The sequence below is a fragment of the Oreochromis niloticus genome, unplaced genomic scaffold (genome assembly GCF_001858045.2).
Source record: "Oreochromis niloticus isolate F11D_XX unplaced genomic scaffold, O_niloticus_UMD_NMBU tig00000457_pilon, whole genome shotgun sequence".
In the NCBI taxonomy this organism is placed as follows: Eukaryota; Metazoa; Chordata; class Actinopteri; order Cichliformes; family Cichlidae; genus Oreochromis; species Oreochromis niloticus.
This window is the reverse complement of record NW_020327171.1, coordinates 109,495-175,225: the sequence shown is the minus strand read 5'-3', so window position 1 is coordinate 175,225 and position 65,731 is coordinate 109,495. Positions and strand designations below refer to the sequence as shown.

At 41.7% G+C, this 65,731-nt stretch overlaps 1 protein-coding gene and 5 long non-coding RNA genes across 7 annotated transcripts; 3 read left to right on the top strand and 3 right to left on the bottom strand.

The window, feature by feature from the left end:
• Window positions 1-9,651: 9,651 nt before the first annotated feature.
• LOC112844617 (uncharacterized) lies at window positions 9,652-10,612 on the bottom strand. Its single transcript, XR_003217355.1, has 2 exons — window positions 10,321-10,612; window positions 9,652-9,957 (listed from the first exon to the last, which is right to left on the bottom strand). It is a non-coding gene; the product is annotated as an uncharacterized LOC112844617 (long non-coding RNA).
• Window positions 10,613-27,454: 16,842 nt separating this feature from the next.
• Window positions 27,455-29,801, top strand: LOC109199818 (uncharacterized). Of its 2 annotated transcripts, XR_002060114.2 has the most exons (4): window positions 27,455-27,799; window positions 28,082-28,229; window positions 29,076-29,340; window positions 29,702-29,801. It is a non-coding gene; the product is annotated as an uncharacterized LOC109199818 (long non-coding RNA). The 2 variants fall into 2 exon arrangements; XR_003217351.1 differs by lacking the exons at window positions 29,076-29,340; window positions 29,702-29,801 and adding an exon at window positions 28,516-28,754 and having other exon boundaries at window positions 27,459-27,799.
• Window positions 29,802-41,645: 11,844 nt separating this feature from the next.
• On the top strand, window positions 41,646-42,137 carry LOC112844618 (uncharacterized). Its single transcript, XR_003217356.1, has 2 exons — window positions 41,646-41,693; window positions 41,834-42,137. It is a non-coding gene; the product is annotated as an uncharacterized LOC112844618 (long non-coding RNA).
• Window positions 42,138-42,863: 726 nt separating this feature from the next.
• On the top strand, window positions 42,864-46,953 carry LOC109199812 (E3 ubiquitin-protein ligase TRIM17-like). Its single transcript, XM_019355144.2, has 3 exons — window positions 42,864-43,005; window positions 43,107-43,741; window positions 46,504-46,953. The coding sequence occupies exons 2-3, from the start codon at window positions 43,124-43,126 to the stop codon at window positions 46,600-46,602; spliced, it is 717 nt and encodes a 238-aa protein (XP_019210689.1). The 5' UTR covers window positions 42,864-43,005; window positions 43,107-43,123; the 3' UTR covers window positions 46,603-46,953.
• Window positions 46,954-53,292: 6,339 nt separating this feature from the next.
• LOC109199822 (uncharacterized) lies at window positions 53,293-54,447 on the bottom strand. The gene is made up of 2 exons (XR_002060118.2): window positions 53,962-54,447; window positions 53,293-53,598 (listed from the first exon to the last, which is right to left on the bottom strand). It is a non-coding gene; the product is annotated as an uncharacterized LOC109199822 (long non-coding RNA).
• Window positions 54,448-55,939: 1,492 nt separating this feature from the next.
• Window positions 55,940-58,527, bottom strand: LOC112844614 (uncharacterized). Its single transcript, XR_003217350.1, has 2 exons — window positions 58,474-58,527; window positions 55,940-56,070 (listed from the first exon to the last, which is right to left on the bottom strand). It is a non-coding gene; the product is annotated as an uncharacterized LOC112844614 (long non-coding RNA).
• Window positions 58,528-65,731: the final 7,204 nt, after the last annotated feature.

The window sequence follows — 65,731 nt, the reverse complement described above, 5'->3', positions numbered from 1 at the left end:
AGTGAGCTTCATCTATGGACCATCAAAACCTCATCTGAACATGGATGCACCACTTGCATAGGTTTAATACCCATAAATGAACTTAATCACACAAAAATCATAAAAACATAGTTTAGAAAACATAGAAAAGATAATTTCATGTAACTCTGTAATTCTGGACCCCTCCTCTTGACGCATGGACACTCCCATGAGTCACCTCATCAAACCTAGATTCCTGTCTGAAAGAAAAAGGTTAGCTAGATCATGTCCCAGGCAACATCAGAGTATCTCCACCGGAGTAGCTCCGTAACCCTGCAATAAAAGATGTTAGTGTGTTTTGCATATTAAGTTTGCTTAAAACCTGGCTCTGCCAGGAGCCTGCATACACACCATCATGGCCTGGAAAACAAGATCTGGAAGTGAAATCAAACTTCACACTTATAAACAATTGTATTATAAGAGTAATAAAGCATTCAGCATCAGCAGGACAAGTATCATGTGCAGGTTTTCTCAAATTAGTAAACTACAATTATTGGCATAATTTGCCTCAGACACGGATCATCCCATGTACTCAGTTAACATTAATGTAATCCACTTAGCTATCACTAGGAGCTCAATAGTGGCCAGCTAATGAGCCCCATATTAAACTATTCCACAAACACTGCATCTCTTATTTGCTTTCTCATGTTAGTTGTCCGTCTCTGCTGAATCCTCTGCATGCACTCTGAGAAAAAACAAACATTAGCAACACACATGGACAATCCTGGAGGTCAGGCACAAGTTGACAGGGTCCAGAGGTGCTATAAAAAGACCATAAAGTTAGCCATCCATAGCTGTGGACAGAAGTGACACTAGTTTCAACACAGGAAATGTCTCGCATGTTATTCACATCGTCAAAGTAACCTTTAACATTTTCCCAACAACACAGTTTAACAGCATCACCACTCATAACCTGTAAACACAGTTTTCTTCAGACATAAACCCAGAAATCCTGTAGTAGAAAACATCAACCAGCCATCCTGGTATAAACCACATGATCAAATCACATGAAGACTGTGATGCTGTAGAAAAGTTAGCGCTGCGCTGGTGTATACACACTTTCTCACAGTTACCTCTGTGAGCAACACAAGGTAGTGAATAACACCGCTGATAGATGCACAGACACAGAAAGTGGCATTTAAAAGGTTAAATCGGTATGGCCAAAGCTCACACAACCTCAAATGTTGTTGTCCTCTTTCTGCTCCCGTAAAAAGAAACACACATAGATTCATCTGCACCTTTGTCAGGTGGGGGTTAACTTCGCACAGTCGTGTTACATCAGCAAAGTCTTGTCAGCTTTTTTTTTCCTTTTACTCATTCATTCATTCATTCATTCATGCTTTCATTCATTCTTTCTTTGCTGATAGTGGAACCTATCGTCGCATTTAGTTTCCACTCACAGCAAAATGACGTCATTTTAAAAAAGAAAATTTCAAAAAAAAGAATTTAGACTGGATTCCCTCGCTGAATCCTTTTTGGGCAGGGACCTATTTTCTAATTGTCCCAGATAAGTGACTTTCTCCTGAGCCCATTTTAATGGAGAAGCTCACTTGCAACAATTTTCTCGACGACGTGTCGTATAGCGCTTCTGTTACAATCCTGCAGATCTGCTCCAAACGAGATTATCAAACAAAACTTTCAGTGCACTGTGAAAGTATCAAAATAAAAAGGCCTCGTTAAGTCATGACACATGCTCCTCATCTCAGGAGGGTAAATCATACCATTAGCATGATTTATCAAACCATCATACTAATTGGCAGGCTCAACTTCACAACAAAAGAAAAATCATCAGCTAGATAAACTCCAACCCAACCATCAGCCGCACAACACACAACATAAGCCTCATGTCTTATTAGCAATGAATTTAATCCCCATGTCTGTGCTCTTCACTCATGTAGGCCACTTACCCATCGTATTCAGTTTTTCTCTTTCCCCGTCATCATAAAACATGTGACATGTCATCAGGTATTTCACAAAAAACGTTTGTTCTTATGTATTCAGAGTTGTGTATCTGGGTGCAGGATTCACTCGCACATCACAACAGGAAACTCAGTGTTTTAGAGTCTCCACTCTAACAAACTCCAACACATCCCATTCACTCGTACTAGAATTCAGTCACCTTTCATTAATCTAAGAACGATCAACTAATTTGCATATCAGCTATTAACCCACTAAGATGACAGGACAACAGAAATGCATGTTCAAAATATTATCACAAAAATAGAATTTTCCCTCATACAGTAAATTACTTGTGCTGCATCAGTCAGGCAGAAAGCATCTCCCAATTTACTATATTAACTACTAAATTTATTGTCTGATCCCTGGTTGGTCAAACCAGAATTTTTTTTATGTTTTTCACAAAAAATAAACTGTTGTCCTGCAACCTAGAGAGTTAACTGTCAGCATTGGATAAATTCAGCATTTGATAACAAGTGTCTGTTAAATTTACACTATTTTAGCACTGATGAGAGATAACAAGCTGATTTTCATTGCATGTGTGTTTGTTATTAGGCAGGTTTAATCTATGTCTCTGGAGCTGCATCTCCAGCAGGGCATGTTCTTAAAGCTGCCTTTCCTACACACTTCTCTGCTATTATTTAATAATTTTTTAACTAATGTGCTATGAGTCCACTGGTCTTTGCATCACTTCTCATCACACGAAGTGACTTGGACGAGATGATAAACAGACTCACATGCTCAAGATGCTGCCTAATCTTCATGAGCTCTCTTGTGTTTGTGTTAGTAGGGTTAATGCATGTTCTGCTTGTGTGTGTGATTTTGTATATGTTTCTTTTTGCAGTGTTTCAGGCTCTTTCACAATTTTCAACTTAAGCAGTCAGTTTTCTTTTCCCCAGGTTTGCCAACCCAAATTTTGATTTCCCACATTAAACAACAGCATTCCTCTGTGTTCTTACCTCCTCTCACTCTGTTGTCCTCTCCCACTTCAACAGTCCAACAGTCGGCAGTTCTTCTTCAGCTTTGTCCTGTGTTCCACTGTCTCTTCTTGCCATTTTCTCCAAAGGTGACAAATGTCAAACTCCAACAGTCTCCTCAGTTCTCCTCAAACGTTCTTTTCACAAGCACAGTGACTTTGCAGCTTGTTGGAAACACAGTGTCATTCATCCAATCAGTCAGGATGATGGTTTGCTCTTCTTCTCCACTGCTGTTTGTCCACACTGCTGCTGCTTGCTGGGTCTCTTTGCTCAGGACTTTGCTGCTGTCTCTTTATCTGCCATGTTATTGCTCTTGGAACTGCATTCCTTGTCTTCAGGGAGGAGTGAGCGCTCGCTTGTGAGGATGAGGGACACATGGTGCTGTAAATAAGTTAGCCAGAAACCTGGCCTGAACATTTCCAATGGTGTTAAACTATAACTTTCTTCCGACTGCTGCATGTGGAAAATCGATCCAAATCAAATCAAATCAAATCAAAATCAAATCAAATCACCTTTATTGTCACGTCACATGTGCAGGTACACTGGTACAGTACATGCGAGTGAAATTCTTGTGTGCAAGCTTCACAAGCAACAGAGTTGTGCAAAATACAATAACGTGCAACAAGCAAAGTATAAAAATGGTTAATCTAAAAAGTAATAAATATATGTACCATATATAAAGGTATATACATTACTGAATGTGTGTACTAAATATGTTTTTCTACGTGTGTGTGTGTGTGTGTGTGTGTGAGAGTGTGTATATACATGTTTTACAAATGAAATAGAGTAAACAATAAAATAAGATATATAAAATATAAAATATACAGAGGTTGGTATGTGCAAAACAGTGGCATTAATGTACAGTTTGGAGTGCATAATGTTGAAGTTCCAGTAGTGAGGGTGAGGTGTCTATGACGTGTTCAGCAGTCTGATGGCCTGGTGGAAAAAGCTGTCTCTCAGTCTGCTGGTTCGGGACCGGATGCTGCAGAACCTCCTTCCTGATGGAAGTAGTCTAAACAGTTTATGGCTGGGGTGACTGGAGTCCTTGATGATCCTCCCCGCTTTCCTCAGGCACCGCTTCCTGTAGATGTCTTGGAGGGAGGGAAGCTCACCTCCAATTATCCGTTCAGCACACCGCACTACTCTCTGGAGAGCTTTGCGGTTGTAAGCGGTGCTGTTGCCATACCAGGTGGTGATGCATCCGGTGAGGATGCTCTCAATGGCACAGCGATAGAAGGTCCTGAGGATGCGGGGGCTCATGCCGAATCTTTTCCAGGTCTGCTTTTCATCTGAAAGTGACAAAACTAAGACATTTCCATTATTATTATCACTGCTTAACCAACACACATCTCTCTCTCTGTTTTTTGAACTCTCCTTTCTTAAAAGCAGAAAATGAGATTGTAGTTATTCTTGGCTGATAAACACAAAACCTTTTTCCTATTATTTTTCATCTACAATGTAGATTTTGTCTCTGTTTTACTCTTTTCTTTCTTTACACTAGCTGGTGACCTGCAGAATCACCGCTCTCACAATTTGTGACAATTACGTTTACACAGCGCACACACACACTGTGACGTCAGGCACATTCACACTCACTTTTTTTCATCTGCATAAATAAATCATATGGCTGATGATATGTGCCATGGTGATCCATAAGTATGATCACAAGTTTATCTAGTTAGTTTTCAACCCAACAAAGCAAATAAACAAAAACATGATGCTGATGCTATGAACACTCTACACATATGAATCAAGATCCAGGAAAACTGCTGCGCATCTGAAAGACGAAGCTGAACTCACGGATACGCTACATACTCGAGTTATCATAGTTCTGTTTCTCTCTCTTTGATGAGTTCTCAGCCAGCTCCTGATCTGATAATGTGTAGCTTGCTCATCAGCTCAGAAGAGACAGCAACACAACCTCACACAGTGGTTGTGTGCTTTGCCCACAGTGGCAAAGACTTGCACTTTCATATTCAATTCAGCTTCTCCATCATGTAGTTTTCAGCTGTTTCACACAGGGTTCAGCATATTAGTTGTTTTCATAGGTGTGCTCTACATCTCAACAATGGCTCATAATAAGACGACAGTCTTTCAAACAGGTCAAGTGCCGCTATCCACGTAATTAGTTAAAATATTTGCCTATTTTACTTCATCTCATATGTCATTGTACTGAATTTGAGCAACCCTAAGCTTAATGCAGATTAATTTTAACACTTATCCACCTCAATTAAATCTGTGGTCTGGAGCACGGCTGTTGTTGATCAGGGCAAGCTAAAAAAATAATCTAAACATGTGTATGTATTGGCAGTTTTGACGGGTACTAATCATTTATTACAGTTGGGGTTACTCAGGCTTGCGCTTAGGGCACTCTCTAGCATAGTGCCCCCTTTCTCTACATGCATAGCATTTCTCCTTTCTTCTGTCGCGTTCCCACCTAAATCCCCGCGGGCCTTCACCTCTCTTATTCCTGCCCCCATTCAGCCCTCTTCCAGTCTGTCCCTGGAAAATGATTTTATCTGCTAGGGAAGCGGCGACTGCAGAGCTTTGTGACTTCTTCTGTGTTTCTTTAATTCCTTCCTGTGCACAGCGGGTGCAGTTAATGCATTTGAAGGACCCATCAGAGTTATGATTAACATTTTGCTTCCTAATGAAATCAGCAATGGGTGGGTGAAAGCCATTCACCAGAGCATAGCTTAAATGCTGCTGATGTGGGCTGGCCTTCTCTGCACGCTCTTCAAGGCTGCTGTGTTTTCTGAAAACTTCCAACATTTGAGATTCTCCCGTGACCAGTTTACGCTCATGACAATTATGAGAATATAAATGGCTCGCGCTGCCGGGAGTGAATTCTTGCATGAATGTGTCCTCTCCCTGTGAGGCAGTCTTACTTGCTCGGGAACCCATGATAACAACAACAACCGTGTCACAGACCGCGCCTGCTCCGCAGTCATTCACACAAACACAGCAACACTCTTTTGGGACCCTAACCCAGTCGCGCGACTCAAAACCCAGTGAAGGGACGCTCGGGACACAAACCCAGGGCAATTTCAAAACCGGACACTCACCGGACGCTTGGGCCCTTGGGCGATTTTACCAAAACCTCTCTTTCGGGACCCTAACCCAGTTTTGTAGCTATAGAGTCGCTCTCTCAACTTACTCGGCGTTGCTTAGCGTGTAATATCAGCCTCGGATCCCACTGATCGTCATTCGTCGAGGAGAGAAAACAGACAGCTAATCCGCCGACCCGATGGCAAATTCTCATGTCTCGCTGACGTCAGGGTTCTCTCCTCGGTGAATGCCGACTCCAGGGATCCGGCGTCGAAGGACCAATTAATGATAGGTTTGTAGCTTGAACCTATTCGCTGGAACGTTGAAGACAATGTAATTACACAGCAAGCAAGACCCGAAGTAGGCAAAGTTCTTTATGTTTCCGTTCACAGGGAGGCCTGTCTGGAGCCAAGTGTCATTCCACCCACTTGACCTCCGTCAGACTCTCAGCCAGGTTCCCCATAGCACTCCTTTTATTGTGGTTACATGAATATGCATAGGGTCATTAACATATAACATCTTACATAGGTATACATGTGAACAAAGAATACCCTGTGTGTGTGTGTGTGTGTGTGGGGGGGGGGGTCAAAGCATGACCCCATATATGACTTCCCTAAACCTGCTGGCCTGGAAGTCCAGCAGTTCATCTAAACAAAAGGCACTTAAACTACAACACGTTTATCCTACCATAAAACAATAAGACAAGGTACGACCTCTCCCATGCTCCTAAAATGTGGGTGTGAAAGTCAGAGAGCTCTGGAATGCACACAAAGCCTTTTACAGCCTACTGACATCCTATCACTACACAATCGATTATACACCTCTAAGCATATATGGTTAAATATTCCTAAGCATAAATGACAATCAACATTACAAAAACTGTTCACTGTTTTTGTCAGTCATCATTCTTTTAGTTTAAGTCAATTCAGTTTTATTTATACAGCATCAAATCACAACAACAGTCACCTCAAGGTGATTTACATTTTAAGGTAAAGACTAACGATTAAAAACCGATTGGTAGATAGACACATAGTGAGTGAAAAAAGGTCAGTGAAGAAGAAATACTCAATGCATCATGGGAATCCCCGGCAGCCTACGTCTATTGCAGCATAACTAAGGGAGGATTCAGGGTCACCTGGTCCAGCCCTAACTATATGCTTTAGCAAAAAGGAAGGTTTTAAGCCTAATCTTGAAAGTAGAGATAGTGTCTGTCTCCCAAATCCAAACTGGAAGCTGGTTCCACAGAAGAGGGGCCTGAAAACTGAAGGCTCTCCCTCCCATTCTACTTTTAAATACTCTAGAACATCAAGTAAGCCTGCAGAGTGAGCGCGAAGTGCTCTAATAGGGTGATATGGTACTACAAGGTCATTAAGATAAGATGGGGCCTGATTATTTAAGACCTTGTATGTGAGGACTACCTCTCAGGCTTTTCAGAGAGTTTTTAGGACAACCTCTGTCTGCATAACAATGAAAATGTGCCATGTAGTGACACTGCCTAAGGGAAGCATCTACATGGTATTGGTCCTAGAACGGAACCCTGTGGAACTCCATAATTAACCTAAGTGTGTGAAGAGGACTCTTGTACCTAACAATCAGCTGCAGTTGAAGCAGCAGCATTGTGAGAAAGAACGTTTCTGAGGAACTCTTCAGAAATGAAAGCACAATATGAACCCACTTCAACACCCTTTAGAAATACTAAAGAACCAATTCAATTCAATTCAATTGTATTTATATAGCGCCAAATCACAAGAAAAGTAGCCTCAAGGCGCTTTATATTGTACAGTAGATACAGAGAAAAGCCCAACAATCATATGACCCCCTATGAGCAAACACTTTGGCGACAGTGGGAAGGAAAAACTCCCTTTTAACAGGGAGAAACCTCCGGCAGAACCAGGCTCAGGTAGGGGCGGGGCCATCTGCTGCGACCGGTTTGGGTGGGAGAAGGAAGACAGAATAAAGACATGCAGTGGAAGAGAGACAGAGATTAATAACAGATATGATTCAATGCAGAGAGGTCTGTTAACACATAGTGAGTGAGAAAGGTGACTGGAAAGGAAAAACTCCTCGTGTGTCATAGTGGTCTGATCAGACAATATATTTATCCTTCTGTGCCATTTCATGTTTAGGTCAGTTATGTTTGTTTAGGTCAGTTATATTTCTTTGTGCACTCATTTGGTTTGTTAAGTTTGCAGTTCTTTGCCTGAGTTCAGTTTTGTTTCTTTGACATTTTTTATGAGCTTAACATTAATTAGTTTTGTAAATATAATATTTGGGCTAAATGAATGAAAACTCTGTTTTTCTAATAATTCTTGTGACTCCTTCTGCTTTTTCAACTTGGTTCATCACACAGCCCTAAATATTTGTTTAATGTCCTGGTCAAATATTATTCCAAGGTGTTACTGGAGGCCAAGGTAATGCCATCCAGAGCAAGTATCTGGTTAGATACCATGTTTCTAGGTATTTTAGGGCCAAGTATAATCAGCAGCATACAGTTAGTTGTCACCCAGGTCTTTATATCAAGCTCTGCTGTGTTCAAGCTATTAATTACTGCGCGCAGGAGAGCCAAAACACACATCAAACATTAAAGTTCAGTTATGCCAGCTTTAACCTTGGGATGCCTCAGCTTCTCTTTTATATCCCCCACACTCAACTCTCTGCATCAGGAAGCTCCTGCCACTGGTCACCCTGGGAGTTTCGTCCTTCTACACCCTAACAGTTAGCAGATAACGTAGTGAAGCATCGCTGACACAAAATTTGACTCTGACTTTAAACACTGGTCACTTCAGATGTTGCTCTGATATACAGGAAATGACATCACGGCTCAAACTCTTTGTCAGTAAACCATTTCTTTATTTAACATATAAAATTTTGGTTTAATTGTTGCAGGATTTCATTACACAAACAAGCTGAAAAAAACCCTGCAAAACACATGGATCAATGCATTCAATAAAAATATAACAGGAAACAGATTTCTTAATCAAACTGCTGGAACAAAGCGAACCACTCAACACAAACACTACAGTAGAACAGTTTAGAAAGCTTAAAATGTAACAAGAGGCACATTTTCATTCATAGCTGCCTCATCAGATCTTTACAGAAGACTCCACCTGAACTCTGTGGAGCCTGATCTCAAGGGTTTAAGTCTGACGCTGAAACCAGAAGAGGATCTTTCTGTATCTGCAGATTCACTGTGATCCAGAGATGGCAATGATTTCAGTCCTGCATCACGCTGATGTTTGCACAGAGAAGATAATTTAGTAAATGTTTTTGAACATTGGTAACAGTAAACTTCATAATCATTATGCAAATTTTTACTCTGTGAATGGTACTCATGGCCATTGACCAGTGGTTGTTGATCAATGCTCATAAGAATTTGCATATTAATGATGAAGAAATTGACCTCACAGCCCATTGTTCATTCATTGGGCCGGTTTCAGTCGTTATGCAAATGTACTGTTTACAAAATTAACGTAAAAGCGGGAATCAAGACGTAACAATTTATTTGTAACATGGAATCGTTTCTGAGTGGAGTATGAACTGAGATTACTCAAACTCTTTCACAGATGAAGTTCTCTTTCATGTGTCTGCGTTCATGCTTAGTATGATCACATGATTGTGAAAAGGTTTTGTCACAGTGTCTGCACTTGTATGGTTTCTCTCATGTGTGGACTCGTTTATGCTTTTCAAGCTGACGTGCACTGATGAAGGATGACCCACACTGATCGCAGACATGCTTTTTAACGCCACTGTGAAGGAGTTCATATTGTTTGAAGTCCTTTGAAGTGGTGAAGCCTCTCCCGCATTCTTTACAGTAGTTCATTTTGTCTCCAGTGTGTCTACGTTGATGTATTTTCAGAGTCCTTCAATGACTTAAAGTTTTTCCACAAAGGTCACAACAAAAGTCTTTCCCACAGCGATGACAGGGTTGAGAACTTGATCCATTTGTGTCGCTCTGCTTCTAAACAAAAACACAAAGACAGTGTAAGTCAGTCCTTCAACATTTTTATCCTGAACGTCACCTGAAATAAAGAGCATCTCTGCCAAAGTCCAATTACATTTAACTGTTTACATTATCACACTCAGCTCAATTTAATGTGCTATAAAAACGATAAGAGTAAAAACATTAAAGTGATACTAGTTTAATGCTACAATAACAATAACACAATTCTCAAACACTATCCCTAAAAACCTGTGATTAGAGTCTGAATAATCATTCAGAGCTGCCTTTCCATGCAGTAGAATTGCTAACATGCTAACACACTTTGATGAGCAGAGTTGGTTCAAACAGTTGGGCTGACAAGATAAAAATATAAATACATACCTCACAGTAACTGCACGTGTAGAGTCTTTCTGGTGTGGATCTGTTGGTGTGCTTTCAGGCAACGTGGAGATTTAAAAGTCTTCTCACACAGGTCACATTTATAAGGTCGTTCCTCAGTGTGGGTAAACATGTGACGTTGTAACTCTGTGTTTGTGGTAAACTGTTTACCACACTGATCACAGCTGTACACATCATGTCTGGTGTGAATGCGTAGGTGTGTATTTCGGCTCCCTATCCGGCTGAAAGTTTTTCCACAAATGTCACAGCTGTACGCCTTAATTCCAGAGTGGGTAACTAGATGACTCTGTAAGCTGTAACTGTGAGTAAAAGCTCTGCCACACTGATCACAGGTGTACGCTTTAACTCCACTGTGGAGGAGTTGGTGTGATTTTAAGTGTCCAGACTGCGTAAAAGACTTTCCACAGTCTCCACAGCAGAATGGTCTCTCTCTGGTGTGGATGAGTTGGTGTGTTTTTAATGTTCGACACTGGGTAAAAGTCTTTCCACAGTCTCCACAGCTGAACGGTCTCTCTCCAGTGTGGATGAGTTGGTGTATTTTTAAGTGTCCAGACTTGGTAAAAGACTTTCCACAGTCTCCACAGCTGAACGGTCTCTCTCCAGTGTGGATGAGTTTGTGTATTTTTAAGTGTCCAGACTGCGTAAAACACTTTCCACACTCGTCACAGCTGAACGGTCTCACTCCACTGTGGATCAGTTGGTGTGTTTTTAAGTTTCCAGACTGCGTAAAAGACTTTCCACAGTCTCCACAGCTGAACGGTCTCTCTCTGGTGTGGATGAGTTGGTGTGTTTTTAAGTTTCCAGACCTGGTAAAAGACTTTCCACACTCATCACAGCTGAACGTTCTCTTTCCACTGTGGATCAGTTGGTGTCTTTTTAAGCTTCCAGACTGCGTAAAAGACTTTCCACACTCATCACAGCTGAACGGTCTCTCTCCGGTGTGGATGAGTTGGTGCGTTTTTAAGCTTCCAGACCTGGTAAAAGACTTCCCGCAGTCTCCACAGCTGAACGGTCTCTCTCCGGTGTGGATGGCCTGATGCATTTTTAACGAAGCTTTCACAGTAAAATCTTTCCCAAACTCGTCACGGTTGTATTTTTTTCTTCCACTTCTGTCTTCAACTAAATTGTCGGCCTCCTGAGAGCGCTGACTTCTCGATCCACGTTGGTCCTGCAGTGACAGAGATACAAACAGAGGCAGTGATTTGTGGGAAATACATTATTCTACCCAGCCTTTTATTAGGGGTATTTTGTGAGCTTTTATTAAATAAGTATTTATACTTATTTTCATACACACATTGCAAATGTGCTCATGAGAGTTGGCATTCAGTCTTTTGAGTGTCAATGCAAACATGCTTACAGACACAGATAAATATTAGACTTGTTTCTAGGGCAAAGATTAGAGACATTTGGCTGTGCCTGTACGCCTGCTCAGTGAGATTAGCACAGAATGTACTCTGGATGTTTCAGAGACGTGTACGAGGAGAAAAAACAGCAAATAAAAGGATCGGGACAGTGTGAAATGCAGTCATGAAACAAACTGAACCTTCAAACTCCCTCCATTAACACTAGTTTTAAACCCGAGGCTGGTAGTGATGTGAAGTTCACAAGTTTGCTCTAAGAGTCGATTCTTTGTAGTAAACGAGAAAAACTGGCTTCTGTCACAAGAAGTTAAATAACCTCCCCTATCCCACCCGCCTCTCACTCTCTCTCTCCCTCCACATATGTATATATACGTACACACACACAAACACACATATATATCTCCTCTACCAGAGGCCTGGGAGCTTGAGGGTCCTGCGCAGTATCTTAGCTGTTCCCAGGATTGCACTCTTCTGGACAGAGATCTCCGATGTTGTTCCCGGGATCTGCTGGAGCCACTCGCCTAGCTTAGGAGTCACCACACCTAGTGCTCCGATTACCACGGGGACCACCGTTACCTTCACCCTCCACATCCTCTCGAGCTCTTCTCTGAGCCCTTGGTATTTCTCCAGCTTCTCGTGTTCCTTCTTCCTGATATTGCTGTCATTCGGAACCGCTACATCGATCACTACGGCCGTCTTCTTCTGTTTGTCTACCACCACTATGTCCGGTTGGTTAGCCACTACCATTTTGTCCGTCTGCATCTGGAAGTCCCACAGGATCTTAGCTCGGTCATTCTCCATCAACCTTGGGGGCATCTCCCATTTTGACCTCGGGACTTCCAGGTTATACTCGGCACAGATGTTTCTGTACACCGGCCACTTGGTTATGGCGTTCCATGTATGCCTTGCCTGCTAGCATCTTGCACCCTGCTGTTATGTGCTGGATTGTCTCTGGGGCATCTTTACACAGCCTGCACCTGGGGTCTTGCCTGGTGTGATAGACCCCAGCCTCTATGGATCTTGTACTCAGAGCTTGTTCTTGTGCTGCCATGATTAGTGCCTCTGTGCTGTCTTTCAGTCCAGCTTTGTCCAGCCACTGGTAGGATTTCTGGATATCAGCCACCTCCTCCATCTGCCGGTGGTACATACCATGCAGGGGCCTGTCCTTCCATGATGGTTCCTCGCCTTCCTCCTCTTTCTTGGGTTTCTGCTGCCTGAGGTATTCACTGAGCACGCTGTCAGTTGGGGCCATCTTCGTGATGTATTCGTGGATGTTTCTTGTCTCATCCTGGACTGTGGTGCTGACACTCACCAGTCCCCGGCCCCCTTCCTTCCACTTAGCGTACAACCTCAGGGTGCTGGACTTGGGGTGAAACCCTCCATGCATGGTAAGGAGCTTTCTTGTCTTTATGTCAGTGACTTCTATCTCCTCCTTTGGCCAGCCTATTACCCCAGCTGGGTACCTGATCACGGGCAGGGCGTAGGTGTTGATGGCCCGGATCTTGTTCTTACCGTTCAGCTGACTCCTCAGGACTTGCCTGACCCTCTGCAGGTACTTGGTGGTTGCAGCTTTCCTAGCGGCCTCTTCATGGTTCCCATTCGCCTGCGGGATCCCCAGGTACTTGTAACTGTCCTCTATGTCTGCAATGTTGCCTTCTGGTAGTTCAATCCCCTCAGTTCTGACTACCTTCCCTCTCTTTGTTACCATCCGACTACACTTCTCCAATCCGAATGACATTCCAATGTCATTGCTGTATAGCCTGGTAGTGTGTATCAGTGAATCGATGTCTCGTTCACTCTTGGCATACAGCTTGATGTCATCCATGTACAGGAGGTGTCTGACAACCGCTCCGTTCCGTAGTCGGTATCCGTAGCCAGTCTTGTTAATGATCTCACTGAGGGGGTTCAGGCCTATGCAGAACAGCAGTGGGGACAGAGCATCTGTGAGAGCAGATGTTGTACGCCACATCCCCATTGAGTTCCTGATGAACTCAATGGGGGGTCCTGTTGATCTTGTACAATTCTAGGCATTCCAGTATTGAGTCATAGGCCTTCTTGTAATCAATCCAGGCTGTGCACAGGTTGGTCAGTCTGGTCTTGTAGTCTCGGCTGACTGTTCTGTCTACCAGTAGCTGGTGTTTTTGCGCCTCTGGTATTCTTGCCAATCCCTTTCTGTGCCCCGCTCGTGTGTGTGTGTGTGTGTGTGTGTGTGTGTGTGTGTGTGTGTGTGTGTGTGTGTGTATATGTATATGTATATATATATATACACACACACACACACACACACACACACACACACATATATATATACACATATATACATACACATATATATATACATATACACATACACACATATATATATACATATACACATACACACATATATATATACATATACACATACACACATATATATATACATATACACATACACACATATATATATACATATACACATACACACATATATATATACATATACACATATATATATATACATATACACATATATATATATACATATACACATATATATATATACATATACACATACACACATATATATATACATATACACATACACACATATATATACATATACACATACACACATATATATATACATATACACATACACACATATATATACATATACATATACACACATACATATGTATACATATACACACATATACATATATATACATACACACATATACATATACACACATACATATATATACATATACACACATACATATATATACATATACACACATATATATACATATACACACATATATATATACATATACACATACACACATATATATACATATACACATACACACATATATATATACATATACACATACACACATATATATACATATACATATACACACATACATATTTATACATATACACACATATACATATATATACATACACACATATACATATACACACATACATATATATACATATACACACATACATATATATACATATACACACATATATATACATATACACACATATATATACATATATATATATATATATATATATATATATATATATATATATATATATATATATATATATATATATATATATACACTAGTGCTGTCAATAGATTAAAAAAAATTAACTAATTAATCTCACAATTTTATGTTATTAATTGCGATTAATCGCAATTACTTGATCAATAGCCTGGATCCAATTATATTTTTTCAACTTTATATTTTAAGATTGTAACAGACATTTATGCAATACAATGAAGTAAATGCAGAATAAACACAAAGAATGTATGCTGAAATTCCTGAGCGTTTGCTGGACTATGCTTAAAATGTCCAACAATCTTGCGACATTTGGCCAAAGCCCTTTCAAATGCCCTGTCATTAAGAGAAACTGTGACCGTTCTTTGCAGAATGTGGGCCATGCAGGGCATGTGTTCAAACGGAAGTAGTCTGGCGGCTGCAACCATGTTACGAGCACTGTCGGTGCCAAGCGTGGTTACCTTGTCCTTGATTTTCCATTCGTTTGCAACATTCAGAAAATGGTCAGCACACGCCTCAGCATAGTGTCTCTCTTCAGTTTTACTCACTGTTAGTGCAAACGATTGCACAGTCCAGTCGTTATCAATAAAATGCGCCGTGACCCCCAAGTAATTATCGTTGTTCACCGAAGTCCAGTGGTCTCCGGTGAGAGCGACGTTCCTTACTTGCACAAGCTTGCTGGACTGCTGAGCCCTCTGGTCCTCATACAAAGTGTGCAGTCTCGACACAATGGTTCCTCTCGAGGGCAGATTGTAACACACATCTCCTGATGCAGCGCGAATGACTTCTCTCAGTCCATCATCTTCTACTATGCTAACTGGTCGGCAGTTTTTAGCTATCCAAACAACCAAGGAATCGGTTAATTTTTCTCTCACATTTTTTGTTATTCGTCCACGAGCACCATACTCCTGAAGCGTAGACTGGCGAGGTCCCGTAGAGGCGGATTCAGTTGGGTGTTTTGCTCTCAGGTGATACGCCAGTGATGAACTACTTCTGTGGTACCTGAATTCAGCTTTGCAAATTGTGCACCTTACTCTTGTTTTGTCCAACAAACCATCAGGCAACTTCTTAAAGAGAAACTTTCCACCCAAAAGTCCACCCTCATCCATGCTTGCGTGTGTTAGCTTGTGTTAGCTAGTGTTAGCGAGATAGTAGCATGGAGTCACTTCTTCTTCTTCTAATCATTTCTGTCAGGCCAAACGCCAGCATAGCACACTGTTGCCCCCTCCTCCAGAGGTGCTCATGAGTTTAAAGGTCTTAGATTACAGGAAATTAATTTAAAAAAATCAGCGTTATATTTTTTTTAACGCGTTAAACATTTCGCGTTGATCTTAACAATTAACGCGATAATTTTGACAGCACTAATATACACATATACATATATATACATATATATACACATATACATACACATATACATATATATATATATATACACCTAATATATAATATATATATATATATATATATATATATATATATATATATATATATATATATATATATATGGGTCGGCAACCCTAGGCACGCATGCCACCGTTGGCACGCGAAGGGTTAACTGATGGCAAGCACGACCATAGCTGGACTGGACATCGGGCATACCGGACATTTGCTCGGTGGCCCGATGATTTTTTTAAATTTATTTATTTATTTATTTTTTTGGTGGTGGATTGGCCAGACGCTGGTCGGTGTGTAAAAATAACTCAGTTGTTTGGTGGTGGCTATGGCGGAGCTTCCACAGATTCAGTAAAATTAACAAGTGGTGGAGGCCAGCAGGTGGATGAGGGAAGGGGAGGCAGGAGGAGAGACCCGAGGCGGCCGCCGGTCGGAGCGTCAGGTGAACTAAACTTCAGGTAAGAAGTTATGACCTGCAGTCTATCTGGGTCAGATATAAACCAAGTTTAGGTGGAGTTTATTTTTGTTGTGCTGACTTTTTACAGTCAGTTACAATAACTCGTACTGCGTGCTAGCTAGCATGACGGAATTTATATACTGCTGGGCGGGTGCTATGATTTTATTGATAGTGAACTTTATTTTATTCATAAGGTTAGTTAGTAGAGTTGCCAACCGTCCCGTACAAACGGAATCGTCCCGCATTCAGAGAAATTATTACGCGTTTCGTGTTGAGCTGAAAAGGAACACAGTTTGTCCCGTACTTAGCCAGGATGGAAAAAGACACAAAGCTGGAGTTATTGTGTCTTTGCTGCACAGCTGCATCTTCTTCTTCTCTCATTCTCTCCCCTCTCTCTCCTGTTGCTACTTCAATCATGAAACTGATCAATGATCAGCTGATCAGCTTTTCTCTCTTGTTTGTTTATCGCCCACTTTGCGCCAGAAAGAGGAAACCGCCGGATGTCGCACTAAACAACAGCAGCACGTTTAAGCTTGGTGAGCTGTTGTTAGAATTTATTTAATATTAATTTCTAGTATCAGCTGAGGTTTTCTGGAGCCACAGCTGTAAAAGCTGCCGGTCATGATATCAGTTTGTATATCTGGTGAGAGGGAAACATGAAGATGAAACCAGGAGATGTCCTTACTGAATCATCAGAGCTGAACAGGTGATGGAGAAACAGGTTTACCTTTTAGGTGACATGAATGAGTTGAAGGGAAGTTATGAACTTTCTCAGAGACAAATAACACCAGGATCATTTTCTAAGTAGCTGACAGCTGGTAACTGTGCAGGGGCGGATCTAGCAAAGTTTTGCCAGGGGGCCAGGTAGGGCATTAACAGGGAAAGGGGGGCACAAAGAAATACTTTCTTATTCTCATTTAAAATGTCTGGCTGTTATTAAATAATTATCTGAAGCTTACAACCAAAGTTTTTATCTGACGTAAAATGAATAGAAATCATACATTTACCAACAAGACAGTGTACATCACTGTCACAACAGCGTTTGCTTTCATTCAAAGGCTTTATGGCTTTAATATCTGGGGGGCCGGTCTTTAGTCAAAATGCATCCATAGACTTGAGACACAATGCATTTTTGGGACTTTCAGGTGTATGGACCAATGTTTTATTTTCTGATCAAACCAGAAATCTTTAATGAGCAGCTAGATTTGTCTCTGTAACTGGCTGAGTTAATGCCAGTTAATGCGACATCGAAGCAGCTAGAATCCACAGCTGTGCGTGTTCATGGAGCTTGCATTTTCACCTGCTGGACATCACTACCTGACAAGTTTAACTGTCTTCAGAACATTGCAGAGGCCTTATTGACAGTATTTGGCTCTACATATCTGTGTGAGCAGATTTTCTCTCACATGAGTGTCCTCAGGTAGCCGTCTGAATGCTGGACACTGGGAGACCTGTGTCTCTGAGTGGGAGACCAGAGATCACATTAACATGTGTGTCTCTGTATTAACAAACATGCCATATTGGCCCAGTTTATTTTTCTTATCATTGTTGTGAGGAGACCACAAATAGCATTTGTATTTTCTGTTGTACAGTTCATTTGCTGTTATGGAGTTCTTGTTATGAATAAAAAGTGTCTTTTTTTTGTTTCAAAATAGCTGATAACTATTGGCTGATAGCTGCCAACATCTGCAAACAAATATAATTCTATAAAGTGGTTCTATATAATGTGTAACTGTTCATATAGAGCGTTATTAAATTTATTGCTAATGCAATCATATGGCACACTGACTTCTGAGGAAATTTTAAATGGCACTCGCCATCAGAAAGGTTGCCTACCCCTGTGTGTGTGTGTGTGTGTGTGTGTGTGTGTGTGTGTGTATATATATATATATATATATATATATATATATACGCAGGGCAGGTATTTTTTGAGTATTTGAGTTGATGATTGTAATTTCTATACAATATTGTAATTTGTGTTTCAACAATTTTTTGATTAATGTTTTGTTTCTGTTACAATATTATACATTAAAGTATAATAGTGTAACGGAAACAAAACAGGAAACAAAACATAAAAAAATTGCTCCCTTTTTTATTCGGGCTACTTAAATTTATTTTGGGCTACCAAAAACTGAAGAGTCCCTGCCCGAAGGGCTACCAGGGATTTAGAAATTTTGCGAGCCTTGTTTTCTTTTTCCTTTTTGTCTTTGCTTCTTGATAAAAGGGGACAAATATACTTGCCTACATATGCTATTCTACATGCTTTTAAACCATTTAAAATTACAGTTCAATATCCAGCGATTCAATAATCGATGATCTCGATTATTTGATGACATTTATTTAACAATAACAATGTATTGAATAATGGCTTTAAACATTGTCAAAAATAGTATAAAATAGTGTGCAAATACTGAGAACAGTGCAAATGTTTGCAATATAAAGAATAAAATGTAAACATCTATGTTTAGTGAACTTTGCCATGTCGCTCTGTGGTGCAGCTACGACACCAAAGTTTACACACTATGTCTACTTGATCCACGTCTGACTCCGCGAACCCATAATGTTTCCACACCACTGAAGGGTTTTTTTACCTTTCTTTTCAACCAACGGCAGTCACTCTCCTCTCCAAATAACTTCTGCTTAGCTTTCCGAGCTTCCCTCTGTTAGCTCCTCTTAATTGTTGTGCCGCGTGTTCGAAACGCAGAGAGGTGCGCTCGATTTGCCACACGGAGCAGCGCGAGAGTAAAGCACGAGGGAGGTGCTAATAATCGTCTCAGTCATTTTTAATGATCGTTGAAAGCCCAGATCGTAATTTAGATTAAAATTCGATTAATTGAGCAGCCCTAGTCACATATTGACAGTGGTTCACCGGTGCCAATGACATATTTACCCAGCTACATTTCCGAAAGAATGCAAACGCATTGACATATATTTTTCCTTCCTATGATAGCCCGACGGGCAGGGCAGGGATAGATTCTGGTAGCCCGACTGGAAAAATCGCTAGCCCCGGGACGTCGGGCTAGCGATTTTGCGAGCCCTGTGTTGGGTTCAAGGGATTTCTGCAAATTTGCGCAGGGTTAGTAAATCTAGTGTTAAAGTTAGCTCGGTGCTTACCTTTAGATGAGCCCACAAACCGAGAGAAACTCCGTGATGAAGCTGGAACTCTTTCCAAACACAGGAAACGGGTCAGGGAGCAGAGACCCACGTGGTTCACGCTGATCTCAGCTACGATCCAGGAGACAAGGGTGTGCAGATCGATGCAGATATCGGTCCAAACGTTGGTAGTGGTATATGATCGATACTTTGGTTTGTTTCTCTCCTGGAGGTTCCCTATTTACTCGCTGTGGATGAAAAAGCAGCTCTGTCTGTGTGAACACCTCTTCTTATGCACTTTGCTCCGCCCCCTTCTTCCTGCCCTGCTGGGATTTGTTACTGTGCCGTCACGTGACTCAGATGCGCTCAGAAGACACATTTGGACTGCAGAGAGAGAGAAAGAGGAGCAACATGTGGAGATATTTTATGACTGTAAATGAAAATGCTGGAGAACAGCTGGAAGGCTGTCAAGCCACAGGGGACCACAACAAGCTGTAGAGTTCAGCTTATTTTTCACACCTCAGTTAAATGCTTTGACTGAAGTCTCACTGCACACACTCAAACTTAGTGTTTGTGTACACCTTGGTCATTATAACCTGACACTGATCAGTGCTGCTCTGACGACCACACTCACATCCATGTAATCATTTCACTGGGATGATCTGGATTTACTGCACAATGCTGAATGTGTCCTTACAGTACAGGGAATAACTCTCTCTGTGTTCCTGTAGAGAAACTCTGGGTTTGTGTGCTGACGAGCATCACTCACAGTATGATACAAAGGCTCACTCATACCTTTCCACACATGTGACAAATTCAAAAAGATGCTGAAACCTTTAGAACATCATAAACTACACATTGTTGTACTCTTTTAGGATGGAACAGCTTTCAGATTTATTTACTCTTGAAAGGATAAAAGATGTTTTTAAGAATTTTGCATTCAAGAGGAGAATGTTTAAATAAGTCATGTAAATGAGAATTTCAAAGTTGGTGGCTGTAGTATATACAAATTGGTGTATCTCAAAAATAAAACTATGAAGACACTCAAAATTAATTTGGAAACTGTTTTATGCAACTTTTTTACATTTACAATTTTCAGGGATGAACCTCTGAAATTATTTTAACTAGAAATTTGTGTAAAAATACCACTATTGGAATTTATGTAGTTACTGATGACTTAATGCATACATATGATTAAAATTTGGGATATAATGGTTGTATTGATGTATAGCAATTTAAAATACTCCCAGAAATGGCACTACAACATGTAAAAATATAAAGATAAGCTCAGGCGGACTGGGTTCTTTAGTAGGTCTAAAGGGTTAAACTGCGTCCTCACATCTGCTTCATGAATATGAAGGGTTGTAGTGGGAGAAGGTGGTGTGAAATCCTCATAGCTGTGGAGTGAGGAGGGGGCTCCTGTGGGTGAAGTCTTTGATGGTGGTGATGGCTCTGTGCTGGTGGGAGTGGGGAGGTGGGGGGATGATGGACCAAAGTGTCTCTATTGTTGGGGAAGGTGGAGGTGTCAAGGCTGCTTGATGGCTCATCAAACCAGCAGTAAGAGTCGTTGAGGGTGTTGGCCAACAGCAGGTCGTCAGTGGAGTGGGGCTGTGTGCTTATATCCTTCCTCTCATTTCCCTTAGCGTATCTGTAACATGCAACTTCTCTCGGTGCTGTGCTACTGGAAACTGAATTTCCATCACACTATATGTTGTGATGATCTCAGTTCAGTCATGGTGTGTTCTGCAATCCTGCTGAATTGTGTTCCAGTCCCATCGACTGTGTATGAGCGTACAAACAGGCGTATGGCGGGGATGAATCGGAATGTCTTGAGCCTCAGCATCACAAAACCAGGATGACCATAAATGTTTCTTGTCCTGTTGGATGATGATAAGACTGTGACATGGGATGCCACCTTTGGTCTTGTGATGAAGCAAAGCTCAGGAAGAAGTGTGATTAAATTGTAGCCACATGTGTGCTGCTGAGAAAGATGTACAGGTGTACAGTGCTTTAAGTGGCCCAAAAGAGGTGCCGGTACTCTATTTTTTTTCCGCCTCCCCTGAGGTAACAACAACTATATTGAATGGGTTTTATATACAACAGTCAACAGACAACCTTATACAAAATAATAAATCATTTTATTAGTTTGTGGATTTGCTTGAGCTAGAAAGAGCTACTGAACATAAATAAAATGTGCACAAGGTTATTGAAAAAATACCCTTAGAAAGAGCTACTAGAAAGAGCTACTGAACATAAATACAAAAGGTATTGAAATTTTTTTTAACAAAATGTACATAAAATAAATTATAAACTAATTTGTATTTTGCTCTCTCTTGAGTCACTGCTGCTATCAGCAGCAGCACTTGTAAAGTGTTTTTTTTACACAAAATGTATATAAAATAAATTATAAAATAATTTGTATTTTGCTCTCTCTCTTCAGTCCCTGCTGGTATCAGCAGCAGCACTTGTAAAGTGTACCTGCAGAGCTTGGTAGTTCTCCCATACTACTTTCACTGTTCTCTCACTTGAAGCAACCCAAACATAATAACCATAGAACAGTAGAACATAATCTTGAGTCTTGAAGATGGTTCATTTCTTTACCCCTGAAAAATATACAAAAGCAGATTCAGCAAAATACAATCACAGTACACCAAATGAAAAATGAGAAATACTTTACAAATCATTTTACCTAGAAAAGGTTCCAGCACGTTTTGGGCTCCACTTTCCTTTCACTTTGGGCTTCGCAGTTTGTGGATGCTGCACTTCTCCTCCCTAGTGCCAGCCATGTCTGCACATATGTTTGTGCGTTAAACTGATCCAAGGGTGGTCCGTTGCATTTCAGGAAAATCAGATTTGAAAGCCTTTTGATGTCGAGAGAGTTTCTTTTATCTGTCAAAGTATCATTCATTGAGCTGAAAGCTCGCTCGCATTCACTTGTTGATACTGCAATGGTGTGGACAGCTGTAAGAAGCGGCTTCAGGGCTGCTGGTGTCTTGGAAGCTTTAAGGTCTTTATACTCCCTAAATCCTAGGACACTTTCCCTCTCCCCAACTCTGAATCTCTGACATAAACGTCTGACCGCTGCATCCCCATATTGAATATCTAGAGATGCAGGCCAGGAGTCAGACTGGAGGACCTTGATGTCTGAGAGGAGGTGACTATCTGTCTTTTCAGATGAGGTTTTACTGACATGCGAGGAAGTTGTTGGAGTCATCCTGCACTTAACATTTTCAGCCAGGCTACGGAAAAATTGGCCATGGTTGATTTTTATAACCCTCTGATTTTCATGCAGGCATACATTTCTGAAGATTTTCTCCTTTTCAGCTTCAATGGCAGTTTGTGTGTAGGGACCAGGTGTGGATACCATTGACTCAAACACCCGGATTTGTCGGTCCAGCTGCCTGTCGGCTTGATCCAAAGTCATGTCCCGTCTCTGGAGCATTCTTGAGAGGTCACTGAGTTCTGTGAGAGCGTCATACATGATGCCAAGATTGACCACAAAAGAAACAGTAGTGAGAACATCATTGAGTCCTTTGTATTTTGCTCTCTCTCTTGAGTCCCTGCTGGTATCAGCAGCAGCACTTGTAAAGTGTACCTGCAGAGCTTGGTAGTTCTCCCATACTGCTTTCACTGTTCTCTCACTTGAAGCAACCCAACGCACTGATAAAACACGGCCTATCACAAGGAGACGTTGTCCAACATTGTGAGCACTCTCGGTTAACTCCCTTTGGTTTTTTGGTGATGCATGGTAGAGGGAGTAAAGCTGATCTAAGAATATTTTAAAGTGGTTGATTCCTCCTACCTCCTTCAAAACATCACAAACTGCCAGTTCCAGTCTGTGATTGGAACAATGCCAGACAAACAGGTAAGGGAATTTGGAACAAAACTGCGCAGCAACTCCTGCTTTCCTCCCAAGCATCACTGAGGCTCCATCACAAGCAAATGCCAACAAATGTTCCTGTAGGTAGTGAGGGTCAAAGCCATTATTATGAAGACATCCTAACAGTGCTTCAGTGATGTCCTTTGCTGTGGTCCCCTGCAGCTCAATCAGTTCAAAAAATATTGTGTCTGGATTTTCACTGGAAATAGCTGACCGCAGGCACACGACAAGCACAGACTTTCCACTTATTGTAGTGGATTCATCAATGAGCACACACAATTTTCTTTCATTCATCACTATGTCATTGACTACCTTCTTTTTCATTTCAGCTGCAATGTGATCCAGTATATTTGCACATGAGTTATTAGAGTGCAAAACTCTGCCCATCTTGACACCATTTAAGACTTGCAACTGGACATCTATTGGCATGTCTGTAAAGGGACGCCCATGCTTGCCAATCTTATAAGCTGTTCTAAACACATTGCAAGTTGAAGCGTAGTCAGCCTTTCTCATATCTTCAATGTGTTTTTGCATTGTATTTTGTGTTGCCTTCTCTTTTATTTCAACTGCTTTCTTGTGATAAATTGAGTCTCTGTGCTCTTTTATTTTCTTTCGTAGTGAGTTTTGTTGTGCAGCCTTGTCCCTTCCAAAAGACGAGATTAAGCACCCACTCCACTCCTGCGACACTCTCTGCCCTTGCTGCATGTCCACGCGAGCACAAACTTGACTACACACACTACAACCCAACTTTTGATTTCTGCTGATCAGCCACTTGTAATTTGTGGAGAAATACCGGACTTGTGCTTGGGACCAACATTCTGGCCACTCATGCTCGCTAATGCGGCTGTTGTCATCGGTAGAAATGGTGTCATTCTCGTCCTTGTCGTCGCCAAAAGTGCCGTCGTCCGCGGCTGCGGCACTAGTGCAGCTTTCATTAGCTTGCGTCTGACCTGCAGCGATATCATTCTGGCTTGGTGGGGTGTCAGCCAGCGAGTCCTCTGATTCTGACCTTGTTCTTTTACTACTCAGAGTCTGAAGCCAGGAGAGCATATTAAGTGTTCATTGTTTTTGTATTTTAACCGAGCAGCTGTTTGCGCGTTTTACACACCCTCTCCGGACCACGTTGAGTTGTTGACATGACAACGGCAAAAGCGACGCATGCGCTTTTCACTTGTAAAACACATTGGTGTATGGGTAATGTAGTCTCTGCTCTCGGTGGGATGAATTAGGAAGCGTGCTTGTGAAGGGCGCTCTGAAAAGCGGCAGCGCAGCCAAACGATTATAACAGATGCGCAAATGAGAGTACCGGTACGCTAAAAGCACATTCTGGGCGCATGGAGAGGTGGCGGTACTCTCAAGAGCTTTATTTAGAAGTGGCGGTACTGAGTACCGGCGTGTACCGGCCCACTTAAAGCACTGCAGGTGTACCTGCAGCCAAATCCAAGCCTCCTCAGGTTAGTTGTAGCTGCAGAACGCTATAGGACTGAGACAGCTGAGGCATCAAATGTTTGATTAAACGGATGAAAAAGGCGTTTCTTCCATATAATTATCACTTTTTAAAATCTTTAGCAACTTCAAGTTTGTCAGTGTGCTGAGGTCACAGAAACGAGAAAAGAAGTTTGACACTTCAGAGCACATGTGTCAAACTCAAGGCCTGCGGGCCACATCTGGCCCGGCGGACATTTATATCTGGACCGCGAGATGATTTTATATAGATTTATTATTATTGTTATGCATGGCCCGGCAATATGAGGCAATAATAACACACAAACTACAGATCCCATAATGCAGCGCTGCAGCCTCCTTGCTGAACGCTAGGCTAACTGGGAACATTCCCGCGTCAATCAAGTCCAACGTGTGTTAGCTAGCACCTCACAATGGCCAAGAGAAAAGTTGATTCTGAAAACAGAGACTTTCAGCACCGGTGGGAGACTGATTGTTTACAAACATTGCTGGTAAACCCGTGTGTCTTATTAGTGGAGCTAATGTGGCTGTAATTAAAGAATTTAATTTAAGACAAAACTATGAGACAAAACGTCAGGATAAGCTGAAAAACCTGAATGCAGAGCAGAAACGACAGAAAGTAGAAGAGCTAAAGAAGAATCTGACATTTCAGCAGACTTTTGTCACCAGAGCAAAATCACAAAGTGAAGCTGTTGTCATTTACTTTCTCCCACACTGAAAACACTGGGATGATAACATTATTTGAACATTACCTAATAAGACTGATTCAGGACAGACAATTAGTTATGTTAAACTTTCCTAGCAGTCCTTCACAAACAGGGAACAGTCTGTCTATTCTCTCCATCTGTCAGCTGCTGCTGGCTCTTCCTCCTCCTCTTCCTCACACACTGCTGAGTTTGTCCTGGTGGATCATCAGGGGTGCAAAGCCTCACAGATGATGTGCAGCAGTGGGTCCCTCAGTCTGTCCTCACTCTGGACACTTGCAGTTGTCACACATGGAAATCAAATGTGTGATAAGCTGCAGTATTCAAACACAAGTGTAACTTATAAATACATGTTCATACTTTTATTCCACAATCAGAGAGAAAGAAACAGAGAGAGTGCAGGACAGACAGACAGGTGACAGTCTCAGGTGTACACACTGCTACAAAACAGCACAAGAGAAGGAGGATTTAGTGTTTGTGTTATTAGTGCTAAACAAGAAGAGTTCCCAGATGGTCCAGTGGACACATGAAATAAATAACTATGTGAATAAATAAGACACAGATATGTAATGCGAGAATGATATTGTGAAATAATGGAACACATTTTGAAAAAAAAGCTTGTTATTGTGAAATATATTGCATTCTGCTATATAAATTTACTTATTATTGTGAAATATTATTTCATGGTCATTATTTTTCACAATAACAGAGATTATTCCTGAGGCATTTTATTTATTTCCAGCCGTTTTTAATCCAAAATGTCCTTTTTTCAAAGTCAGTCTTTGTTTCAAAATCCCGTTTTTCCCAATGGCCTATTTATTTCATAATGCGACTTTTCAGCAGAATGACTTTGTCTGTCAATCAGTGTGAGTGGGTTGGACCTTTGCTCCTATTGGCTGATCGTTTACCATCGACTAGTTTTCCTGGATACCTGCTCTGCGGATGGCTGCTACAGCTAGCAAAAACGTGCTAGGTCAAAAGTCACGGAAGATGGCGGACTGGTGTGAACTTCAGTCAATTCTGCTCATTTTAGCAGATCAGATAGAGAGGGATCATTTACCTGTAGATACTGTTCTGAGTCGTTTAGATGATGTTTCTGAAATGCTTGGGATGATAATTGCTCTTCAAGATGTTAGTATCGATGACAACATTGTCGAAAGTTTAAGATCAATTCAGCGCCGTGTTCATTTGGAATACGCCGAGGAAGAACTGTCTTCAAATGTTGGTCGTCCACGTCTTGAAATCCCGGCTGCAGCACTCAGGACTTTAGTGCTGTCCGGGATAACCATCGGGGTAATTGCCGATACTGTATGTTTTCTGTGTCTCTGAGCACAATTAGGAGGAGAATGACGGAGGAAGGTCTAAGGTAAGTTTACGCTGTAATTTAACACCTGTGTGAGTCTGTACACAGCATTATTTAGATGTTGATCCTTATTTATGACGTTTGACATTGAAATATTATCGCTTTTTTATTGTGACTGTCTAAACTTAGTGGGGTAGCTACGGCTAAAGCTATCGGCGCCATCTCGCCGTTGAGACACGTTTAGCCAGTGGAGCCTGTAGGAACCTTTTACACAGAGAGTAGACCCACCAGCTTTCCACAGGCTACTTACTTATCGCATCTTGGTAGAAAGCAGGGTCATTAGTGCTTTAAATAGTACATAGTTGAATGTTTCATCGCTGTTTGCAGCTGATTGTTCTCTGATAACACATAACAAAGTTGATGTTAAATAGCGAGTTTATTGAAATGGTTTTGTCTATTTCAGCAGCGTTATAAATATCATGATTTCGCTGGTGTCTTCAATAAAGCTAAAACAAGAATACATTTACGTCCTTAGTTCTTTCATTATTAATTGGAAAACTTTGTGTTGAGATTTGCTGTTAAACTAAAAAAAAAATTATGTGCACAAAATCCGATAGGTATTCTTCTATTGGAGATGAAGACTTGGATGCAAAAGTGCTGGACATTCAGCGTCATCACCCAAATGCCGGCTGCAGAATGATGATGGGACATCTACGATCCAGAGGCATATACATTCAAAGTAAGCTGATATTGTTTGAATATCCAAACACCAGGAAAACATGTGTCAGTGTGGCCATTTTTAATGTTTCCATCAAAAATGACTAGGCATGTTCTCATCCCTGTTATGCAGTTATGTTCCTTTTTGAACCAGTTTGTACACGATTCTCTCTCCTCAGTAAATCTGTACAGCACCTGGATACTTACCTGAAGTAATGAAGATCTGTCCCATATGCATTACAGTGTTTACAATACAGTCTTTTTGTAGTTGGTAGTACTAAGACATGATCGGTTTGTTAATCAGGATTTCGACTGATGGATTCAATGAGACAAGTCAATCCAGAAGGGGTCATGATGCGACGGTTATCTATTCAGACTGCAAGGCGTCGTCAGTACAGTGTACCAGCACCAAATCACCTTTGGCATATCGATGGAAATCATAAACTAATTCGGTCAGTACTTGCATCACTTTTCCCTATTCCATTTAAGTAACAGGATGCATGTATAAAATTGTAAAATGAAGCCTTGAGTTTGTAAATGTCATCTTAAATGTACTGTCATACAAGACAATTTACAGGATGAGCTATAGTCACGTCTAAGGCTTTACATATTTAAACATTGGTCTTACATTTTCCTTTAAAAGTTTCCTTTAAAACTTTAAAGTTTAAAGTTTTCTTCTGTAAAAATGTAACTGGGGACATAACAATGTTTTTGTTTTTTTTAATTCTGCCTTGTCAGATGGAGATTTGTTGTCCATGGTGGGATAGATGGTTTTTCTAGGTTAATTGTCTACCTTAAAGCTGCCACCAACAACAAAGCTACAACAGTTTTTGATGGTTTCTTGTCAGCAATCAGACAATATGGCATACCGTCACGAGTCCGGTAAGAGGTGTTTAACAAATACAGTATGCCAAAAAACTCTGTATTGGACAGTAGTTATATTCAGATTGTTACTCTCACTGACTCGGATGAAACTTCTCTACTTTTTTTCCAGGTCAGACAATGTGAAGGGGGGAATGTGAAGGTTGCACATTTCATGGTGCAGACAATGGGGGAGCACAGGAACTCTCACATTACAGGCAGAAGTGTTCACAACCAGCGGTAAGGACAAGTAAATTGATGGCCTGTCTTACATTTTTTTTTAACACATGCAATTGTAATAAAACAAATGGTTTCCAAGCATAATTGACTGGTTTCACAGCACATTACCACTACACTAATAATTGACTTAGAAGGCTGTTGACGTTGAAATACCTGAAAAACCATAAATGAACAATTTCCCTCACTGTGTCTTATAGCATTGAGCGCCTGTGGAGGGATGTATATGAAAACATCCTTGACCTTTTGTACACAATCTTCACCCAGCTGGAGATTCAAGGATTGCTCAACCCTGGTGAAGAAATTGACTTGTTTGCACTGCACAGATGCTTTTTGCATCACATTCAACATCATCTTCAGTCATTCTAGGAAGCATGGAATCAGCACGGACTCAGAACAGCAAACAACCATTCACCCCTGCAACTCTGGTTGCTGCACAGAAAAGAGGGACAAGATTTGTCACAGGTACATGACTATTTGATCCATATTTGTTCTTGTATGTAAAACTCTGCTATTTATGGTGGAGATGAGTTTATTTCTACTGTTCAAGTTGGCGTACCAAATATTTCTCGTGTAATTAGAAGTGTCTCCCAAGCCATTCTCTCCTTTTATCCCATCTGTCAGGTATAGATGGCAATACTTTAAAGAAAGTTAAATTTGTTATACCTGAAGAGAACCAATCCTGACCTAGAATGGGTGAATGAATAATTAGTTGGTCGCCAATGCCTAAGAAACTCACATAGACAGACTCAATAAAGTCCATCTATGAACAGCTGCAGGAAACACCACTTCAGTTTAGATTTAAGACATGTGCATGCTCTTTCAGGTTGATGAGGATTATGGTGTGGACTGGACAGAACCACATAATCATCGCCCATCAAATGAGATCACCATTCCTGAGATTCAGCTCCCACGTGCACTGAATGAACGAGACCCTGCTGTGCTACCAAACAACATTTCACTCAGTCAAGCTTTGGATGCCTACTGTGAAACTGTTCAGTCACTCAAACTTCTGTTTGATACCACACCTTAACTCTTCAAAGTAAGCAGGTGCAATATGTTCGCACCCTATTTCTTGCATAACTATCCTTCAAAATCACTTGTAGAAAGACACTATCACATTTAATCAGTTTCTATGTCAGGAGGATTTTTTTTATGTTTCTACATCTATGGCTTTGTAGCTAATACTGACTCAAAACAGCATAACCAATTTCATTTTCAACAAAACAAAACTGAGTGGCTATAAAACAGGATTTGTTTTACACGGCTGTCACTTTAATGATGTTCATTTCTTGGATGTGCAGTACATATCAACTCTGAGTAGATTTAATAAAATGCACACAGAACAGTAGTGTAACATCTTAATGCAAATAATTTTTCCTACAAAATTTTTTTGTACCAGTAGCGAATATAAACTAAACATACTGTGTAATTTATAATGTACAGTGAACAACTGTTTTTTTTTCTGAACTTTTTGTCAGTTTATTTATTTATTTTTTTTAAAAAAGCCATAAATGCTCACCTGTATTATTTTTTTTTATCTTATCTTACCAAGTGGTTATGGAATCAATCCTAAACCAGACCAAAACTTGAGTCAGTAGAGTTGAGACACACCTCAATGTCCATCAGAAATGACTCATAGGTACAGTAGTGTGCAGGAAGACGTAGAACTTCAAAACAGGTGGAAGACCACAGTCATTTCTCTTGGAAAGACTTCCCATCCTGTCCAAAACTTGAGGAGGGCTTTTCGTTGTGCACAAGTTGCTGCAATGGAATATTGTTTTGAGCTATAATGACATCCTCCATCCATCCATCCTCATCCGCTTTATCCGAAGTCGGGTCGCGGGGGCAGCAGCCTAAGCAGAGAAGCCCAGACCTCCCTCTCCCCAGCCACCTCCTCCAGCTCATCCGGGGGAACACCAAGGCGTTCCCAGGCCAGCCGAGAGATATAATCTCTCCAGCGCGTCCTGGGTCTGCCCCGGGGCCTCCTCCCGGTGGGACATGCCCGGAACACCTCACCCAGGAGGCGCCCAGGGGGCATCCTTGTCAGATGCCCGAACCACCTCAACTGGCTCCTTTCGATGTGGAGGAGCAGCGGCTCTACTCTGAGCCCCTCCCGGATGGCCGAACTTCTCACCCTATCTCTAAGGGAGAGGCCAGCCACCCTTCGGAGGAAGCTCATTTCTGCCGCTTGTATCCGCGATCTCGTTCTTTCGGTCACTACCCACAGCTCGTGGCCATAGGTGAGGGTCGGGACGTAGATCGACCGGTAAATTGAGAGCTTCGCTTTTACACTCAGCTCCCTCTTCACCACGACGGACCGGTGCAGCGTCCGCATCACTGCAGCCGCAGCACCAATCCGTCTGTCGATCTCCGGCTCCCTTCTCCCATCACTCGCGAACAAGACCCCGAGATACTTAAACTCCTCCACTTGGGGCAGGAACTCATCCCCGACCCGGAGTGGGCATTCCACCCTTTTCCGGCTGAGAACCATGGCCTCAGATTTGGAGGTGCTGATCCTCATTCCCGCTGCTTCACACTCGGCTGCGAACCGTTCCAGTGCGAGCTGGAGGCCCCCACCCGATGAAGCCATCAGAACCACATCATCCGCAAAAAGCAGAGACGAGATTCTGAGGCCACCGAAGTGAAAGCCCTCCGCCACTTGGCTGCGCCTAGAAATCCTGTCCATAAAAATTATGAACAGAATCGGTGATAAAGGGCAGCCCTGGCGGAGCCCATCACCCACCGGAAACGAGTCCGACTTATTGCCGGCAATGCGAACCAAACTCTTACAACGGTTGTATAGGGATCGAATGGCCCGTAGCAGTGGGCCAGACACCCCATACTCCCGCAACACCTCCCACAGGACACCACGAGGGACACGGTCGAATGCCTTCTCCAAGTCCACAAAACACATGTAGACTGGTTGGGCAAACTCCCATGCACCCTCAAGTATCCTCGAGAGGATAAAGAGCTGGTCCAGTGTTCCGCGACCAGGACGAAAACCGCATTGTTTCTCCTGTATCCGAGGTTCGACTAACGGACGAACTCTCCTTTCCAGCACCCTGGCATAGACTTTCCCAGGGAGGCTGAGGAGTGTGATCCCCCTGTAGTTGGAACACACCCTCCGGTCTCCCTTCTTAAAGATGGGGACCACCACCCCGGTCTGCCAGTCCAGGGGTACTGCCCCTGATCTCCACGCAACATTGTAGAGGCGTGTCAACCAGGACAGCCCTACAACGTCCAGAGCCTTCAGGAACTCGGGGCGGACCTCATCAACACCAGGGGCTCTGCCACCGAGGAGTTGTTTAACTGCCTCAGTGACCTCGACCCCAGAAATTGGCGGGTCATTCCCCTCATCCCCAGACTCTGCTTCCTCCTCGGAAGACGTGTCAGTGGGATTAAGGAGGTCCTCGAAGTATTCCTTCCACCGTCTGACAATTTTCTCAGTCGACGTCAGCAGCGCACCGCCAGCACTATACACAGTGCAGGTAGAGCACCGCTTTCCCCTCCTGAGACGCCTGACGGTTTGCCAGAATCTCTTCGAGGCAGTCCGAAAGTCTTTTTCCATGGCCTCTCCGAACTCCTCCCACACCCGAGTTTTTGCTTCAGCCACTGCCCGAGCCGCATTCCGTTTGGCCTGTCGATACCTGTCAGCTGCCTCTGGAGTCCCACAGGCTAACCAAGCCCGATAGGACTCCTTCTTCAGCCTGGTGGCTCCCTTCACCTCTGGTGTCCACCATTTGGTTCGGGGATTACCACCACGGCAGGCACCAACCACCTTGCGGCCGCAGCTCAATGCAGCAGCTTCGGCAATGGAGACGCTGAACATGGTCCATTCGGACTCAATGTCCCCAGTCTCCCTCGGAATGTTGTTGAAGCTCTGCCGGAGGTGTGCGTTGAAGATCTCGCGGACTGGGGCCTCTGCTAGACGTTCCCAGCACACCCTCACTACGCGTTTAGGTGCACCGGGTCTGTCCAGCGTCCTCTCCCGCCACCTGATCCAACTCACCACCAGGTGGTGATCAGTTGACAGCTCAGCCCCTCTCTTTACCCGAGTGTCCAGAACATATGGTCGCAGGTCTGGTGATACGATTACAAAATCGATCATCGACCTGCGGCCTAGAGCATCCTGGTGATAATGACATCCTATGTTCATTATTTTGAATCTTTTATGGAGAAATACCATAAAAGATGACCACTTGCATACAGGGCACAAGACATTTTTGCCCCACTCAAATTGCTGTTGTAGCTGTTATAGATATTTTTATGGTAACAAAGCTAAAAGTAGATACATACAATTATAATGCAACTGAAAATGCCACCACTCTGTTTTTTTTATGTGTTGCATGGAGGCAGTATGGAGCAAATAACAAAACAAAATTATACTATAGTGTACTTTGTTAGTAAACTGAGATCACTGGACTGTATGTAATTTACCAAAGTATAATCAGAGAAAACCAATAGCAAAATACGTATAGCAGCAGATTTACTATTTTCAATGAAGGACCGAAGGTAACCTGCCACTCTTCATCTTCTGTGGCAGGTCACACTATCCTTTCTAGAATAGATTGCATAAAATAGTTCACGTTGGTTAATTTTTTCTCTTAAATGCTACAAGATAAAATAAGTTTAATTTGTCATTTTTATAGCTTTACTTATCTTGTAGTCTTAAGAGCGTCAGCAACATTAGGTGTATTTTTATTAAATGTAACCCAGCTGTTCGCATACAAAATAGTATATTGATATACCTTTATTAGTCCCACAAGGGGAAATTTCATAAGGCTGCCGACCTATTGCACGCAATGGCGGCGCCATCTTACCCTCCGACCATACATAGATTACACAAAACATCACATGGGGAAGACAGGTCAGAGAGGTATAACAATGGAAAATGCATCACATGAGGAAAGATAAGGAGAAAAAATAACTCCCCCCAGACTGAGCTCCAACAGGGAGATCAGTTTGAGAACAGAAAAAAACACCTCTGCACATAGCACATGAAAAAACTCTTAATACACCAAAGAAACACATGACAAGCAACAGGGGTGGGTAAAGGGTGAGAGACAGCCGATGTAGACAGTACATCCGGGCCTGCAGCCTATGCGCTGGTCTCCATGATCCACCGTCAGCATCGGAAGGGAATAAGCGTCGAAGGCGTTTGGAAAGGGAGGGGGGATGAGTGTGTGCATATCAGTGTATATGTATGTGTGTGCGTGTCCAGAGTTCAGCTGAGACAGTGTCCTTCGCCCTGCTAGGCTAAGTAAACAGTCTTCCAGCCAACCCAGGTGGCCTTGCATGGAATGGGAAGAACAGTCACAACACAGTCGTTATCAGGGTATTTTTGTTCGGCTCCAGTCTTGCGACCGCAGCTGGCGCCAAGAGGGTATCCGCATGAAGTGATGGTGCTTTTTACTTTAGTGCAAACAACTCATATGAATTTCAAAGCAGTTCTACAGTCCAACACTGGTCTCTCAACCTCCCGTTGGAGAGCCGCGAGCTTCGCCATACTTGCGTTCTGTGATGTTGTCATTCTTGTGCTCAAGGAGCCAATTCTGAGAACTCACAACAGTGTGCCTCCCCGAGATGTCTTCCAATTTGCGCTCAGAGGTGTTTTTCCGAGCTAGCCCTTCCGAGATGTAATCCAGTTTGCACTCAGAGATCTTATTCTGAGTATTCACGGCAGCCGTAAGCTTCTCCAAGGTATTATCCGTGCTGCACTCAATGAGCCCATTTTGAGAAACTCACGTCTCTTCCCATCGTTTCAATCCCAGCGGACAGCCTTGTGGAGGTTTGAACAGCTGGTTCCGCTTCCTTTAATCTTCGATAAGCCAGGGCCAAGCCAGCTCCGATCAGCCAGAACCCTGTTATCATGGTTCCGAATAGGTAGATATCTTCAGCACTCAGGCTCACCCAAGCCCAAACTTCTCGTTGAGAAAGGGGTGTCAATTGCATTCAGGGACCAGTTGATCCAATCCATAATTCCTCTTTTAGGTTTTAGAGAACAGACTGTGAGAGAGTGTTCCAGGGAAAAGTAATACAAAAAAACCCACGAGACTAGACAAGGACACAAGAGGCTAAGCAGGGAAGATAAGGGAGAGGAGGAGAGGAGAAAAGTGCGACCGCCTTCGTCAAGAGCAAGAGCAGATATATTGATGTTTTGTGTCAACAATTAATGTGCATCCTTCATAAATTAACCAAATACCTTTACTGTTCAGATGTTATAAAATGTGACCTGACCTTACAACAGGGAGCAGTCTCTGATTCCCTTGGTAAGAAAAGAGGAATGATGTCTGATCTTTCTGTCAGAAGCGGCCATACCATGGTCTCCTTAAGCCCTTTCCTCAGCTGCTTGACTTGACGGCTTGTTCGTGTTATGACCTACAACGGTGAGACCAAACCAAAACTGAAGTTGGAGTCCGTAAATTGAGACACACTTTAAATGTTAAATACTTAAAGAACATCCACTGTACTGGTAAAAGCATTTTAAATGGCCTCCAAAGAGATTTTTTTTAATTGTATATGAAAAATGTACTTATTCACATCCGAAGGTTTGATGTGCTTTTCAAAATGTAAATTTATTGGGGAGAGTAAGTCTGTACTCACAGCGTGGAATAGCAGACATTCATACAGCCACTTTCTATCGGTTTGTGTGACACCTGGCAGGTCCCAAGCCAGGGCTAGCTCGAGAACATTTCTTTGTTCCAGTTCTGTTAATTCAGTAGTGCCATCAAGCTAGGACAGAGAAAAAAAAAGTTAGTAGTCAGTAGTAGGTACTGATGGCTATTCAATCATGTCTCTAAATTCAATATTTAGTGAAATAGTAATTCTTTAAAATAATGGTACAAAAATGCAAACCAGCTGAATAGTGCTGCGGATGTCAATATCATGGCAATCCTCAATCTGAACCGTAGCTGTTTCAGGTGAGCCACCAAAAAGGACATGGATGATTGCAGGACTTATACCAGACACACACGGTCCACCATGAATGACTGAATGTCCCATTATTCTTCCTAAGATCAAACATAAATTCACTTAGCCTAACATTGCACGGGGGTAAAAACAAACAGTTTTGTAACTGTATTCAATCTATTTTTCATCTTTATGGTTACAGTTAGGATAATGTAACACAAGTAATGCTGTTTCCTTTAGTGCTGCACATGTATTATTTTAAATTACTCCTCTTATTTCTGTACATGACTTTCTTACCTGCCACCAAAAACATGTCCCTCTCAAGCAAGGTCTGAGAAGTGGATGGAGTCAAGTGTTCTGGCTCACCGTCAAACCGTCTTGTAAGATCTGTGTTCCCTGAAAAGAGTACAGCTAGGTTATGGTGAGTATGAGAAATCCAGGCAGTAATTTTAACACAATTAACTCATTTACATAACAAACACATTTTCTTTACACACATGCTGTGATAAAAATATTTTGACAGTTCTGCAATTGCATTTGTCAACATGTGAGCAGCAGAAACAAACTGTAAACACAAAATGACATCTCCTTCTAAACCTTTTCTAACAATTGCTTACATACACATTCAGAACCATTATTACTCATATGCAGTCATGTTTCTAACCAGCTGACAGCTAAAGTGATTTGACACATAGTTGAGCTTCGCTAGCCATTTGAACTAGTTTATTAATACATGCAAATAACATATTCTGACTGTAGTCATTACTCACGTCTTCCAAATCAATACTTTTCTGCAGTGGCCTTATATAGATCAAAGCTTGTCCAATTCCACTCAATGGACTGCGGAGATATCGCACTGTATATCCAGTGTCTGGGCTTGGGATTGTGCACAGGTTACGACTTCGTGTTGTACCCGAGATTCTCAGCAGTTCAAACCCTCCTGTGTCTTTTAGCTGAGGGAAGGTATCCTCAATCTTTGCCTTGACCACTTCTGGGTCATCATCACTTCCTGTAAAACACATTACTTACTGTACATTACTACAAAAATGGTACATATAAGAGTAAAAAAGTAGTTAAACTAAATCTTGAAATATTAACAACTGACATGTAGCATCACCTTGGAATGAAATCCGTTTCTCTCCAAGTCCAGCTGCTGCTAGGTCAAATTTGACTGCTTTAGCTGGCACTGTGTCTGACAGATGATCATGTAAACAGAAGAAGGTGTGTGTGTGTAAATGGAGCGGCAGATTGCGGGGTCAGAGATGAAAGTGGTGCTGAGGAAGGCCTCACTCTGTAAGGGGCAAACAGTCTTGTGACTTCAGCTTTAAAAAGGGAAAAACAATATTAAAAAAAATTCTAAAAGCTTAGATTAATTGTTATTTAATTTGCAAGCACTTTAACCCGCTTACAAAATCACTACATTGAACTAAAATTGCTTTCTTTTCGTTCACATAGATTACTTGACTTCCGTATTAGCAGAGAAGATAAGACACTTTAAAACAGTCATGATTAACTATTACCTACAACAATGTAAATAGTGATACAGACATTAACCCAGAAGACGATTATCTTCTCTTACCTAATTTATTGATTTCTTTGCTATGATAAAAACAGTATAAAATATGTGATTGAACTGATTAAAAAGCTAATTTTTGGCAGACAGACTAACCAAGCAGTAATAACATATCGTTACTTACCCTGAACAGCGTTTTGTGGAGTGGAGCTAGCTGTGATAGCGTTAGCATTTGCTAACGTTAAAACTGTGCTGTTTTGATGAGAACTTGGACCAGGGACCGCTTCATCTCCAGTACGCTGCTGCAACACTCTCTCAGACTGAGGTGAAGACGTACAATCTAAGCGGTTAGCAACTTCTCTGAGTAACTCAGAAACGGACTTGTCTCCTGCAGCCATGCCCTTCACAAGCATTGATACACCTGTAACGTTCTTCGCGCCCAGTGTTTTACACTTGTCGTGCCTTAACTTTATTTCGAGCTGCACACTGCCGCCGTCTGCGTAGGAGACGCACTGCACCATTACACCTAAATCGACACTTCACGTGCTATTACTTATGTCTGAGGAAAGGAGCAACCAATCACACAACTGGCTCCGCCCTGTCTTTCTTGATTGACAGACAAAGTCATTCTGCTGAAAAGTCGCATTATGGAATAAATAGGCCATTGGGAAAAAACGCGATTTTGAAATAAAGACTGACTTTGAAAAAAGGACATTTTGGATTAAAAACGACTGGAAATAAATAAAATGCCTCAGGAATAATCTCTGTTACTGTGAAAAATAATGACCATGAAATAATATTTCACAATAATAAGTAAATTTATATAGCAGAATGCAATATATTTCACAATAACAAGCTTTTTTTTTTCAAAATGTGTTCCATTATTTCACAATATCATTCTCACATTACATATCTGTGTCTTATTTATTCACATAGTTATTTATTTCATCATGTCCTATTTATTTATTTATTTAATTTTGAACACTTTGGAGTTCCATAAAATCCAAGCAGAGTTCAGTTAAAAGCTGTGGGGCACAAAGATTACAGGGCAGCAAACAGAGGCTTTGAGACATGTTGTAGACAAAGGTGGGTTGATTGCACACGGGCCTGTTATGTTGTAAACTGTTGGGCTGGGAAAAGGAGAGACTTGTGGTTAAATCACACCTTAATATTGCATAAAAGAGTGATGATCACATCATGTGAACATCTGAAATAAAACCTAATACAGGTACTGTTTCATGTCCACTTTAAACACAGTGACTGCAGGTCCTCCTACATGTGGTATGACTGTAGTTTATTGGCACGTTGTCAGTGCAGATATTTTCACTGCTGCTTATTCTCTGGCTTATGCTAGTTTTGCCCCACTCAGGAAATAAGGGACTAGTTTTTGAGGATTGATTCATAACTCCGGGAGAGAAACAAAGACTTCAATGATGCTGTTCTAGGCTGTCAGTGCTGTGACAGGTCTATGGGAGAGTGCAGCCTGTCCACCCATTTTAAATTTCATTTCAGTTCAATTCAATTTTATTTATATAGCGCCAAATCACAACAGCAGTCACCCCAAGGCGCTTTATATTGTACAGTAGATCGTACAATAATAGATACAGAGAAAAACCCAACAATCATATGACCCCCTATGAGCAAGCACTTTGGCGACAGTGGGAAGGAAAAACTCCCTTTTAACAGGAAGAAACCTCCGGCAGAACCAGGCTCAGGGAGGGGCGGGGCCATCTGCTGCGACTGGTTGGGGTGAGAGAAGGAAAACAGGATAAAGACATGCTGTGGAAGAGAGACAGAGATTAATAACAGATATGATTCAATGCAGAGAGGTCTATTAACACATAGTGAGTGCGAAAGGTGACTGGAAAGGAAAAACTCAATGCATCATGGGAATCTCACTGAGGTCTAGCAGGACAAGCACAGAGATGAGTGCACTGTCAGAGGCCATAAGAAGATCATTTGTAACCTTCACTAAAGCTGTTTCTGTGCTGTGATGAGCTCTGAAACCTGACTGAAACTCTTCAAATAAGCCATTCCTCTGCAGATGATCTGTTAGCTGTTTGACAACTACTCTTTCAAGGATTTTTGATATGAAAGGAAGGTTGGAGATTGGCCTATAATTAGCTAAGACTGCTGGGTCTAGAGATGCTTTTTGAGTAAAGGTTTAACTACAGCCAGCTTGAAGGCCTGTGGTACATAGCCGATTATTAGAGATAGGTTGATCATATTTAAGATTGAAGAATTAATTAATGGCAGGACTTCTTTGAGCAGTTTTGTAGGAATGGGGTCTAAAAGACACGTTGATGGTTTGGAGGAATTAATTATTGAAGTTAACTCAGAAAGATCAATTGGAGAAAAAGAGTCTAACTTAACATCGATGGTACTAAAGGTAGCTGTAGATAATATTACATCTGTGGGATGATTATTGGTAATTTTTTCTCTAACGATTAAAATTTTACTTGTGAAGAAGTTCATGAAGTCATTACTAGTTAACGTTAAAGGGATTGTTGGCTCAGTAGAGCTCTGACTGTTTGTCAGCCTGGCTACAGTGCTGAAGAGAAACCTGGGGTTGTTCTTATTTTCTTCAATCAGTGATGAATAGTAAGATGTTCTGTCTTTGCGGAGGGCTTTCTTATAAAGCAGCAAACTATTTCTCCAGGCTAAATGATGATCCTCTAAATTTGTGACACGCCATTTCCTCTCCAGCTTACGAGTTATCTGCTTTAGGCTACGTGTTTGAGAATTATACCACGGAGTCAGGGACTTCTGATTTGAGGCCTTAGTTTTCACAGGAGCTACAGTATCCAGAGTCGTACGTAGGTGCAATTATTTTATCTGAGCTGAGCACTAAATCAGATAAAAAGTCTGAGAAATCAGAGAGAAACTCTGTGTAAGGCCCAGGTGGACGATAGATGATAACAAGTAAGACTGGTTTCTGAGTGTTACAGCTGGGGTGGACAAGGCTAAGCATCAGGCTTTCAAATGAATTAAAAGTCTGTCTTGGTCTTTCATTGATTAATAGGCTGGTGTGAAAAATTGCTGCCACACCGCCCCCTCGGATGACATTATTCAGTCTTTTAATAACATTTCTTATCATTTCTATGCCATTGACATTCAGCCTCATCAGCTCAATAGGCTATCCACCCTAGTCCACTGCTTAAATCAGGGGACTGATTCACTCTGTAGCAAATACTTTGTCTTAAACACCAACAAGACTGAGACCGTGATCATAGCTCCTCATGAACTACAAATATAAAATTGGTTCTTGCTTCTTTTTGTTCAACTTTAAGTCCAACATTCAAAATCTTGGTGGAATATTTGATTCTTCTCTGGGCTTCAACTCACATATAAAATCTGTCTCGTTCCTGTTTCTTTCATTTAAGGAACATTTCTAACTGTGACATATGGTCTCCTCGGCTGAACTGGAAAAAACTGTTCATACATTTGTGTCATCGTGTTTAGATTATTGTAATGTCCTGTTTACCAGCATGGACACATCATGTCGTTCTCACCTCCAAGTTATACAAAATGCTGCAGTCAGACGACTAACATGTTCTAACAAGCGAGCTCACATTACTGCTGTTTAATCTTCTTTATATTGGCTCCCAATAAATTTCAGGATTTGTTTCAAAATTCTTGTTTTAACACACAGAACACTAAATGATCACGTCCTAGATTATTTATCTCAACTTCTTACAAAATATATGCTGCTCGTTGTCTCCGTTCACGGACTCATGATGTGTTAGTTGTTCCCTGTACACGACTAAAGACTAAGTGTGACAGAGCCTTTCAGTCTGTGGCACCAAGGCTGTGGAACAGTCTGCCTCCACAACTACGTTTAGTCCACTCTGTGGATTCTTTAAAAAAGCTGTTCAAATGTTTCTGTTTTACAGGCTTTCTAATGACAAACATTTTATTGAATTATTATTTATTTATTTTAAAACTACCTGTTTATTTTACTGTCTTATTGAATCTTTATTTTGCACTTAATGTTCATGTTTATTTGAGCCTTTTGTGTGAAGCGCTTTGTGACCGCTGTGAAAAGAGCTTAATAAATAAACTTTAATTACTTGTCTCTGAAAATCAATCAATCAATAATCAATCAGTGAGTTTGTGCGTTTGAGTTTGTGTGTTTCAAAGATGGAGGCCACGCTGCTCTCAGAGGACTGTGTGTGGTTGTGGTAAACGTGTGAGCTGCTGCTGCTTCTTCCTCACATGTTTGACATGTTTCATATTTCCAGCTAATGCTGATCACACTAACCTTAACATCACAGACCATCCTTTGGTTCTTCTTCTGTTCCTCTGAAACTTCCTGCATGGTGCCTTTCAAATTAAAAGCCCTCCCTGACTGTAAAGACTGGACTGTGCTGCAGCTGGTGGAAACAGTGTGTAGGTGTGTTGTGTTTGATGGAGGACTGAAGTGTGTGTCCAGCTGAGCTCTCTGTGTGCTCATATATACAGACGCTGATAAACACATGTTTGTATTTGGACCCTGTTACTGATCAGGACCTGCTGTGTGTTTCCTGTCCACAGGTCTACAAAGAGTCGCACTTCCTGCTGTGGTTCAGATGTTCAGCGTGTTGCTTTGTTTCTCACATGTTGGCTCCACGGTCTCTGCTGCTGTGGGCTGATGTCATGCAGCAATACAGCTGCTGAACATCTGGCCTTGTTTTGCTCCATCAGCAGATATTTGACTTTTAGATCACATGATATTTGCATGCAACCTTCAAACACGTGTGGAGAATTCATTATTTCTTTGAGAGATTTTTTAGTAAATAACAGAAAAAAGAAAGTAAGAGAAAAGCAAAACTTTAATTCTATAAAAGAGTAAAAATTCCACACACATGTAACTCACCACTGTGTGAACATCACAGGGGAGAAATCGTTTCTCTGAGTCAGAGATGAGTGTCAGTAACACAAAAGTAACACTCAGTGTCATGCAGTGACTTTTACACAACCAGATCAGATGAACCAACTCACACTAAAACATGCATTTTGCTGCACTCTTTACACTTATTTCTTCTCTTTCTGCTCTTTTATATATTTTGTAAAACCACAAAAAATATTTTGTATCAGCAGCAATTTTTCTCAAACTGCTGCATCACAGCTTTCATGCTCTGACCTGCATGTGAAATGAGATAAAAGCTCTTTATCAGTAACTTTTACAACTTCTGGCAGGTTAATGTCTGAACTTTGGAGTGAAACACACCCTTAGTTACAAGAAATAACACCACTGTCTGTAACACAGTGAATCCACCTTAACACCACCTGTGTGTGTGTGACTGCATTACACTCCCACTGCTGGGAACCTGAACAAGAACCAGAACAAAGTCTAAAATAGAAGCTGACAAACAGCTGCACCACCGAGTGACACTTTATTTTATAAACTTCACAACAGGTTTCATGTTGTGACCTGTGGAGGTGAAAAGACACAAAACCTGTTTTACAGTTTTTGAGCTACAGGCAGGATTGAAACACACCTTAGTTAAAAGTGAAAAAGCAACATTTTTCTCCTCCACTCACGTCACTCAAATGCAACAAACCAGGAAACAGGAAGTTCTTCATCAGTAAAGAGAGACGCACAGACGATCAGACTGAGTTCAGACCAAACTAGCAGCTTCCTCTGAGTGAGTCCAGCTACAGGAGAGAAAAGTGGAAAATTCCAACACTGCTGCTTCAAGCTGCTGACGCTCCACACACTGAATGTGAGTTTGAGCAAAAACACGACTCAAAGGATGTTTCAGTGAAGGTGGTAGAGGAGGGAGGGGAGCCAGGACTGACTGTACTTCCTGTCTGCTGTTTTCAGCTTCACTCACAGACTCAATGGCTTCCAGATCAGAGGAGGATCTCTGCTGTCCGGTCTGTCAGGAGGTCTTCAGAGATCCTGTTATTCTGTCATGTAGCCACAGCTTCTGTAAAGACTGTCTGAAGAGATGGTGGAGAGAGAGACCAACACACCAGTGTCCAGTTTGTAAGAAAATATCAGTGTATGATCCACCTTTAAACCGAGCTTTAAAGAACCTGTGTGAGTCGTTCTTACAGGAGAGAGATCAGAGAGCTTCAGAGGATCTCTGCAGTCTGCACTCTGAGAAACTCAAACTCTTCTGTCTGGACCATCAGCAGCCAGTGTGTCTCGTCTGCAGAGACTCAGAAAAACACACCAAGCACAGATTCAGACCCATCGATGAAGCTGCACAACGACACAAGAAGAAACTTCAGGAAACTCTGGAGCCCTTAAAGAAGAAGTTAAAGGTTTGTGAAGAAGTTCAAGTGAAGTTTGATCAAACAGCAGAACACATTAAGGTCCAGGCCCGACACACAGAGAGGCAGATTAAGGAGCAGTTTAAGAAGCTTCAGCAGTTTCTAGCAGAGGAAGAGGAGGCCAGGCTGGCTGCACTGAGGGAGGAAGAGGAGCAGAAGAGTGGGATGATGAAGGAGAAGATGGAGGCTCTGAGCAGAGAGATAGCAGCTCTTTCAGACACAGTCAGAGCCACAGAGGAGGAGCTGAGAGCTGAAGACGTCTCATTCCTGCACAACTACAAGGCTGCAGTGGAAAGAGTCCAGCGCTGCCCCCTGCTGGATGATCCACAGCTGCCCTCAGGAGCTCTGATAGACCAGGCCAAACACCTGGGCAACCTGACCTTCAACATCTGGAACAACATGAAGGACATGGTCTCCTACACTCCTCTCATTCTGGACCCAAACACTGCTCATCCAAACCTCATCCTGTCTGAAGATCTGACCAGTGTGAGACGAGGAGGAGAGAGGCAGCAGCTTCCTGATAATCCAGAGAGGTGTGATGGATTAATCTTCTCTGTCCTGGGCTCTGAGGGCTTTAACTCAGGGACTCACAGCTGGGATGTTGAAGTTGGAGACAGTACAGGGTGGGAACTGGGTGTGTTAGCAGAGTCTGTGCAGAGGAAGGGAGGCATAGAGTCTGGATTATGGACAATAATGTTCTATCAAGATAAATACTGCACACTCTCACCATCAGCTCCTCTCACTGCTCTGTCAGTACAGAAGAAGCTCCAGAGGATCAGAGTGAATCTGGACTGGAACAGAGGAAAGCTGTCGTTCTCTGATCCTGATACTAACACACACATACACACCTTCACACACACTTTCACTCACAGGATGTTTCCATTCATTAACACTGTTGGTAAAGTGAAGGTGTGTCCGTTGAAGGTGTCAGTGTCAGTGGAGCAGATGAGTTGAGGATGATGATATTTCTAATGTTGTTTCCTGTCAGTGAATTGAAGCTGTTAAACTGCAGCTGTCCTCCTGCTGCCTCGTTGTTCCAAAGCTCTTTGTTTCTCTTTTAGTTCTCACTGTTTCTTTCTGTTTCTGCTGTCCACCTTTTCACATGGAAAATCATTTCACTGTTTCTCACTGAATGACTCCCCAAACTAGATTTGAAATTCTATCAAGTTTCTAATCATTACAAGTGATTCATGTTTCTATTTGATGTGTGTAAATGGAGATGATTTAGTTTGCTGGGATATGGACTGACATGTGTTGAATGGGAGGAGCAGTTTGTTGTTGTCTTCTTGTCTGTTTATGACAACAATAAATATATTGTTGAAACAATGATTCATGTTTAACTCCATATATGAAATGTTTCTGATCTTTGAATTCTGTTTGATTAAAGACTTTCTTCATGACACAAATGAGATTTCAGTGTATTAATAGAACTAAATAAGCTCAGAGTTGAAAGGCTGGAGTATTATGTACGTGCTTCACTGTCAGTATCTTCAGGGGGATTCAAAGGGAAACATCAAACTGCTGTAATGAGATAAACTAGTTGGGCTGAACACACTTATCTGTAGTTTGTCTCCATCCAGGATCATCAGAATATAATGAACATGTGTGAAGAGCCAAAAAATGCTGCTCCCCTCTCAGCATGATGAGCTCCAGCCTTTGTTAACAGGACAACAGGAAACATGAGACAACTTTCAGAGACAGTAACCAACTGTGGCCACAAGATGGCAGCAGCTGATCTGAGATCCTTTATTGGACAGAACGACTCTGCTCTGTGACGTCATCAGAGAGACGGCCTTCACTTTGATAGATCTGACGTCATGTCTGCACTGCGATGATGAAAGCTGATAAACACATTGTTATTGATCCATGAAATCACCTCTGTCCTCTCAAGTGTAGCTGTTTACAGAGCTAAAGAAGTCCTTCATCATCAAAACAGAAAAACATGTATTTTCTGTATTAAGTGACGTCATCCTCACTCTAACCTCTTACATACATTCTGTTCAGTTTTCCTGCTGTAAGAAATAAACTGTGTGGAAATATAAATGCAGGGAATCATCCATTAATCACAGGTGAGCCGTTTGTTTCTGACTCACATTAAATGAGGCTTCAGGTGTAAATACCTCAGAAGTGTTTCTGAGTTCAGTAGAACCAGACCCAGTCAACCATCATGGCATCCACAGCACTACACAATGCAACAGAAAGGCCCTCATCATCTGCTGAACCACCTCTGAACCAAGACGCTCTCCCTGCATCTAAAAGCTGTTAGTCAGGATGAGATGCTGCTGTGATCGCTCACAGTTTACCTGTGAGATCTTTGTAAATATTGTCTTTGTTTGTGAAGGAAACACCTTTAGTCTGTTTTTATTTGGAGTGCAGATCTGGGCGTCCATCACTTTAACCTGCACACGTTTAGTTATTGAGTGTAGTTGATGTTTGGCAGCATTTTATAAGTGACAGTTCATGAACGGTGCAGGAACAGAGGACGCCTGACCATCCTACCTGTGTCAGTAAGAAAACTTTCATCACAACTTCACAACTTAACACAACTGAAACCTGAATTCTGTGTTGCATAGTTTACTAACAGTGTGTGCTAACACTGAAGTTAGCAGTTTGTTTCCTAAGAGCTGCTGGGACAAACCACAGTGAGCGGCTACAGAGTTTTAGTTAAGGTGGTTCTAATATGTGACCTGTTGAATTATTTACAGGGATTTATTTTTCATTTAAAGCATCATTTGTGAAGTTTTTATGAAGTTTAGTTCTTTTATGTTCTTTGTGTAACGTTTAGATTTTCTTCTCTTGTGTTTTAACTCTTCAGGTTTCCTGTAACAGAGATGTAAACCACCGTTTTCTGATGGTGCTGCACTGTGACATAAACACTGCCACTTTATTAGGTACACCTTGCTGACTGCAGGTTATAACCCCTGCTGGAAACATCCCCACAGATTTGGATCCTTATTGACATGACAGCACCACACAGCTGCTCCAGATGCTGCAGGATGCTGGTCAGGGCTCTAAAAGTCAAACTTTTATGTATGGGTTAACTAAACTAACCCTCTGCTTCTAAAAGAAATATTTTCATAAAATACTGACCGATGATCATTTGCCACACATTATTTCAGGGTTTAACAGTCTTGGTCCTAAATCCTTGTACTGGATAACTGGTGACCAAACAACCTTTTTATATCTGTGCTGGGCAGGCTGAAGGACAAGTGAGTGAGGTGTGAAAGAGGTGACTGACATGGGTTAGTGACACGGGGGTTCATAATGTTCACAATGGTATTTTATTAGTTGTTGGTTTAACCATGGATGAGGCGATGGCTGTTATTTTCTTTTCAATCACGTTACATGTTCATTGCTGGATTTATGGAAAAACATCAACTAATACTGCATGTCCATAATTATTAAATTGGATATAAATAAAGAATACTTACACTATAATGTTATTTAGAAGTGTAATGCAAAAAAATGGATTTTTACGCCTATTATGAATTTTACTCGAATACAAATACAAATACTTTTCCCCCCTCAACAAATACAAATACTGGCTGCTTTGCACATCGCTACTCAGTATATACCGTGTGAGTAGAGCACTTATTTGCCCTCCTGAGTCACTTGACTGTTTGCCAGAATTGCTTTGAGGCAGAGCAGAAGTCTTTTTCAATTGCCTCACTGAGCTCTTCCCTAGGGATGGGTATCGTTTAGGTTTTATCCGATACCAGTACCAAACCGGTACTTTTGAAACGGTGCCGGTGTTTAAACGGTGCTTAAAGAATGGGCAACACAAACCTTGTCCAAAAACCTCTCATGTTTAGCTGTTTTTTTGTAAAAAGATAACAATGTTAGCCTTTTCTTCAGCTATAGGGCATATATGGTATCACTCTTGGCTGGAAGCAGTGCTTAAACAATGGAAAAAACACAAACTTTGTCCAAAAACCTCTCATGTTTAACTGTTTTCCACTTTTTCTTTGAACATTTTAGCCTTTTTGGCCAGGGTGAAGGGAGCATCTGCCATCAAACAAGAAGACAGCCGCATGTAACTACGAAGGTGTTTGCTAGTTCATCTTACATGCATTAATGTAATAGCGTGGTAAGCCTACTCAACGTAAATTACACACGAACAACATTAAGCTACTCACGCAGAGAAGAACGGCTGCTGCTGCCATCATCATCCGTCATCATTTCTGCTACACTGACAGGGCTAGGGGCCAGGACTCTACTCTTCGGGTTCTTGGGGGATGTTGCTAACTCCGGGTCCGATAACAGGACCCGGAGTTAGCAAGACTGGGACAGAGGCCCCTACACCTGCACTGTCTACAGCGGGGAGGGAAACATCCTGATGAGGAAACAAGTGGACCTGAAAGTTGCAGGTCAGTGCTGCAGTGTGCGTGTTTGTGTGTGTGTTTGTGTGTAATCCAAGTTTCATGGGATCTGCTTGAACTTCATTTTCATATTATATAAAGCAGTGGTTCCCTGGTGGTGAGTAGGGACGGGTATCATTTAGGTTTTATTCGGTACCAGTACCAAACTGGTACTTTTGAAACGGTGCCGGTGCTTAAACGGTGCTTAAAGAATGGAGAACACAAACTTTTTCAAAAACCTCTCATGTTAGCTGGTTTTTTTTTGTTTGTTTTGTAAAAAGATAACAATGTTAGTCCATTGTTTGTCCAGAACAATGGACTAAGGCACAAGAATTGGTTCACTCCACTTCCGTCTGCTGCAGGCACGGATTATTACAATTTAGGTCCTACATAGGCTCCATCTGTCTGAATTGAAGGTTTCAAGGATGTTTCCAGGAGCAGACTCAACATGTGATCGATGCAGCCAGAATTCTGCCTCATTGTCACATATGTTTTGGACATGTCCTAATATTGCCATCTACTGGTGTAAAATATTTAAAACTTTGTGTGATATTTTTAAAAAACAGCTCCCCCAGACCCAGTAATTGCACTTTTTGGTGTAGCTACAGTCAAATACTTAAATAATAAACAAGTTTGTGTTTTGAGTTTTATAACATTGCTTGCAAGACGCCTTATACTTCTAAACTGGAAAAATAAAGCCCCCCCAACTCACTCTGCTTTGTTAAGAGACACAATGTATCATTTACAGTTGGAGAAAATTAAATTTTCATTGTGAGATAACGTTAAACAGTTTTACCTAATTTGGCAACCCTTTATAGACTACTTTAATAAGTAAAACTGGGAGGGATGGCCTCCTCCCATATCGGCTTCAAGATTATATACTTTGGTTTGGGTGTATTGTTGTATTGTTCTTTTCGGGGGGGGGGGGGGGGGGGGGTTGTTTGTTTTTTTTTTTCTTCTTCTCTCCCCTCCTTTGTATATACTTATTTGGGCATGATCGTTTATATTATGGTAATTATATTGTTTGTAAAAAAGGAGGGGGAGAGGAAGGAGGGGGAAGGAGGGGAAAAAAAGCATGTATTTAGTGCATGTGTTTTTCTAAAACATATGGGTTGTACAGCATTTGTTTCCTGAACTGAACAACCAGGTTGTGTTTTTTTATTTTTTTTTATTTTTGCAGGGTGTTTGTTTCTAGGATATAAAGCTTTGTTAAACAATGCAAACAGTAATTTCCATTCCATATTTTTGTGATAAAATGAATATTGTTGGATGAAACTATGCCTTTAATGTAAATCCCTGCCTGATATGTCTGAAATGTACAGAGTGGCAATGTAAATAAATATGTACAGTGGCAATAAAAATAAATAAATAACAATGTTAGCCTTTTCTGCTGCTACAGGATGTGAGTGAAGTTGGCCCCCGCCCACCTTCTTCAAATCCAACAAAAGTGGTATCAAACGTTTGTGCTACGTTTGTGCTGCAAAAATTTTCGTTTGTGCTGCTATCATTTTAAAGATATTAACAAAAATTTATAGAGGTCAACAGAGGTCAACCAGCCCCCCCACTAAAGGTTGATTCTGTTCATCTGGACATTTTCAGTTGGTGAAACGTTTCGTCACTCATCCAACTGACTTCTTCAGTCTCAGCTGACTGCAGGTTTCCCCAATCTTATAAACAGTACATTTGCATAGTGAAGGAAACCAGCCCACTGAAGGAACAATGTGCTGTGAGGTCAGTTCCATGCAAATTCTTATGACCAATTGATCAATGACAACTAATCAAAGTCTACTGATCAATGGCCATGAGTACCATTCACAGAAAGTGGGGAATGGCTACAATCACAGCATTGTAGGATGGCAAAAGATGTACCCTTGGGCCCCCCTTCTCGATTCAGAGATGGTCAGCATCCTGACAGCCCGAAGGACGAAGCTGTCTCTCAGTCTCTCTCTCTCTCAGCTAGCTACATCCAACTTTTTCATCCACACTAAAAAAGTACACACAGATAAAAAACTAAATACAACAACAAAAACAACAAGAAAAATTGAAAAATATTACAAAATTAGCTACATTTACAATTCATAATGTCAGGATATCACACATACTTACTAGTGTCTTAAAGAAATATCCACACGCCACAACCAAGAGGGGGGTCGTACCCCATACATATGGATTATATTATGCTGTGTAGAGATAGTCTCGATATGCTAGAGAACTTTAATATTTAATGTGCTAAACGAGGCCTGGTAAGTCTGACGTGCAGCTCTATGGTTTGTTGCACCTTCTTTGAGGATTGCATGATCTGAATTTGGGGAAAGTGGCAGCCGTCATTTCTTGTGAATAATTTCTCACCGTAAGTAACTAATGTGTATTTATATAGTGTTTTTATTTTCTGCCACTGTAAATAAGAATGCGCTCTTTCCTTGATTAGATAAAAGTTACTCTGACTCACTGCTCCACCTTGTGGCTGAAATTGCTATTACATAGAAGTGCAGCTAAGCCCCAGGTCCAACTTCAATTTTTTTTTATTTAATTTGTTCGTCTTTTGATAATTAAACTCTAATTACTTATGTCTGTAGTTGTAGATGGTTGGTGGTTATTAAACACAAGACGTACTGCACTGACTTGAACATCCTGTCAGTGTTTTAAATATAAGATTACATTTTGCTGCTCTATAAGTTGTAATATAAAGTTGCAGAAATCTCTGTTATATTCAAGGATTACTAACAAATACTACTATTTCCCCGGTGAACAAAAAGATTAAAATGTAACTGGGGTAACACTTTAGAGTACTAAGATTCCTCACATCATGTTCACCAGGGAGGACAAAGGATAACTGTTTGCTGAGCTGAGCACTATATGCAGTCCGCCTTTGTTTTTGCGTCTTCGTTCACTTTGAAATAGTTCCACACGGCTCACTTGTCTCGCCTTCTCCCAGCTCCGAGCTGCAGCCGGGGCCTGGGGGCGGGCACTCGGCGCCTGTGATTAACCCCTTACATGTCGCTCAAACATAGACAGGTCTCAGACCGTGGTATCGGTCCCCGGTATCGGGGGACTTTTAACGAGTACTTTAGAAAATGTGGTATCGAGGCCGATACCAGATACCGGTATCGATATCGGTGCTTCCCTAGTGGTGACGTCAACAAAAAACACATTTCCTGTTTGTATACATTTCTTACAAATAAGATATTATGGGAGAAGGAGGGAGGAGTGTGCATAACACAGGATGAATGGACTCAAATATGGAAAGAACAATGGAAATGCACTACCTCACAAAGATGGAGGGAATTTGGATGGAAAATTTTGATTAGGTTCTTTATCACCTCTTACCAAAAGATTTATTATGATGGGAATCCCCCGTATGCTGGAGAAAATATGGACACAGATGACTACACCTCTGATATTTGCAGGCAGAATTTTAAACCTTGGGTGAAATGGGGTCAATGCAGTTCTTAAGCATGCATGCAAATGTTCATTAGTCAGCTGTGAGCGAGTCTTTCCCATTCATCTTTAAATGCCAGATTTTCACTTCAGGAAGCACACAGCCCCACTCCACTGTTGGCCAACGCCCTCAACGACTTTTACTGTCGGTTTGATGAGACATCAAGCAGCTTTCACAAGTCAATAGAGACTTCTCCAACAATAGAGACACTTTGGTCACTCATGGTAATGGTAAATGGTCTGATTCTTATATAGTGCTTTTCTACTCTCCCGGAGTATCAAAGCGCTCTATACAACACGCCACATTCACCCAGTCACACCCATTCTCACCAGCAATACCTCTATACTGAGTGCTTTCTAACTCCACTCACACACATTCATACTCCGATGGATGCATCGGAGAGCAACTTGGGGTTAGTATCTTGCCCAAGGATACTTGGCATGCAGACTGGAGGGATCGAACCTCCAACCTTCCGATCAGTAGGTGACCTGCTCTACCTCCTGAGCTACAGCCACCCCCAGCTACAGCCACCCCATCCCCCCACCTTCCCCACTCCCCCCACAACAAAGCAATTAATGCTATGAAAGACTTCACCCACAGGAGCAACCTCATCACTTCACACCTATGAGGATTTCACACCACCTTCTCCCACTACAACCCTTCATATTCATGAAGCAGATGTGAGGACGCACTTTAACCCTTTAGAAATACTAAAGAACCAATTCAATTCAATTCAATTCAATTGTATCTATATAGCGCCAAATCACAAGAAAAGTAGCCTCAAGACGCTTTATATTGTACAGTAGATACAGAGAAAAGCCCAACAATCATATGACCCCCTATGAGCAAGCACTTTGGCGACAGTTCGAAGGAAAAACTCCTCGTGTCTCATAGTGGTCTGATCAGACAATATATTTACCCTTCTGTGCCATTTCGTGTTTAGGTCAGTTATGTTTGTTTAGGTCAGTTATATTTCTTTGTGCACTCATTTGGTTTGTTAAGTTTGCAGTTCTTTGCCTGAGTTCAGTTATGCCAGCTTTAACCTTGGGATGCCTCAGCTTCTCTTTTATATCCCCCACACTCAACTCTCTGCATCAGGAAGCTCCTGCCACTGGTCACCCTGGGAGTTTCGTCCTTCTACACCCTAACAGTTAGCAGATAACGTAGTGAAGCATCGCAAAGCAGTTTTCACAAGGTCATGCTGACACAAAATTTGACTCTGACTTTAAACACTGGTCACTTCAGGTGTTGCTCTGATATACAGGAAATGACATCACGGCTCAAACTCTTTGTCAGTAAACCATTTCTTTATTTAACATATAAAATTTTGGTTTAATTGTTGCAGGATTTAATTACACAAACAAGCTGAATAATTTAGTAAATGTTTTTGAACATTGGTAACAGTAAACTTCATAATCATTATGCAAATTTTTACTCTGTGAATGGTACTCATGGTCATTGACCAGTGGTTGTTGATCAATGCTCATAAGAATTTGCATATTAATGATGAAGAAATTGACCTTACAGCCCATTGTTCATTCATTGGGCCGGTTTCAGTCGTTATGCAAATGTACTGTTTACAAGATTAAAGTAAAAGCAGGAATCAAGACGTAACAGTTTATTTGTAACATGGAATCGTTTCTGAGTGGAGTATGAACTGAGATTACTCAAACTCTTTCACAGATAAGATAAGATAACCTTTATTAGTCCCACACGTGGGAAATTTGTTATCTAATTACTAATACGTTCGTTATAAAAAATTACAAGAAGAAAAAGATAAGAAAAAAAGAAACTCAGAACAAGCAAAGCTGCTGAAACAGGCTGCCGCACACGGGGGGCACCGTGATGAAGTTCTCTTTCATGTGTCTGCGTTCATGCTTAGTATGATCACATGACTGTGAAAAGGTTCTGTCACAGTGTCTGCACTTGTATGGTTTCTCTCATGTGTGGACTCGTTTATGCTTTTCAAGCTGACGTGCACTGATGAAGGATGACCCACACTGATCGCAGACATGCTTTTTAACGCCACTGTGAAGGAGTTCATATTGTTTGAAGTCCTTTGAAGTGGTGAAGCCTCTCCCGCATTCTTTACAGTAGTTCATTTTGTCTCCAGTGTGTCTACGTTGATGTATTTTCAGAGTCCTTCAATGACTTAAAGTTTTTCCACAAAGGTCACAACAAAAGTCTTTCCCACAGCGATGACAGGGTTGAGAACTTGATCCATTTGTGTCGCTCTGCTTCTAAACAAAAACACAAAGACAGTGTAAGTCAGTCCTTCAACATTTTTATCCTGAACGTCACCTGAAATAAAGAGCATCTCTGCCAAAGTCCAATTACCTTTTACGGTTTACATTATCACACTCAGCTCAATTTAATGTGCTATAAAAACGATAAGAGTAAAAACATTAAAGTAATACTAGTTTAATGCTACAATAACAATAACACAATTTTCAAACACTATCCCTAAAAACCTGTGATTAGAGTCTGAATAATCATTCAGAGCTGCCTTTCCATGCAGTAGAATTGCTAACATGCTAACACAATTTGATGAGCAGAGTTGTTTCAAACAGTCGGGCTGACAAGATAAAAATATAAATACATACCTCACAGTAACTGCACTTGTAGAGTCTTTCTGGTGTGGATCTGTTGGTGTGCTTTCAGGTAACGTGGAGATTTAAAAGTCTTCTCACACAGGTCACATTTATAAGGTCGTTCCTCAGTGTGGGTAAACATGTGACGTTGTAACTCTGTCTTTGTGGTAAACTGTTTACCACACTGATCACAGCTGTACACATCATGTCTGGTGTGAATGCGTAGGTGTGTATTTCGGCTCCCTATCCGGCTGAAAGTTTTTCCACAAATGTCACAGCTGTACGCCTTAATTCCAGAGTGGGTAACTAGATGACTCTGTAAGCTGTTACTGTGAGTAAAAGCTCTGCCACACTGATCACAGGTGTACGCTTTAACTCCACTGTGGATCAGTTGGTGTGATTTTAAGTTTGAAATGTGCGTAAAAGACTTTCCACACTCGTCACAGCTGAATGGTCTCTCTCCAGTGTGGATGAGTTGGTGTGTTTTTAATGTTCGAGACTCGGTAAAAGACTTTCCACAGTCTCCACAGCTGAACGGTCTCTCTCCAGTGTGGATTACTTGGTGTCTTTTTAAGTTTCCAGAGAGGGTAAAAGACTTTCCACAGTCTCCACAGCTGAACGGTCTCTCTCTGGTGTGGATGAGTTGGTGTGTTTTTAATGTTCGAGACGTGGTAAAAGACTTTCCACAGTCTCCACAGCTGAATGGTCTCTCTCCAGTGTGGATTAGTTGGTGTCTTTTTAAGTTTCTAGACTGCGTAAAAGACTTTCCACAGTCTCCACACCTGAACAGTCTCTCTCCAGTGTGGATTAGTTGGTGTCTTTTAAGTTTCCAGAGAGGGTAAAAGACTTTCCACAGTCTCCACAGCTGAATGGTCTCTCTCTGGTGTGGATGAGTTGGTGTGTTTTTAAGTTTCCAGACGTGGTAAAAGACTTTCCACAGTCTCCACAGCTGAACGGTCTCTCTCTGGTGTGGATGAGTTGGTGTGTTTTTAAGCTTCCAGAGTGGATAAAAGACTTTCCACACTCGTCACAGCTGAACGGTCTCTCTCCACTGTGGAGGAGTTGGTGTGTTTTTAAGTTTCCAGAGTGGGTAAAAGACTTTCCACACTCGTCACAGCTGAATGGTCTCTCTCCAGTGTGGATGAGTTGGTGTGTTTTTAATGTTCGAGACTCGGTAAAAGACTTTCCACAGTCTCCACAGCTGAACGGTCTCTCTCCAGTGTGGATTACTTGGTGTCTTTTTAAGTTTCCAGAGAGGGTAAAAGACTTTCCACAGTCTCCACAGCTGAACGGTCTCTCTCTGGTGTGGATGAGTTGGTGTGTTTTTAATGTTCGAGACGTGGTAAAAGACTTTCCACAGTCTCCACAGCTGAATGGTCTCTCTCCAGTGTGGATTAGTTGGTGTCTTTTTAAGTTTCTAGACTGCGTAAAAGACTTTCCACAGTCTCCACACCTGAACAGTCTCTCTCCAGTGTGGATTAGTTGGTGTCTTTTTAAGTTTCCAGAGAGGGTAAAAGACTTTCCACAGTCTCCACAGCTGAATGGTCTCTCTCTGGTGTGGATGAGTTGGTGTGTTTTTAAGTTTCCAGACGTGGTAAAAGACTTTCCACAGTCTCCACAGCTGAACGGTCTCTCTCTGGTGTGGATGAGTTGGTGTGTTTTTAAGCTTCCAGAGTGGATAAAAGACTTTCCACACTCGTCACAGCTGAACGGTCTCTCTCCACTGTGGAGGAGTTGGTGTGTTTTTAAGTTTCCAGAGTGGGTAAAAGACTTTCCACACTCGTCACAGCTGAACGGTCTCTCTTCAGTGTGGATGAGTTTGTGTGTTTTTAAGTTTCCAGACTCGGTAAAAGACTTTCCACACTCGTCACAGCTGAACGGTCTCTCTTCAGTGTGGATTAGTTGGTGTCTTTTTAAGCTTCTAGACCTGGTAAAAGACTTTCCACAGTCTCCACAGCTGAATGGTCTCTCTCCGGTGTGGATGACCTGATGCATTTTTAGGGAAGCTTTCACAGTAAAATCTTTCCCAAACTCGTCACGGTTGTATTTTTTTCTTCCACTTCTTTCTTCAACAAAATTGTCGGCCTCCTGAGAGCGCTGACTTCTCGATCCACGTTGGTCCTGCAGTGACAGAGATACAAACAGAGGCAGTGATTTGTGGGAAATACATTATTCTAACCGGCCTTTTAGTAGTGGTATTTTGTGAGCTTTTATTAAATAAGTATTTATACTTATTTTCATACACACATTGCAAATGTGCTCATGAGAGTTGGCATTCAGTCTTTTGAGGGTCAATGCAAACACGCTTACAGACAGAGATAAATATTAGACTTGTTTCTAGGGCAAAGATTAGAGACATTTGGCTGTGCCTGTACGCCTGCTCAGTGAGATTAGCACAGAATGTACTCTGGATGTTTCGAGTATAAAAAAACAGCAGGAAACACACAGAGTGTGAGGACAGTTTTTAAGTGTTATAGAAATCAAGTAACTGACGCATATTATGATATCTGCTTACGTATTGTGAGGCTGGACTTTAATATACAAAAGTTGAGATCTCTGTGAGTGACACTGCAGATATATATATATATATATATGATTTTCTTTTCCAATATAAATATTTATTGCACTTATTAACTACACATCAACTTCGTAACAGTTGAGACTGCACATAAAAACAATAAACATAAAAACAATAAATGCCTCACATTTTGTCGTTGCCGCAAAATGTTGTACTGCTTGAAATTCCGTCTCCACCGTTGCTCGACACTGAGTGTATAGAGCAGGTAGTGCAACAATAGAAACATACTTGCGGGACGGCACTGTGTAGCGTTTGTCTAGGATGTTGATCATTTTCCTAAATCCCTCGTTTTGCACAGTGTTGATGGGAGCCATATCTTTAGCCAGGTGATAAGTAATAACCTCCGTTCGACGGCTATGGGGAAGCGCTGTATAAGGTTCCCGTTATTGATGTTTGGGTGGATTTTCTCCAGTCACTTTCTCGTCATCCCTGAGGTGCTCTCCGTTGGTTTTTCCCTGCCAATTTTAGCAGCCAGCGTCTGTATCACGTGGTATAAGGCTACGCCCTTGTCATTTGTTGAGCAGGAAGAGTGAGCGCTTGTTTTCATGCAGATTAAGTCCCGGATCAAAATGCGGTGCAATCGCCATCGTCTTTTCTTTTTTTCTTTTCTTTTTTTAATCGTTGTCATTTGGAAATGAGATCGCGATTTTCTAACGATTAATCGTGCAGCCCTACTTACAGTGATCACGCGGTTGCTGTAACAGTAGCCTACATTCAACGGCTGCAGCCCTCCTGCTGCCAGCTGTACACATCAACACCAAAAACAACAAAAGCACAAGCAGCGCACAGGTTTTAAGCCAGCGAGGCATCATTGTAGAGGCAGTGAAGGTGAGTCCATCTCACCTGCAGCGGCATCGCAGACCACGAGCCGCCACAATAATAAAACATTTTTTATTTAATTATAAATAAATTCTTTCTCCTAATTATGTCCTGGGTTTTAACTAATTAATAACACCAAAGGAAACATCACAAAAAACACTTAAGGTCATGAAAATTAATTGTGATTTAGTAGTTCACTGAGGCATCCACCCTATTTATTGAAAGTACCGTATCTGTATTGGTATCGGATCGATACCAAAATATGCAGTATCGCACACCACTACCATCAAGCGGTGCGGCTTCGTAGCTGAGCAAAGTCGTACTGAAACATTTGACAGATTTTCGAGCACCGTGTACATAAAATCGTTCCGAGGTCAGTAAACACAAGAGTTACATAAAGCACGCAGGATTATAAGGGGCACTGTCGATTTTCAGGAAAATCAAAGGATTGATTTAAAGTGTGCAGTATTTTCCAAAAACACGGTAATAACGACGGCCCGCTAGCATGCTCTACCAAAAATAGTGCTTTGTTGTGTATCTGACGGACGAAAGCCAAACCAGTTCCACACCACTGAAGTTGCAGCATTTCTACAAACCAGTTCTGGTTCATCCGTTTCATTTAACGGCCCGCCATGTGCTTATGTAAACATATTCACTGCGCATGCACGTTTTACCCATATTCTATGGCAATATTTCATTTTCCTATCGTTGCCTAAAATTACACCGGTATTACCGTGAACGGTATGATACAGCCCAGCGCTACACGTGTCAATATTTATGTCTCCAGATTGTTTGTATAGTGAGCCATTAAGACTGTACTCTTGGTACAGTTTTTATTTTTGCTGCTTTTGTCTTACACTGTCAAATAAACACAGATTTGCAGCGTTTGTATGTGTGTGCAAAAGCAAATGTGCCAGGCCTCAAAGACAATGGGTGGTTTGCACAACAAAAGCAGGATGTGAATCGAGCATATGACCTGTACAAATCTCAGCAGGGGTGATTAACACCTTGGGACTTGCACCAGAAAATAAAAAAGTCAGTAATTCTAGTAGGTGTTGGTTTCAAGGGATTTCTGCAAATGTGCGCAGGGTTAGTAAATCTAGTGTTGAAGTTAGCTCGGTGCTTACCTTTAGATGAGCCCACAAACCGAGAGAAACTCCGTGATGAAGCTGGAACTCTTTCCAAACACAGGAAACAGGTCAGGGAGCAGAGACCCACGTGGTTCACGCTGATCTCAGCTACGATCCAGGAGACAAGGGTGTGCAGATCGATGCAGATATCGATCCAAACGTTGGTAGTGGTATATGATCGATACTTTAGTTTGTTTCTCTCCTGGAGGTTCACTATTTACTCGCTGTGGATGAAACAGCAGCTCTGTCTCTGTGAACACCGCTTCTTATGCGGCAGACGCACTTTGCTCCGCCCCCTTCTTCTTGCCCTGCTGGGATTTGTTACTGTGCCGTCACGTGACTCAGAGGCGCTCAGAAGACGCATTTGGACTGCAGAGAGAGAGAAAGAGGAGCAACATGTGGAGATATTTTATGACTGTAAATGAAAATGCTGGAGAACAGCTGGAAGGCTGTCAAGCCACAGGGGACCACAACAAGCTGTAGAGTTCAGCTTATTTTTCACACCTCAGTTAAATGCTTTGACTGAAGTCTCACTGCACACACTCAAACTTAGTGTTTGTGTACACCTTGGTCATTATAACCTGACACTGATCAGTGCTGCTCTGACGACCACACTCACATCCATGTAATCATTTAACTGGGATGATCTGGATTTACTGCACAATGCTGAATGTGTCCTTACAGTACAGGGAATAACTCTCTCTGTGTTCCTGTAGAGAAACTCTGGGTTTGTGTGCTGACGAGCATCACTCACAGTATGATACAAAGGCTCACTCATACCTTTCCACACATGTGACAAATTCAAAAAGATGCTGAAACCTTTAGAACATCATAAACTACACATTGTTGTACTCTTTTAGGATGGAACAGCTTTCAGATTTATTTACTCTTGAAAGGATAAAAGATGTTTTTAAGAATTTTGCATTCAAGAGGAGAATGTTTAAATAAGTCATGTAAATGAGAATTTCAAAGTTGGTGGCTGTAGTATATACAAATTGGTGTATCTCAAAAATAAAACTATGAAGACACTCAAAATTAATTTGGAAACTGTTTTATGCAACTTTTGTACATTTACAATTTTGAGGGATGAACCTCTGAAATTACTTTAACTAGAAATTTGTGTAAAAATACCACTATTGCAATTTATGTAGTTACTGATGACTTGATGCATACATATGATTAAAATTTGGGATATAATGGTTGTATTGATGTATAGCAACTTAAAATACTCCCAGAAATGGCACTACAACATGTAAAAATATAAAGATAAGCTCAGGCGGACTGGGTTCTTTAGTAGGTCTAAAGGGTTAACCTGCGTCCTCACATCATGAATATGAAGGGTTGTAGTGGGAGAAGGTGGTGTGAAATCCTCATAGCTGTGGAGTGAGGAGGGGGCTCCTGTGGGTGAAGTCTTTGATGGTGGTGATGGCTCTGTGCTGGTGGGAGTGGGGAGGTGGGGGGATGATGGACCAAAGTGTCTCTATTGTTGGGGAAGGTGGAGGTGTCAAGGCTGCTTGATGTCTCATCAAACCAGCAGTAAGAGTCGTTGAGGGTGTTGGCCAACAGCAGGTCGTCAGTGGAGTGGGGCTGTGTGCTTATATCCTTCCTCTCATTTCCCTTAGCGTATCTGTAACATGCAACTTCTCTCGGTGCTGTGCTACTGGAAACTGAATTTCCATCACACTATATGTTGTGATGATCTCAGTTCAGTCATGGTGTGTTCTGCAATCCTGCTGAATTGTGTTCCAGTCCCATCGACTGTGTATGAGCGTACAAACAAGCGTATGGCGGGGATGAATCGGAATGTCTTGAGCCTCAGCATCACATCATCACAGTGGGTGTCACAGTAATACTCGGGCAATTCGGAGTCTGGCGCGTCTGAGAGGTCCCATGCTTGCATGTCTTCCTCTGAAAAATGAGAACAATAACAAGATAGTAGTAGCCCCTGTCTCACTCTTAGTTCAACATTCCGAAATCCCGAATAAAATAATCTCATCAACCCGTGAAAGAAACCCCAGTAGATGCGTAAAAACTAGTTCAATTAAAACTAACGCTTGTGAACAAGCTGACATTACCCATTCAGAAGAAATTCCCACTTGTGCCATTTTTAAAATAAAATGCATGCATCGCTGCAAGCTGGGATATTGTCAGAATTATAAATTTAGTGTGATTAAAACACTATTACCAACACTTTTGACTAGATGTAAATAAAAAGCATCCCCTCTTTGTTAAGGTGCACTGTGAAGCAAAACGGCTTCCAAAACAAAGAATTGCTTTTAAGAACACGTATGTCTGCATAACTGAATGTTGAGATACACCAAAGTGATAAAAATAGTTTGGGACTCTGACCAGCAACATCCAGTAAGACCCAGACATCGTTTTCTATCTCCCAGCTGGATTTTTTTGTTTGTCTGTGACTGCAGAGTCAGATCTTTGTTGAGCCTCACACTTGCAGAGGTGAGTCAGTTTGCAGAGATCCCTCCCACCCTGGCTTTCATGTGCTAGATTTCTTATGTGAAACAGTAATATTTCAGTGACTGCTGCTTATACCACAGGTTAATACACTCTACTGATCCCTGATGGGAGAATCTTCACCTCTGCCAGCAAAGAAGCCTGGTGGATGTTTGTTTACAGTCTGATGATGCAACATCATGCTCTGCATCTTCAAAGTTTGTGTCAATGGAAAATTGTACTTAGTAGTCAGTATAAGCTTTTAATGATATAAGTTTCCATGTGATAGAATACTGCATGATGACCTTTTCCTTGCTTAGAACTGATTGTTCTTTATAAAACGTGTTCTGATATTTTTATCTGAATCTTCCCACAGCGATAGTAAGAAGCTGAACAAGCAGTTCTGACCTCACACACACACACACACACACACACACACACACACACACACACACACACAATCACATACACACATGCTCACGTATCAACATTCCACTGAACAAATGTTTTCATTTTTCTTGTGTATAAATAAAGACAAGTGCAAGAACAGAGCGCGCACTTCACAGGGCCCCACTCTGATGTGAGCGCTCTGTGAACGCAAGTAAAATCTGCAGCGTGTGTGTCTTCACTCTCTGACTCTCAGCTGAAGTGTCTTTTACAATAAATCTTGACAGTATATGATGTGAAGTTATATTTTGTTCATATTGTGAATGCTCCTGCATAGCAATCGGAGGTGTACTAACTTTGTCTTATTTAAAGGTTGCATAAAAATACTGTGCAGTTCAGGGCAGAATTAGGCTAGCTTGCCTCTCTGTGGTGAATACACAGTAAAGAACACAGTGTTGGACTGGTGCACAGCGACTGAGGTGTTCATCGTCAGAGTTGGGTTACATCAAGCGTTCCAGAGATTTAAGTTGATGCTGAAGGATGTTACACACTGTGTTATTTTACTAATCAGAACTTGCCATGTAGCCTATATACACACCAAATGTGTTACATTTTTGCAAAAAGTCCTCAAAAACTGCACAGTGAAGAAAAAAAGTGACGTTGGCATGGAGAACATTATAGTTTGATGCAGGAGTAGAAGCTGTATCTCGCATTCATACATATGAAACGATGTCAGTGAGACAGTTTGAACTCTTGTTAGCAGCTGGGAGCAGATCTGAGGAAGCAGAGGAACCAGAGCAGCGTCTGACTGTGTGTCTGAATAGGGAAGGTAAAATCAGGAAAGACATAAAATCTCTGCAAAATCAAACATGCAGATCATAAACATACTGAATCAGTCAGGGCCCAGGTTTATGATGATGGCCTCTGGTGCTGTTGACCAACAGGGTGTTAATGGAAACTGAACAAAGGAAGAGACGAGGAAAGCTGTTCAGAGGCAGCAAGACAGAAGGAAGGACAGGACTGTGGAGGTGAGAGTAGAGACTTTAAATATAAGGAGTGAGGCTGGTAAAGGGAGTGCACTCACTGCAAAGTTAGAAAGACAAGACTGAGACGGTGTGGACATGTGCACAGGAGGGACAGTGCATACACTGGACAAAGGATGTTGATGTTGATCTTACAGGCAGGCAGAAAAGAGAGACCACAGGGAAAACTAACCATGCCATTAACCTGGCCTCATGATTCTGAACTTGAGCTGCATTAAATTCTCCTCTCATTTAGTCCCATTCATTTCATTAGTGTGTAAAATCCTGTATTTCCATCCTAAAGTTTAGTCCTTTGTTTGGTTCAGAAGTATCGTTTTCCTCTCAGGTCTAAAGTTGAACCATCTGAACTTCTGAATTCAGTCCCAGAGTTTGTTCTTTTTAAGTCAAGAAAGAAAGTGTGTGAAGGTAGAGCCAAGGGTTAAACGGTCGAAGAGATAAAGAAGGTAGAGAGGAGTAATGGGATGTTGAAAGCCAGGCTTTCACACGACTGAGCTTCCTTTCAGTCTCTTGAAAGGAGAAGAAAATCCCAGGCCTCATGTCACCAAGTGCTCACTCAGGGCGAGAGCTCCATTCACTCCTATCAGCAGAGAGAGAGAGGAGGCAACACTGCTCTAAACTGATTTCAGTATCTCAATAAAAACCTGCTCTCTGCTTTCAGGAAGGAAATAAAACAGGAGTTCTATAATAAAACAGTGACGTCATCCTCTCTGTAACCTGACACTCACACACTGCACCGCCAGAAAGAAAATAATCTGTAAAACTCATCCATTAAATACAGGTGATCTACTTCTTTACTGTTTTCATGGCAAATTAGTTTTTTCTTTTTCCTTTTTGATTCCTACCAATGCTTCTGCTGTGAATTTATCATAAACAACAGAAGTAATGAAGGTTCACAGACTCAGTAAAACATCATGCCAGTGTTACAGGATAAAACATGCACAGCAGCATGATTTTTAATTCATTAAAAATAAAACCTAACAGTATGTCAGCTTCTATCTTTGCTTGACAGTGTGTTAAACAAACCTGATGACATGAACTCCCAGAAAACTTAAAGTGACCCAAACACATGGTTATTACAGGAAACACTGCAGTCATTCCTCTCTGTGTCACTGTTTCACAGAATATCATCATCAAGATGTGGTGATAGCCGAACTGTCCAGCAGGTGTCACTGTGGAGATGGTTTCAGGTCGTTTCGAAGCCTCGATACACTTCTGCCAGCACTACTCCACAGCTCTCTCTCTCTCTGTGGGGAAACAACACCAGGGCTGCTGCACAGAGGAGATGACAAATGAGCAAACTTAGAGGCAACAACAGGAAAGCAGATTTACAGAGGGGAGCTGGTTCACTAGCACAGTTAGAGGAGGAGGGTGAAGGTCCTGGACCCTGGATCCAGCAGGCCTGAGTAAAGAAACAAACACAAAAACACTACATATTCATACTGAGAGAGAAATGGCAGTGACACAGCAGGCCTGGAGGACCATGACACACACGTACAGGCGAAGGATTGTCTGCTGTTTCTTTGTATGTCACATGCAGGGAGGAAGAATACCTCACCTTTGCCCTAGAGGTCTTTGCTTTTGTGAAGACCTAAAGAGAACTGCCTATTGTGAACTGATGGGAGGTTACACAAAGAAAGATCCACTGTTGTCAGCAGTGAGGCAGCCTCACTCTGACAGCTGAACCTCAAATCACTGTCTCTGCTCTCAGCTGATCAAGACCTGTGATTGGCTGAGGTTCAGGCCTTCCCTCAGTGCATGTTTCAGTGTCAGGACTGAAGGTGGAGCTTTGTGTGTGTCAGGGTGAGGCCACAGCTGCCGCCTCCAACCAGAGCGCTCAGGTGTGAAACTATGAGGAAACTGAACGTCTTCCTCTTTCCTCAGAAGTGATCCGTGCGCGTCTGGAGTTGTTTCCACTGATCTGGTTTAACAAAGTGTGAAGCTGAACTCTGAGCTGTGACAGTGTGAGCAGTGTGAGAGTGTCAGTAGATGATCAGCAGAGGAAAGTGAGAGCTGCTGTGAGCTGATGTCCTGAAGGGCTTTTAAAGAGTCTCTGAGTTTGACAGGAACATGAAGATGTTTGTGGTGTTTGTGATCCTCCTGCACGGTAAGTACACCTTCCTCTCTCTGCTCTCATCATCATCTCTCTCTCTTTAATGTGTTGAAGTGCAGCAGGAGGAGATTTCCATCAAACACTGGATTCTCATTCAGATCAAACTAACAATCCAAAGCAGCAACTTTCAAATCACTGGATTCTTCTTGGTGGCTTTCAGATGAGCTCATGTTACAATCAGCTGCTGTGTGTTGTTGTGTAGCTCTGTGCCTCCCATCGTCTTGGACATTAATATTCTCATGAGTGAATCAGAAAGTCTAGTAAACTGTGATTATTATTTTATTTTTTTACAATAGTTTCAATACAATTACAGTATCAGGTGTTTATTTTGTGTAGGTTTGTATTTGTACTCCAATGCTACAACAGTGTATTTCAAGCATTTGTAAACAACTTAATGTGTTCATCACTTTAGCATTTCCAGCTGTTTAATCTTAGATCTGTAGTTTATAATAATATATCTTAGTCTGATATTAAATGAGTCTTAGAGTACCGCACAGATGTGTGATGAGGTCACACTTTAAGAGTTCGTTCTGTAATTTCTTTGACCATCAGTGACTCTGATTGAATCTGTTTTTTCATGGAGAGACTAACTGTAAACGTTGTCTCTTTCATGCCTGCAGATAAATGTCAGTACGGTGCTAAACTGAAAGCAAGCAGTTAATTTGTGTTTCTGTTTGTGTGTTCATCACAGTTTCCCAGCATGCCCTGGCTCTGGTGGTGGAGGTGAATGAGGGGGAAGACTATGTCCTGCTGCCCTGTCAGTACTCCGGTATCATACCTGAGACAAATCCCACTGTGACGTGGACTCGCAACGATCTTGATCTGAAATCTATTCACCAACAAGGAGAAGGAGGAGATGATCTTACAGGACAAAACCAGCGTTACAGCAGACGCGCATCAATGAGGTCTGACGCTCTGGACACTGGAGACTTCAGCCTCACTCTGAGAAAACCAACAAAGACTGACAGCAGCAACTACAGCTGCTCCATCAGTTATGGAAGAGAGGAACAGAGAGTCATAGACATCCAGCTGAAGGTCAAAGGTTAGCAGAAAAACTCCGACAAATGTTGTAATTACTGGTCATAAGTCAGTTCTGTACACAAATGTCAGAGGTTAACTGAAGAAAAGTATTTCCTAAATTATTATGTATGACAGCGGCAACTACACCTGCATCCTCAGTTATAGAAGCCATGGAGTAGAACGTAGACTGACAGACATAGAGCTGGAGGTCAAAGGTCAGCAACTAACCCTGATTGATTTGTTT

Coding starts and splice junctions, on each gene's coding strand:
- LOC109199812 (XM_019355144.2), top strand. CDS start 43,124: ATGGCTTCCAGATCAGAGGAGGATCTCTGCTGTCCGGTCTGTCAGGAG. Junction 43,742..46,503: donor GTGGGATGATGAAGGAGAAG/ATGGAGGCTCTG, acceptor ACATCCCCACAG/ATTTGGATCCTTATTGACAT.